At 35.4% G+C, this 72,089-nt stretch overlaps 1 protein-coding gene and 1 pseudogene across 2 annotated transcripts; both read right to left on the reverse strand.

Moving 5' to 3' along the window:
- Positions 1-25,485: 25,485 nt before the first annotated feature.
- LOC105038865 (probable magnesium transporter NIPA2) lies at positions 25,486-53,934 on the reverse strand. Of its 2 annotated transcripts, none has more exons than XM_073250840.1 (9): positions 53,782-53,934; positions 53,526-53,678; positions 53,228-53,284; positions 43,500-43,590; positions 43,259-43,419; positions 42,841-42,968; positions 42,628-42,765; positions 41,601-41,693; positions 25,486-26,181 (listed from the first exon to the last, which is right to left on the reverse strand). In XM_073250840.1, the coding sequence occupies exons 2-9, from the start codon at positions 53,650-53,652 to the stop codon at positions 26,023-26,025; spliced, it is 954 nt and encodes a 317-aa protein (XP_073106941.1). In that variant the 5' UTR covers positions 53,653-53,678; positions 53,782-53,934; the 3' UTR covers positions 25,486-26,022. The 2 variants fall into 2 exon arrangements, with proteins under 2 accessions (XP_073106941.1, XP_073106942.1); XM_073250841.1 differs by having other exon boundaries at positions 53,776-53,934.
- Positions 29,582-34,081, reverse strand: LOC140854777 (uncharacterized; annotated as a pseudogene).
- Positions 53,935-72,089: the final 18,155 nt, after the last annotated feature.

The following is a 72,089-nucleotide window of genomic DNA, read 5'->3' on the forward strand; positions in this document are numbered from 1 at the left end:
CATTTCATTAGAATAAGGGGCCTTCATCCAAGATAGGCATATTTCAAATCAGATTCTTCTTAGTCAGAAAATCATGCACTCTCTCCATTGCGCTCTGTGTTCTCGTAGTCTGATGATGATTAAATTAGACATGGAGAAGGCCTACGATAAAGTACATTGGGCTTTTCTTTTTCAAATAATGGCACAATTTGGGTTCAATGAAAGGTTTATTAGACTGATCAAAAAAATCATGTATAATACTACTTGTGCTTTGCTGATCAACAGATCTCTATCTAATTGGTTTCCTCTATCTCGAGGCCTCAAGCAGGGCTGTCCTCTTTCTCCTTATCTGTTTATCTTATGTTCTGAGGTGTTCTTCAGATTTTTCTATCAAGCTATTCATTGTCATCTATTGAGAGCATACAAGCCCTCTCATGATGATCCTTGTCTCACATCTTTTTTGCAGATGATTGCCTTTTAATCACACGAGCAACAACTAGAGGCTGTATTTCACTAATGGCGATCATTGAGACCTGCTGTGATTTATCATGTCAGACTATTAATGTAAACAAATCTCATATAACTTTTAGTCTGTCAACCCCACATTCTATAAGAAATCAAATCAAGATAATTTTCCATGTTCAGGAGATAAGGTCTAGTTGGAAGTACCTTGGAGTTCCTCTATCTGGTGATCGGCTTAAGGCTATGGAGCTTAATTATTTAGTTGATAAAGTGAGTAGTTGTATTACCAGCTAGAAATAGAGTCTCTCCTTTGTTAGAAGAATTAATTTGGTCCAATCAATATTGTCTTCTATACCTGTTTATAGCCTATTATCTACTTCAGTGCCCATATCCACTATTAAGTGACTTGAGAAAGATTTTCGGACTTTTTTATGGGGACATGATACAAATTATAGTGGTCTCCATCTTATCTCTTGGAACCAGATATGTAAATCCAAAGTGGCTGGAGGGCTTGAAATTGTGGATCTTCATACTAAGTGTAAAGCATTTATATGTAAACTTGCCATCCAGCTCATCCTTCATCCGGAGTCCTTATGAGCTAAACTGGTATATGTGGAATATCATTTCTCAGGCAATTGGTTTGATTATTAAGCCCTAAAAAAATATTCTTAAATTTGGAGGGACATATCCAAAAATGGTTTATTAGTTCAACCTTATTTTATATGGATGGTGGATAATGGTAATCAAGTTAACCTTCTTTGAGACCCTTGGATAAATTCTATTCCTCTATCTAAATGGCCAACTTTGTTCAATATTGACATGACTGGATTGGACTTACTAATCTGGAAGTTTATAAATAATGATCATTCTTGGAATCTATCTAAATTAGTTGACTTATTCCCCATGGAGATGCAGATTTACATATCTAGAATTCCTCTAGCTCATGATGATTGGACTGATCATTTGGGTTGGGGCCATAACAAACTAACTTAAATTTCTACTAGGGATATCTATCTTTGGATCAAGCCCTATTTACCATTGGTGAATTCTCTCAATTTTTCACAAATCTAAAAGCTTAAAGTTCCCATGAGACTCAAAGCTTTTCTATGGAAACTATTTTGGGGTTGCTTACTATCTAAAAAATTGCTGCATAATTGGAGAATGTTGGCTTCCTTGGATATCTGTTGTGACATATGTCCCTCTATAGTAGAGGATATAGTGCATATCCTTATTTTTTGTCCTTTTGCTAATGCCTATTGAAATGAACTACAATAGCTTGATTATTTTAACTTCTTACCCAATTCTTGGATGGCCTTTTTGGAGCACCTGACAATGAGCCACACTCCAATGGGGGAGAAGGTTATCTTTGCCTATGTAGCACGATTTTTTTGGGGATCAAGAAATGATAGACTCTTTCAACATGCCCACGTGCATCCAATCTTACTAACTCGAAGTGCTTTTTATTTTTAATTGACTAATCAGACTACTTTGACACACCCACCAGGGTATTGGGATAGTCCTTATATCTCTTATTTTACTCTAAATCATGATGGTGTCTCATAGCTTTCCTCTCCCCTTAGGTATATCAAAATAAACTTTGATGTAGCTGTTATGAATGATGCTACTGCATTGGCCTTTGTTATTCATGATCATACATATTGCCTACTCAAAGCTCGGGGAAGATGATTGAACCCTTTCTCAGTCCCCCAGGTCAGAACTAGTTGTGGCTTGGCTTGGTATGTCTGTTGCAGTTAATGAACTATCAGGCTACCATATCTGGTTAGAAGGGGACTCACTTACTGTAATCAGATGGATTACTAACTCAGCCAAAAATCATAATAAAAAGAATCTACTTGTAAATAATATTATCAATTGGTTGGCCAGATCTCCTAGATCTAAGATAACACATGTCCTTCAGTAAGCCAATAAGCCAATAAGCCAGCTGATTTTAAACTAGTGTTACATGGAGATGTTAACTTTTCTATTGGAGATGTTTTGCCGTCTGTATTTTTTGACCTTCCTATGGATGACTATAAGGGTGTACCATTTTTGAAAAGAAGATAATGCCATTATCTAATATAATTAACCAATACACACCTTCTATATTTTCTTTTGTAATACAGGTTTATTGTAGGAGGGTATGGTTCGGCATGTTTTGCATAATGAATAACCTCAGCAAGGCTCATGATACTTTTGGCATGATAGGTTGTACTGTATGTACATCACTCATTTCACGGAAGCTAAATCATTTTTTGAAGAGGCATATCTATTCTCTATTGCTTAGATTGATGCCTATGAGGTCTTTTCATATAAGTTGTTGCTTTTTGTATATATTATCTGTTTACCCACCAGCAGTGGTTATGCCTAGGATACTGACAATGGTTTTTCTATTTTTACCCAACTGCTTTCCTAAACTAGTTTTCCACTACAGTAGCTATTGTATGACCTCAAATGATGGTTCTAAAGTTCATGGTTCTGATGGGGTCTACAGCAGTGTTTATAGGAGGTCAATATTTAAATATATGGTGTGTAAGCTGGGTTACATTCATCATCTAGTAGAATTGGCTTCTCTTGATTGGAGATTAATCTTCTGCTATGGTTATATGTTGGGCCCTACCACTCTATAACCCATCATAACCGACTGCTTAATCGTCCCTTTGAGTTCTATTGTCCCATATGATGCTTCCCTCTTTAAACAAGCTGATGGGAGAAATTTTATATAATTTTGTAACAGACCTTGCTATTTAAATTTCTTAGCAGACAAGGGTACTCTCATAATCATACCTCATATAGGAAGATTTGGCTTTATTATTTACATTGCAGTGGTTTGAAGGTGTTATGGATCAGGCTCATTTCACATATGCTTTTTCGAAGGTCTTTATCTCTCAGTTTATTTATAATAGTTGGTTGTAACCAATTATCTCCATATTGTCTTGGAGAATGGAATTCAAAACATCCATATCATCTTCTAGTTGCTGTGGGCTAGAATTCACACTCTGGTTAGTTGACAATACTATTTTTGAACTGCTAAGTTCTTCTATATTATATTGTTGTTAACAAATACAAGCTACTGGCTCATCAATGACTTCTTCAGGATTAAAGGTCGACCACTGCTCTCATCTTAGCACACTGAAAATCTATTGATTTTTTGGACTCCTTTCTTTGGATATGTTACTATTGTATCATCATCTCTGTTTGTATTTTAATAGCAGGTGTTTTATTTTCTTTGATACCCATAAGATGTAATTATTTATACTCAGCTATACTCTTCTTACTTTCCTTTAATATAAAGCCACTGGCTCCATAGTTTATCAAGAAAAAAAAATCATACTTTTATCATATCCATTAACAAACCTTTTGTTAATGGATCTGATAGATTATTGCTTGACCTAATATATATAATAGTTACTATACAATCTACTATTAATTGTCTTATGTACTCATATCTTAAACTTGTATATCTTGACTTATCACTGCAACCTTAGATAGGGTAGCCTCACTATCACAGTGAAAGAAAATAGTTGGCATAGGTTGTGGCTACAACTTAATATCCAGTAATAATTTTTTTAGCCATTTTGCTTCTTTGCTTGCGGCTGCCAATACTACAAATTCAACCTTTATTGCAGAATGAGAGATGCAAGTTTACTTTTTAGAAGCCCAACTAACAGCTCCACCATCAAGTATAACTATCTAATTTGATATAGATTTATTATCACTTGCACTGGTAATCCAACTTGCATTTGTAGAACCTTCTAATACAATAGGATAATCACGATAGAATAACTCAAAATTCATGTGTTTTCTTTAAGTAGCCTAAAATCTTGTTAATAGCCTTCTAGTGATTTATATTAGGTTTACTAGTAAACTTTGATAATTTGCATACAAAAAATGCAATATCTAATCTGGTGCAATGCTTATTAGATTTTCAATAGTACTACCATATTCAGACTATGCCACTGCTCTACTAGGATTTTCAATTAATTTAACATTGAGATCATATGGGGTACTGCTTCCTTTATTCTAAGATATTTAAACTTTATCAATAATTTTTCAATATAATGAGATTGATTCAAAGCATAATCTCCACTATGTTTATTAACCTTAATGCATAAGATGGTATTTACTTCATTAAAATCTTTCATCTGAATTTAGAATTTAGATATTTCTCGTTCTCAGATACACCTTCTAAATTGGTCTCAAAAATTAACAAGTCATCCACATAAAGACAAATGATTACACCATAACTATCAGCAAATTTAGAATAAATGTATTTATCAGTACCATTATGTGGGAATCTATTTGACAAAATTATTGAATCAAATTTTTCATAGCATTGCTTTGAAACTTGCTTTGAACCAATAATGATTTGATCAATTTACAAACTTTCTTTTCATTTTCAGGAAGGATAAAACCTTTTGGTTGTTCTGTATAGATTTTTTCATTCAGGTCATGATTTAAGAACACTATTTTAACATCCATTTGATGAATATGCAAATTATAAATTAAAGCTAATGCAAAAATAACTCTAATAAATGTTATTCTTACTACTGGTGCATATATATCAAATAATCTATGTCTTTCTTCTATGTATATCTCTTAGCTACTAATCTATCCTTGAAAGTTTGTAAAGAATTCTCTGTATTATATTTTCTTTTAAAAACCCATGTGCATCCTATTGGTTTTGATCCTAAAGGTAAATCCACTAAATCCCACATATTGTTTAACAATATTGAATCCATATTATCATTTATTGTCTCCTTCCAAAAAGCTCATCTCTAGAGGCTATTGTCTCACTATAAGTGTTTAGATTATTTTTAATGTGTAGCAATATGGGTATCTTATTGAGCACAGTACTTCTACTTTCTTCAATTAGGGAGACTATAGATTGAGAAGAAATAAAAATTTGGACCTAAATTCTTATCTTTCCTCATTCTTTGACTTCTCCTTGGTTCAATAGTAATGTTATTATCCTTTCTTTTATTTTCTTGATCCCTAGACCCCTCAGAAAATAAATCTTGTGGTTGTGCTTGTGAATTTTCTATAGTAGAAGTAAACTCAATTATTGTATTTTTTATAGTATCTATTATTTCAATAATAACATTAGACTCTAAGTCTAATAATCTATAAGTTTTAAATTTTTGAGCATATCCTACACACATACTCTTTATTGCTTTTGGTTCCAACTTAGTTTTCTTTGGATCTAGAACTCTATAAAAAGTCAACCACCCCCACACTTTAAGATAGTCTAGTTTTGATTTTTTTTCCTTTCTTATATCTATATGGAGAAACCTTTATTTTCTTCAATGAAATTCTGTTATGAATATGACAAGCAACTAGTAAAGCCTCCCCTCATAAATTAAAAGATAATTTGGTATTTTAAATCATTAAATCAACTATATTCACTAAGGTATGATCTTTTCTTTCTATCAATCCATTTTGTTATGGAGTATAAAATACTAAATTCTGATGTATTATACCTTATTCCTCATAAAAGACGTCAAAATTTAGTAGAAAAATATTCTCCACCTCTATCACTATGCAGGATCTTAATTTTTTTTTTATTTTTAATTTTTAACTTCTGCTTTATAATGTTTGAACATATTAAAATATTCAGCTTTATTCCCTATTAAATACACATAGGTATATCTAGGCATCATCTATAAATGTTATAAAGTATCGCTTGCCACCTCTTATGAGAACTCCATTTAATTCATAAATATCAGAATATACCAAATCTAATATTTATGTATTTCTTTCTATTTTAGGAAAAGATTTCTTGGTGATCTTTGCTTAAATGCATATTTCACACTTATCATTACCATCATTATGTCTAAAAGAAATATAACCATGCTTATGCATACATTAAAGAGACTTAAAGTTTAAATATACTAACCTAGCATGTCATGAAGAACAAGAATCCATAATGTAAGCAGAATTAGCTTTCACTTTATTAGTCTCATCAAAATTGAGTTTAAACATACCTTCACAACAATAACCCTTGCCTACAAATAGACCATTCTTAGACAAAATAACCTTATCAGACTCAAATATGGCTTTAAAGCTGTTGCCCAGCTATGCAACCCAAGAGAGGGGGGGTGAATTGAGTTTTTAAAAATTTAAACTTAACTTACAACTATGAAGAATATTTAACAATGAGCAAGATAAGTATGGAGAGTGTAATTTATGCAAGGTGTAGAAGTTGGATACAAGAATGTAAGAGGATAAAGAAATTTAAAAGGAGAGCAAGTAAGCACAACACAAACAAGAAGATTTATAGTGGTTCAGTGCCAACCTTGCACCTACATCCACTCTCAAAGCTCCTACTTGAAAATTCAAATCCACTAAATTGTATTCAATCTGAATACAGCATCGGAACCTCTGACTCTAGCTATTCCAAGCTAGAACACTTATTTCTCGGATACAAGCCAACCCAATACAACGTTGGAACCTCCAACTCTAGCTATTCCAAGCTAGAATACTTGTTTCTCGGGTACAAGCCAACCCAATACAATTCGATTCAAGATTCGGATCAACTTTTTTACATTTTGAAATCCTTCCAAAATAAAAATAACAACTCAAAAGGAGTATGACAGTTAATTGCACAGAAATACAGATGTAGCTCCTTTAATGAACAAATAAAGCTTTAAATACACTTTACACAATAAGAACGAAGCTCTTCTAATTTCTCTCAAGATGGTTGAAAACTTGAATGAGCTCTTGAGGGATTGGTGAACTTGAAATGAAAGCTTCTTTAACTTCAAGAGGGCTCTTGCTTAGGATTGAAATGAATGCTTGAAGAACCTTTTCAAAATCTTTCTCTCGTTCTTGATTCCCTCCTTTAAGTGCCTTTTATAACTTTTAAATGATGGTAGAGAGTAAACTAGATTGAAATAGAGCCGTTAGAGCACATTAAATGGGCATTAAATGCTACCAGAACGAGCAAAAAACTAACCGTTGCGAAGTTTTTCCGTCGCAGGGGTCGACTCATGGGGTCGACTCATGCACAGGGGTCGACTCATGGGGTCGACTTCTGTGGCACAGAACAGAAAATGATTTCTGTAAATTTGGCTTATACTGCAGCAGAGGTCAACTCATAGGGTCGACTCATGCACAGGGGTCGACTCATGGGGTCGACCTCTGTGGCACATAATAGAAAATGACTGTTTTGTAAGTTTGGCCTGCACTGCTGCAGAGGTCGACTCATAGGGTCGACTCATACATAGGGGTCGACTCATAGGGTGTGCTAGCCAAAAATTCAGCGTGTCGTTCAGCCTCTTTTGCCATGAGTCGACTCATGGGGTCAACTCAAATATATAAATATAATTTTTTTTCAAAATACACATCCAAAAATATTGAAATTACCTCCAATAGATTACAAATCTTCAGCTCTTACTCTTGAGGCTTCCGAATCAGAACTTGGTAAAATTATGATTTTGCTCTTGAAATATAATAAATCTTTTTTCAAGCCAAAATCGTTAGTAATCCCCTCAAATACTTTGTAATCATCAAAATCAATTCAAGGAGCAACAATCTCTCCCTTTTTGATGATGACAAAATACTTGAGCAAAAGCATATATAAAGCATTGAACATGAATTTCAAATTTATGAAGATGCATCACTTCAATATCATAGTCAAGTATTTGAACGAAATACAGCATAAGCAGTTTGAAGATTAATTTGAAATTTGCTTATAAGTTCATTTGCTTTGAAAATTAGATAAAAAAAGAAGCTGACGATTTTAGTTCTTTGACACATTTGCTTAACAATTTTGCTTATTACTAATTTTTTTATTGCTTATTGCTCATTTCTTTATTACTTATTGCTCAAATTTGATTTTGATTCTCTACTCTTCCTTTTTGACAGCATCAATTAAGATTCTCTACTCCTCCTTTTAAGGAATCTTGAAAGGATAAATTTTCTTTACTCTCCCTTTTTGATAGCATCAATTAAGATCTTAAGAGATTTTAAGGATAGAGAAAAGAAAGATGACAAAAAAAAAAGATATATTTTCTTTACTCCCCCTTTTTGATAGCATCAATTTTCTTTACTCCTCCTTTTTGATACCATATTTTACTTCTTTAGCCCCCTTCTTTGATTGCTTATTTCTCTACTCTCTCTCAACATAGCAAACATAAATGATATATCAATTTGCTCATGTAGAAGATATTGCAATTCATAATATTTTTCAGCACTAATATGAGTTATTTTTCATATCTCATAATTAAAATAATTTAACTTGATCACATTCATAGACATTCATTGAAAGTTAAAGTACATATACATATATATATATATATATATATATATATATATATATATATATATATATTCAAAAGTGACTGAATACAAAATGTGTCCCAATACACATGAGTCAACTCAAAATACAAAAGTCATGGATAGAAACTATCCAAGAGTTAATTAGCCAACAAATATAAGGCTCATAAGATAGATCCTAGACATAGGAGACAAACTAATCTAGATCTAATAGATGTCATGGCTAGAGGGATCAGAATCTGAAGAATCAAAGAAAAGGTGAGGAGATGTAGGATCAAGTCTACGAGCACGACCTCGACCACGTCTGTCTCGACCACGAATAGAGGTACCAGCACAAGTAGAGGGGTGAGAGGATCCTGGAGCCTGAGAAGCTACGGACTGTGCAATAAGAGAAAGTCTGATGGTGTCCAAAAGATCTAATGCTCTCGATACAGACTGCATCAGGATATTGAACTGAGTAGAAGCATTCTCACTGGAGCCCTTGATCTCTCTCCTTAAGAAGTCAAAGCCTCTCTCTAAAACTCCTCAAAGTCTAGCTGCCTCTGCAGATAGGTCTGAGACCTCTGTGATATCCTCATGTAGCTGGGGATGGGCTAAAGCTAATACTTACCTCTGCAAGTCTAATACTCTGCCTGTCAATCTCAAAATACATCCCTCAAGCTACTCAATGCGTACCAACTGATCAGTAAGCATCTGAAAAATAGTAGAAATGTGAGGGATCAAAGTCTGGTCTGAGTCATCATGGGATGTCGATCTCTATGCAAAGACTAAAGTGACAAACTGCTAAGATAGAATGGAGGCAACACGCTGGGACATCATCTCAATATGATCATCTGCTAGTCTGAACTCTGAAGGATGTACCCTACTCTCTGACTGTGGAACTGAAGCATGCCTCCTCACAGACTCTGAAGGACTAGCCTCGTGATCAGATATGAACTGAATATCTGGGGATGCTCTGTGATCACAAAGAGGTAAAGATGGTCCCTCCTCCTCTGCTCTATTCTCTGCTCTCTCCTCAACACTCTTTGTCCAACCGCCATCAGTCTTAGAAAAATCCATGCGATGCAGTGGTGGTGGTTGATGGTGTCAGAATGGGATAGTCTAGCAACTGCCTTCCCCTCAAAACTGACTCCGAACCTTCTAAAAACTAAGGTGAGTGCCATACTAAAAGGCAAGTGAGCCTTGGACCTGTTCAGGATTTCCCTCATGGCCTCAAACATCAATGCTGGAAGGTTCAGGGGGGTTTGGGTGATCACATGGTACATAATGCAAATGTCCCTACCAGATAAAAGGTCGTGTCTACCACTCCTAGGGACAAACAGTTTGGTTACCAAGTGATGTAACAGCCTCATCTCAACAGAAAGAATTTTTGCTTCCAATTTATTTAGACTTCCAGTATAGGTTCTCCCTAAGATAACATTAATTCATTCTTCTTTAATAAGAAGCTCCATATTGGTATAGCCTTCACAAAGCAAATGCAGTATCTGTCCCAAATATACTGGATCAAGAAAAATATCAATATCTTTTACTGTAGATTTCACTGTTCCATTACTATAGCTCAAATTTAAGTAAAATTTTCTGACTAGATCGACATAAGTATTTTCTTTTAAAGAGCAGTAAAATTTTCATCCTTGATACTTAATCTTCGATCCAATAGTGAACCCTTCTTTTTCAAAAAATTTGAAATCAATATTTTTTTCGGCTTTCACTTTTCTATCAAAGAGGGGTACCTTGCCTGGGCTGATTGGAGACTGAGTTGAAGCTGAAGCAGGACCTGGAGCAGGGATTGGAGTAGGAGAGGTTCGGCTACTAATCTCTTTCTGCGCACACTCTCTTCCAACCTGCGAACGGATTTTCTCCTCTGCGGTAGCTTCATTTTGGGAGCCATTTGCACCAGAAGGACTTGCATGGAGCTTTGGAGACTAAATGTGAGGCAGAGAGGAAAGGATTTTGGAAGGAAAAAGGCAAGGATTTGAAGAGTTAAATCACCGGTTTGGAGAAGAGGGGATGATTCTAGGGTAAGCTCGAACCGCCCCAAATGAAGAAGGAAGAGGAGAGGAACTTGGTTCCTAAACGGGCGATTTGAAGAGTGAAAATTGGTGGGAGGAGATATTTGAGAGAAATCTTCGATTTGAGGGAGAATAGATGGAGAGCTTTTAGTCCGATGGAAGGAAGAAAATGAAGGACTGAGTCAGCTCAAGAAAAAATTTTTAATAAGAAGAGAGCACCCGAAGGGTTTTGTCAAAATTGCAAGTTTACCCTAGAGTCGACCCTGGGGGTCGACTCATGGCACAAAAAAATTCAAAAGAATGATGGGATAATTTCAAAAAAATTTAAAACTCTGAGAGAAGGATGTTTACCCAAGTATTGATCATGTGAATGATAGTTTTGAGCTTTCGAGCTCTTAAGAAAAATGAGAATTGAGCTCAATAGATTTGGTTCAATGAATTTTTGGCATTAAGAATTTAGAATCAGAGAGATACTTAGGCTGATGGATCAAGGATTCCTAGTTCTCTTCTAATTTTATAAAATCTATCTTCACTTAAGGCCTTGGTAAAGATGTCAGCCAATTGATTTTCAGTACAAACATAATCAAAAATTATATCTTTATTTTGAACATATTCTCTAGTGAAATGATGCCTAATTTCAATATGTTTTAATCTAGAATGCTGAATTAGATTTTTAGTTAGATTTATAGCACTGGTGTTATCACATCTTATGGGAGTTTCATTGAGTTTGATGCCAAAGTCCTCAAGTTGTTGCTTAATCTACAAGATCTGAGCACAACAACTTTCGATTGCAATGTATTCAGCCTCGGCCGTAGATAGTGCTACCGAGTTTTGCTTCTTGCTAAACCAAGAGATTAAGTTAACTCTAAGAAATTGACAAGTTTCACTAGTACTTTTTCTATTTAATCTATATCCAGCAAAATCGGCATCTAAATATCCTATCAAGTCAATTAATGAGTCCTTAGAATACCATAGTTCTAGAGTTTGTGTACTATTTAAGTATCTAAGGATTCTTTTAACTGCATTCAAGTGTGATTCTTTTGAATTTGATTGAAAGCGAGCACAAAGACAAACATTAAACATAATATCTGATCTACTAGCAGTTAAATACAATAGAGAACCAATCATGCCTCTATAAAATTTTAAGTCTATATTTTTACCTCCTTCATCCTTGTCAAGCTTACATGATGGGCTCATGGGTGTACCAATTGCTTTGGAGTTCTCCATTCTAAATTTTTTGAGTAGTTCTCTTGTGTACTTACTTTGGGTGATAAAGATTCTTTTCTTTGTTTGTTTGATTTGGAGTCCGAGAAAGAATGTAAGTTCTCCCATCATGCTCATCTCAAACTCCCTCTGCATGAGCTTAGCAAAATCTTGACAAAGAGTTTCATTAGTAGACCCAAAAATAATGTCATCAATATATATTTGTATAACTAATATATCATTTTGATTTCTTTTAATGAAAAGGATTGTGTCTACATTTTCTCTTGAAAAATTATTATTAAGCAGAAATTTACTTAGCCTTTCATACCAAGCCCTAGGTGCTTGTTTCAAACCATATAATGCTTTGTTTAATTTAAAAATATGATTAGAAAAAGCATGATTTTCAAAATCTGAAGGTTGTTCTACATAAACTTCTTCAACAATATATCCATTTAGAAAGTATTTTTGGCATCTATTTAAAATAACTTAAAATTCATAAAGCAAGCACATGCAAGTAGAAGTCTAATTGCTTCTAATTTAGCAACAGATGCAAAGGTCTCATCAAAATCAATTTCTTCTTCTTGATTATAACATTTTGCAACTAATCTTGCTTTATTTCTTATCACATTTTCATGTTCATCTAATTTATTCCTGTATACCCATTTTGTGCCAATTATTGAATAATTTTTAGGTCTTGAAACTAAAGTCCATACATTATTTCTTTCAAATTGATTAAGTTTTTCTTGCATTGTATTATCCAATTATAATCTTTTTCAGCTTCATCTATGGTTTTAGGTTCAAGATAAGAGATAAAAGTAAAATAATTGAATGTATCTTTAAGTGAAGAGTGAGTTCTTACACCATATGTAGGATCACCAATGATTAGTTTCTTGAGGTGATTATGATCATACCTCCATTCTTTAGGTAGATCATTTGTACCTGCAGATTGTTCTTCACCTTCTTCATCTTATTTATCTTCATGTTCTTCATCATCTTGAATGGTTGAGTCTTTTAGAGTGATCTTCTTTATCCCTTCTATAAGAGGATCTGCATCATCAATACCTTCATTCTTTCTTGAAGGAAGATCGTTAGTTTCATCAAAAACAACATGTATTGACTCCTCTACTACTAAAGTTCTTTTGTTGAAAACTCTAAAAGTTTTACTAGAAGAGGAGTAACCAAGAAAAATCGCTTCATCAGATTTTGCATCAAATTTTTTTAGTCTTTCTTTACCATTGTTCAAAACAAAACATCGACAACCAAAGACATGAAAATATACAATGTTTGATTTTCTTCCTTTCCAAAGCTCATAGGAAGTTTTCTTTAAAATTTATCTGATTAAAGCATGATTTAATATGTAACATGCCGTGTTAATTGCTTCCGTCCAAAAATATTTTGGAAGGTTACTTTCACATAGCATGGTACGGACCATTTCTTCAAGAGTTTTATTTTTTCTTTCTACTACCCCATTTTGTTGGAGTATCCTAGGTGCTGAAAAATTATGATCAATATCTTTTTCATTACAAAACTTTTCAAAATCTTGATTTTCAAATTCGGTTCTATAATCACTTCGAATATTTTGAATTGAAAAATTTTTTTATTTGTAACTTTTCAATAAAATTTTAAGAAAACATGAAAAGTTTCATCCTTATGTGCCAAAAAGAAGATCCATGTAAAATGAGAGAAATCATCAATAATTACAAAATCATATCATTTTTCACCTAGACTAGTAGTTCTAGTGGGTCCAAATAAATTCAAGTGCAATAGTTCTAATGGTCTAGAAGTTGAAACAATATTTTTAGATTTGAATAAGACTCGTGTCTACTTATTTGGCATGCATCACAAATTCTATTCTTTTCAAAATTCAATTTGGGTAAGCCGATAACCAATTCCTTTTTAATAAGTTTTGAAAGTGAATGCATGCTAATATGTGCAAGCCTACGATGCCAAAGCCAACTAGTCTCATTAATCTTGGCATTCAAGGCTACTAGGCATTGCATGTTTATTTTGGAAAGATCATTCAAATCTATCATATAAATATTATCATGTTTATGCCCAACAAATTTAATGCCTTCATTAATAGGACTAGTTACAATACAAACTGGTTTCATATATCAAATATATGTAGTTTCAGATCTAAATAAAAATGCATCACATATACATCAATTTTCAGATCTAAAACTAAATTTATACATATCAAATATATATATAATTAAATCTAAAATAATGATTAAGATATTTTAAAAATATCTTTTCAAAAATTGATTCATATCAAACTAGGACAACCTTACAATATAGGGGGTAAACCCTATATTAGGACAACCTTATATCTGTTTGATGTGAATTTTTTAATCATTCTAATTTTAGAACTAAACTTAAATTAAGCATATTATATATGCTAATTTTTAGATCTAAAAGATTTTATTTAATTATGAAGATTTAAAAATAATTTTGTATCCTTTATCATAAAATTGACTGATGCTTAATAAATTATATTTTAAACCATCAACTAATAAAATATTTTCAATATACTTGGAGGGAGTGATACCAATGTTACCTATACCGATGATCTTTCTTTTGCCATTGTCTCCAAAGGCGACCATCCCTCCATTTTTAGCAACAAGTGTGATGAATTTGGATTCATCACCAGTCATGTGTCTTGAGCACCTGCTATCAAGATACCTCTCCGGTTTGCTCTTTGGGATGCAAGACACATCTGTACACAAGAATCAAGTTTTGACTTTTGGTACCCAAATTTTCTTGGATCCTTTTTGGTTAGTCATAATGGTTCCTTTTGGAACCCATATTTTCTTTACATTGAAATTTTTAGATTTGTTAGAAAAATATGAATAGGATTTGTGTCCTATTCTACCACATTTAAAGCAAGTTATATTTAAAAACTTGTTGTATGATGAGTTTACAAAGATATGTTTCAAAAATTTCTATTTCTTTAAAGGGTTATATCCAAGACCGACTTTATCATAAATGGTCTTTTGATTGTCAAGTATCATGTGAAGTTTACTTGAACTTAAAGTGAACTTTTCAACCATTGGTTTTAACTTGGCAATCTCATTTTTTAAATTCAGATTTTTTTGAGACATGATTGATTTTTCATTTGAAATACTCTCATTTTCTTTTAGTAAAGATTGATTCTTTGATTTTAATTCTTTGTTCTTTACCCTTAGCTTCTTTAGTTCATCAATTAGATCATAAAAAGCTTCATGAAGTTCTTCAAAGATAAAGTCAATAGGAGTTTCAATATTTATCTCATTTTCATGTGTCATAAGGCACAAGTTGGCTTGTTCATTTGACTCTTCTTCTTCGAAGCTTGACTCATCACTTCTGCTCTATGTAGCCATCATGGTCTTTTTCTTGTACCTTTTGAGATCCTTCTTTAGTTGTGGGCACTCAGACTTAAAGTGTCCCGATTTCTTACATTCATAACAAATAAGAGGTTGGTCTTTATCCTTCTCTTTGCTATGTTCCCCTTTGTAGGTGGCCTCTTCCTCATTCCTTGTCTTCTTTTCTTCAAAAATTTTTTAAACCTTCAGGTAATGAGAGCCATTTCTTCATCTTGCTCCTCATTTTCTGTATCATCAATTTTCTCATCAAGTTGAGCAGTTGATTTGAGGGGGATTATCCTCTTCTTTTTGATATCTTCTTCTTGATGTTGTTTCATGCTCAGCTCGTGAGTCTTCAGCGATCCTAGAAGCTCTTCCAAAGGTAGAATGTTCAGATCTTTGGCTTCTTGGATTGCGGTCACTTTGACCTTCCAAGTCCTTGGTAAAGACCTAAGAATCTTCCTCACGAGGTCACTGTGAGAATAAGACTTACCAAAATTTTTTAAACCATTAATAATATCAGTAAAATGAGTAAATATTTCATTTATTGACTCATCATGCTCCATTTTAAAAAGTTCATATTTATGCACAAGCATGTTGATTTTTGATTCCTTCACTTAGTTAGTTCCTTTATGAGTTACTTCTAATCTATCTCAGATTTTCTTAGCAGACATGCATGTTGAAATACAATTGAATTCATTAGCATCTAGAGTACAATACAAAATATTCATGGCTTTTGCATTTAGTTGAGCCATTTTCTTATCAACCTCATCCCATTCTCTTTCGAATTTGGTTGATTCCACACCATCAATTATTTTAGTGGGTATATGTGATCCATTTACTATGATATTCCACATATCATAGTCAAGTGCTTGAATAAAGATTTTCATCCAAGCTTTTCAATAGGTATAGTTTGACCCATTGAAAAGTGGAGGTCGGTTAGTGGACTGCCCCTCGGCTAGTGAAGCACCAACTTGAGTTACCATAGATCTTTAGCTCTTTGATGGTTAAATCAAAGTAGAGCTAGAGCATCGAGCTCCGATACCACTTGTTGTCCAGCTATGCAACCCAAGAGGGGGGTGAATTAGATTTTTAAAAATTTAAATTTAACTTACAACTATGAAGAATATTTGACAATAAGCAAGATAAGTATAGAGAGCATAATTTATGCAAGGTGTAGAAGTTGGATGCAAGAATGCAAGAGGATAAAGAAATTTAAAAGGAGAGCAAGTAAGCACAACACAAACAAGAAGATTTATAGTGGTTCGGTGCCAACCTTGCACCTACATCCACTCTCCAAGATCCTACTTGGGAATTCAAATTCACTAAACTGTATTCAATCCGAATACAACGTCGGAACCTCTGACTCTAGCTATTCCAAGCTAGAACACTTGTTTCTCGAGTACAAGCCAACCCAATACAACGTCGGAACCTCCGATTCTAGCTATTCCAAGCTAGAACACTTATTTTTCGGGTACAAACCAACCCAATACAATCCGATTCAAGGTTTGGATCAACTTTTTCACGTTTTGGAACCCTTCCAAAACAAAAATAATAACTCAAGAGGAGTATGACAGTTAATTACATAAAAATACAGATGTAGCTTCTTTAATGAGCAAATAAAGCTTTAAATACACTTTATACAATAAGAACGAAGCTCTTCTGATTTTTCTCAAGGTGGTTGAAGACTTGAATGAGCTCTTGAGGGGTTGGTGAACTTGAAATGAAAGCTTCTTTAACTTCAAGAGGGCTCTTGCTTAGGGTTGAAATGAATGCTTGAAGAACCTTTTCAAAATCTTTCTCTCATTCTTGATTTTCTCCTTTAAGTATCTTTTATAACTTTTAAATGATGGTGGAGAGTAATCTAGATTGAAATAGAACCATTAGAGCACATTAAATGAGCATTAAATGCAGCCAGAACGAGCAAAAAACTAGCCGTTGTGGAGTTTTTCTGTCGCAGGGGTCGACTCATAGGGTCGACTCATGCACAGGGATCGACTTATGGGGTCGACTTCTGTGGTACAGAACAAAAAATGACTTCTGTAAATTTGGCTTATACTGAGCAGAGGTCGACTCATAGGATCGACTCATGCACAGAGGTCGACTCATAGGGTCGACCTCTGTGGCACAGAACAGAAAATGACTGTTCTGTAAGTTTGGCTTACACTGCTGCCGAGGTCGACTCATGCATAGAGGTCGACTCATGGGGTTGACTCATAGGGTGTGTCAGCCAAAAATTCAGCATGCCGTTCAGCCCCTTTTGCCATGAGTCGACTCATGGGGTCGACTCAAATATATAAACATGATTTTCTTTCAAAATACACATCCAAAAATATTAAAATTACCTCCAATAGATTACAAATCTTCTGCTCTTGCTCTTGAGGCTTTTGAATCAGAACTTGATAAAATTACGATTTTGCTCCTGAAATACAATAAATCTTTTTTCAAGCCAAAATCGTTAGTAACCCCCTCAAATGCTTTGTAATCATCAAAATCAATTCAAGGAGCAACAAAAGCCTTTCTTACAAAGGAGACTAGTAGACATAAAATTCTTTTTTAAATCCAGCATATGCAGAATATTCATTAAGGTAATTTTTTTTTTGGATGTAAAATTTGGTTCCATCATTCCTTATCCAAGCACCTTGGTTGAATTGTGGTTGCCCATATGCACTTCTCTCTTTATAACTCTTGGATTATTCTAAGTTATTACAAATATGAATGGTAGAGCTAGAATCAAGCCACCAGTTAGAGGACTTGGCTATAGTCACCATATGTAGTTCAATCCCCATATCAATATGTAGTACTTTCATTCCTTTAGTAACCATCACAATGAGATTCTTGATCTCTTTCTTTATCATGTTTGTCTTACTGGCAGAACTAGATTCTTCCTTAAAAGCTTTCACTTTCTTAAGAAGTTTACAGTCTTTGATGTAATGGCCTTTCTTGTTACAATGATAACACTTTCGATTTCTTTTCTTATCTTACTTTTTTTTGAAATCAAAATTTTTTCTCTTTTGATCTTTCTGATTTTTCTTAAGCTTACTTTCAGAAATATAATTTACTTTAAAATTATTAAGATATGCAGTATCACATTTTTGAGTTTCCTCCTTAATTCTAAGATGCCTTTATATTTTTTCTATAGTAAAGTCTTTTGTTATATATAAAAATTTCTTCCTATAATCGTTTTAAGTAGAAAGCAATTTCAAAATTATTGCTTCAACATAAAGTAATTTAGAAACAACTACTTTCAGATCACGAAGCCTGTTAACCAATACTTGCAATTCATGTACTTGATCCATGATGGGTATGTTGTTAGTCGTCTTAAATTTCAAATACTTCATGATTAAAAACTTATCAGTACCTTGCCTCTCGTTATTGTATTTCTCCTTCAGCATGTTCTAGATTTTTAGTAGAGACTTGATGGATATGTGAAGATCATAGAGGCAATCTGATGGGATATTTAAGATTTGCCCTCGACAAACAAACATGTCTTTTTCGTGCTTCTTATCTGCTCAGCTATTTTTGCCTTTACTTCTAGAGTTGTATCTTTTTTGGGATTATTAATTGGCTTAAATGATCCAGAATATGTAATGTTCAGTGTAGTGAGAAGGAACATCATATCTTTCCAGCGATTGAAATTTGTTCTATTAAAGTGATCCAATTTCACAATGTCTTGATTCACAACTTTGAAAGTTGCATTAGCCATAGCAAATAACACTCTAAATTATTGAGAAAAATGGATGTACAGAGAATAATTTTGAAAAAAATCCTAAGGCACCTATACATATAATTGCTATTTTTAGAGTAGTATTTGCGCCCACTTGAAAGAGTTTGCTAACAAATTTAAGGCAAATACTCTCTTAGGATACAAAAAAGTCTTATGGATTCTGTAGATAGCAATTTTGAAGAATTCGCTAGACCTCTCTATGAAATTGTTTAGAAGCTAAGAAAAAATAAAGGTTTTAAGATGGAAGGAAAAAGATTGATTGATTACTGTTTTTGATTATAAAGCTCTGAATTTATAGAGTCAGAATAAATATAAAGGCACCTTTTTGAATAGGTGATTTTTTTTTTAATATGTGAGTTTTAATCCGAAAACACATGACCTTTTAATCGTAAAAACGTGATTCTTCAGTTTAAACTAAACTCTAATACCATAGGTTGTTTTATAATAATGAAATAATTATAAATATATAATTTTTAGTTTAAACTGAAGTCTTATATCAAAGGTTGTCTTACTACAATGAAACACCTCTTCGAAAGAAGTCTATTCAGTAAAGATATCTTTTCAAAAAGTCTCTTCGAAAAATAATTGTAAATATTTATTGGTTCCCTCCTATCTCTGCTTTTATTTATTTATTTATTTATTTCTGAGAGGAGACCATACGACATCTTTGGTCTTTCCTCTTCTTTCTTCCTTTCTTTAATTAAATATCACAATCTATCTAATAGTTTTTTAATACTACCTCGCTTTGATGGCGTAAACTCTTACCCTTGTTTGGTATGAAAGATGGATTGGAGAAAGAATGGACAGAAAAAGATTGGATGAAGAAGAGGATGGATGGATCTTCGTTCATTCTTATATACATTTGGTAAAATATGAAAAGATGGATGGAAATAATTTTTTTTTTGGTATTGAAAGAATAAAAAAAAAGATGGATGATACTTGTATAATAATTTTAGTAAATTATCTTATTAATCTTATGATTGATTTTGATGATTACTAAATTTTGAGTAATTATGAGTCTAATCATATATTTCAAGAATGAATGTAAGATTTTTTAAATGTTTAAATTAAAGAATTCATCCATGAAAAAGATCCTCTTAAAAAAAGCTAAGTCAATGAATTCAAGACTGAATTTTCAAGTTTCAGATTTAGTGGAGTCGATCTTAAAAGGCTGGGAGCCGACCCCTACACTGAAACGAATTGAAAATAGAAAGATTTTAAGTTTCAGATAGTTCAAGAGTCGATCTCAAGAAAGAGGAGCCGACTCTGGCACACTTGGAGAAAACTGGTATGATCTTAAGTCGATTTATGAACAATAGGATGGACTCTTTCAGAGAAGATAGAGAACTACATTTTAGATCTCCAGATCAAGTCGATCCTAGGATAGGTCGAGTCGACTTATAAAGACAATGAGCTGACTCTCTCATAAAAGATAGAATACTGAATTTTCAGATCTTGAGATTGAGTTGACTCATGAAGTGGTCGAGTCGACTCTTGGACAGCTTGAGTAGATCCCTGAAGAATTGGATCGACCCCTAGTATGGGAATAGTAATAACGGCTAGTTTTTTATATTTTTGTAATGACTAGTTTTTAACTTCAATGACTATTCCGAAGCTTCCAATGGTCAAGACTCACTCTCCAGTAACTTTCAAGCATACCAAAGATTGGAGAATCAATTGGAAAGTAAAGTGGATTAAAAAAAAAATACGTCAGTTTGAGTGAGTGTCATTGAATATCATTGGAAAAAAGAAAAGAGAGAAATTTATGCACTAAATTCAGAGAGCTTTCAAGAGTGATCATCTCCAACATCTTCTATATTATCTCATGTATCACTTGAAGAGAAGTCAAGCTTCAAAAAAGCAAATTTTTAGCAACTTCTCCGTGCCCAAAAGAGTTCATTTTTTCAGTTTTATTTTCTATTCTGAAATTCTATCTTGTATCCTATTTTCTTTATGAATTTTTTTAGGAGAAAAAAACTTAAAGTGTAGACCCGTCCAAGCTAGAATTGGATATTATAGGTTTTAGTTGGTAAACCTATAAAACTAACTGAGTTGATTGCGAATTCGAAAAATAATCGATGTATAAATTTTGGTTGGTGATCCTGAAAAATCAACTAGATTTATTGTGAGTTCGGCAAAACAAATATACTGTAATCAGACTGATTATAGTAAAATTTTCAAGAAGAGCTTGTACAGTGGACGTAGGTGCAGGATTGCACCGAACCACTATAAAATTGTGTTGTTTGTATTGTGGCTTGCCTTCTTGAGTTGCTTACTTGCTTTGCATTACTTTTAATTCTTGCATTGCTTTTTTTGTATCTTCTGCTATTGCATATACCACACAATCACTCAAGATAGCTTAATTTGAGGTATTTAATTGTTTAGACTTTAATTTAGTTAAAATTTTTAAAGAACTCAATTCATCCCACCTTTCTTGATTGCTACCTCAATACTTATTTATATTAAAAAACTAATATATAAATCTATAATTTTTATAATTTATAATTATAAAAAAATTATATAATTTTTTAATTTTTATTTATTTTAATCAAATAAATAATTTTATAAATGACTAACTAAAAAATGGTGAATGTAAATAAAAAATAGATGATAATTCTAAATATTTGCCTATAATTATAGAGATTATGCTTTAAAATTAAATTTATTATTAAAAATTAATAGTATAGTATAAATAGTATTGGTAAAATAAAAAATATACAAATAAAATGAATGAAAAAGTAAATAAGTATTAAAGTTTTGTCAAAAAAATTAATTAGGGATAATTTTGTCAATATATATAGAAATCCATCCCTTATATCTTCCACTCATTTTTCATTGTATATTTTCAATTTGGGAGAATGTAAATTGGTAAACCAGGATGGATGGATAATTCTTTTTTTTTATCTATCCTTTCTGAATTTTTGTTGAACCAAACCATAGATAGAAACCATCCATTTTTCTAGCCCCATTCATTCTTCCTTTCATAACTCTAACTAAACATAGGGTTAGCCCAAACATGTTCACTACTCATGTCTTAATAGTGTGCCCTCATTCTTGAAGCTGCTTCCATTGCGGCCCTCTTAAAATTTGGAATTTTGATATGTTCATTAATAAATGCTAGAATTATATTATTCTATTCCAATTCCTCTTTTTTTTTTTTTTTTGATGTGGGGGTGTGGGAGAGATCTTGTTCAGGTGATAGTGCTTCTTATGCAGTGGTAAGATATGTTTTTTATCCATCCACAACTGGAAAATCATGATTTGAGAAGTTATGCAACATGATTTTAGAGGCTATGCAAAAGATGGGGGAAAATTATTGTTAGTTGTCCTCCTTAACATTTGGTTAAGACCACTCATTGCTAAACTTCTTTGATCCAGCTAACTAGTTGTTAGATTATAAAACTCAATTTGTTAGCTTTTGCTGGCTGGTCCTAGCTTAGCCTGTTGGCATCCTTGCATGATTCTATTTTGGAGGGCTTTCAGCGTTGGGACCTCTTGGTGGCATTAGCATTTTTATTTTTTAAGAAAAAAACTACCTTTTTAAATGTGGACAAATAACTCTCCAAGAGAGTTAGCTAATATGGTATTAGCTTGGTTGGTTTGGCATCAAAAAATGCTTCAGGTTCTTACCAAAAAAAAAAAAAGCTTCAGGTCCCAACTTTGTGTGTGTGATCCGCGTATATACATAACGAATAAAGCAAAAGGTCGATGCACGTCGACTCCACCGTGTATCGTAACATGGGATGGGTGAGAACCCTGATTCCGACGCTGTTAGCTCGTGCCCTTTTATGATTTTTTTTTTTTTTGGTTGGGTAGACAATGGGTGGGATCTCTTTAATGTTTTTTTTTCTTTTTTTTCTTTAAGCTACTATTCACGTTTCTTTTCTAAAAACAGAGAATTCAAATGTTTTTTTGGTTTAATAAAACAAAAAAAATGAGGGACCAACTTTTATGCACCTAAAATATTCAATATAGAGAACTAGAGATAAATCTCTAGCTCTATTTTCAACTTAAAAGCAGAATTTTATGTAAAAATAGCTATCCATTTCAAATATAAATTAAAAGTAACTATCTATTTTTGACTGAAATTATCCTTATACTCTTATATCCTTATATCCTTTAAAATACTGCAGTATTACATTATCATAGTGCAGCATTCCTTTATAATAAGGCAGTATTACATTATATTAGTATAGTATTCCTTTACAATAATGCAATATTATTTTATTATATTATATTAGTGTAGTATTCCTTTACAATAAGACAGTATTACATTATATTAGTGTCGTATTCCTTTATAATAATGCAGTATTATTTTATTGTATTATATTAATATAGTATTTTTTTATAATAAAATAGTATTACATTATCATAGTGTAGTATTATTTTATAATAATACAGTATTGCTTTATAATAGTGCAGTATAACTTTATAATACTATAGTATTACTTTATAATAATATAGGACTGTTTTATAATAATACAGTATTATTTTATAATAATATAGTATTGTTTTATAATAGTGTAGAATTGTTTTATAACTGCAAGGACAATTGGATTATTTCATTCTATTTGGGTAGCTGCTTTTAAGTTATACTTCAAATAAAAAAAAAAATTCTTTAAATTTAAATAGATAATTATTTTTAAATTTAAACTCAATTAAATATTTTTAATTAATTTATTCCGCCTAATTTGCTCAGAATGTGATTTTTTTTTTTTCATGAAACAACTTTTAAGCTGCCAAAATGCAACTCTAGTTGGTTTTATTATTCATTCACCAGAGATGTTGATTAGAAAATAAAACCAAACTATACAGGGCTATATTATATTTAAGATAAATTATAAAAATCCTCCAAAGGTTGGCATTTATTATAATTTTACTCATTAGTTTCCAAAACTTATACTCTTGAAATGCAACGGTGTTACTCAAGTCGTTTCAGAAATGTGAAATGGTCAAATTACCATTCTTTCCCACTTCTTCTGTGAATCAAATTAATTTTCTCCCCAATCTCTCTCTCTCTCTCGGATGATGGAGGTTCTGATACCAAGCCTTTCAGAGGAGATCGCTCGGAAGTGCCTCCTCTGCATCTCGCACGATGCCTTCAGCACGGTCCGCTCCGTCTGCAAACTCTGAAAGTAGGAGGTGGAGTCGTCCCCCTTTCACCACCTCCGCAAATCCGCCGACTTCGCCCGCCCACTCATCGTCGTCGCCCAGACGAGCCCATCCGCCACCAAGAACCATGCCACCCTCGCCCCGCCGTGCCGCCTTGCCCTCTTCGACGCCTCTACTACCGCCTTGGGCCTTGCTCCCGTCCATCCCGGGGCTCCACCACGGCCTCCCTCTGTTGTACCAGCTAGCCCAGACGATCCGCTCTCCCCTCTGTTCTGCCAGCTAGCCGCCATCGGAATCGAGCTTGTGGTCATCGATAGGTGGAGCCCACGCACCTGGGCCGCCTCCAACGAGGTGTTCGTCTACGACTTTGTGTGGGTGACGTGGCACTGCATGTGGGCCCCCGCAGTCCTTGGCCTACACGACATCGGATGCGGATCGGGTGATGTTCGTGGCGAGCGGGCACGGCGAGGGAGTGCGACAAGTGCAAGGGCATCTTCTTTTGTGGCACCTTCCATGTCATCGGCTGGTACACCACAGAGGCCAAGGCCGCTTCTCCCCCTCCACAGAGGCCTTCGACGTCACGGCATGGAAGTGGAGCCGAACGCCGTGTGTCCCAACTGTCCATCGAAGCAAGAGAATAATGGAGATAGGAAAGATCGGAGGGGAGAAGAATTTTTTATTCTTCATTTTACTTATCCTAAAAAGTCATTTTGGTTATTTCAGAAAAAATTTATTATGCGACACTTGAGTCCTGTTTTGAGTTAGTGGGCTGTCCAACGGTCTGAGTTAAACTAGATTAAAATAAATGTAAAGGGTGTTAGTGCAGATTTTTAAAACTATTAATTTTAAATGTACTATCAACCTAACCTCCAGGGGTTTTTTATAATTTAATCTTATACTAAAGTCATTCTTGAACCATAGTTCCTTTTACCATCAAGATCTGTCATTTACTATGCTGCAAACAATTCTCCAAAAGAGGTCGTGATCCTCTGCGGTGTATATTTTGCACCACAAAGAGCAGTACTTCTCTTAATGGCTAACACATCATCGTATCACAGAGATAGATAGCTATTTGCCATCATACCACCACTCTTCATCTCCATGGGATGATATGGCGGCTACCGGGAGTTGTACAACCCTCTACGGTGCACACACAATATAAAAAATCCGAAGTCATCCAAAAGCCAATTCTGAGTACCATAGGTTTAGAGACATTGTCTATAAGATGGCTGTACTCGATAGAACAAATGAATAAACAATATAAACCATGACTTCTCGTGAAATGGGATGCATCGTTTGGGGTCATTTCTGTTAATACACATAAGATGATACTCCAGAAAGTTCTCAGATGGTTATTAATGCATCCCAAGGGCAGCCTTTGAATTATCCACCTGGATCTTGGAAAGAAAATGTACTACTCAAATTGCTACATGATAATTATGTGGATGGACTAATAAAGCAGCTCTTCTATGATGCAAGGGGGAAGCAAGCATTTCATCATCACAGAAAAAAGAAAGAAAGAAAGAAAAAGGTCATATGTACATCATCTTTTCTTCTTTGTTTTTTTTTAGTAGAATAGAATTGTCTATCCATCATAGCACAGCGCGCGATCAAAATAAACTCTCCTCAAGAAATCTGACTTTTGCCTCATGGTTCTTGAAAACAATAAAAGCATGTCAAGATCCCTGAAGAGAAAGTCTGGCCTCAAAGTGCATCTACCAGCCAAGTATGAACCCCATTATTATTTTGAATGTAAGCATCTGAGGCTCTTAGCACTTTTAAGATCAAAGTCCATGCAGGGAGTTGTGTATACTGGTAGGCATGAGCATTGGGATGCCAAAGATCCCAAAGAATACGCCCAAAAGGTAAGACTTGGTGAATAGCAACAATCTTAGAAGCATGATGGCATAGATGTTTACTGGTTTTGAAGTTCCAATTCAGCCAACCTAGTTGGCTCCATGGTGACAGAGTTGCCCATATCCTTTGTCTTGTGCAGTAGGAAAGTACCTGACAGAATAGTAACAAAACCACACAGCTCCGTTGCAATCTGTGTTGCATTCTGCGAGTCCCAGTCCTGGATTCAAGCAAAAATAGTTAGATATGAACCTTGAATAGGTGGTTTGTTAATTTTACAAGGCATCAATCAGTAAGAATTTGATCTTGCTACCATTTTTACCAACATGACCAACTCAACTTGGAATATTTAGGATATATCTCAGATTACAGATATAAAGGGATAACTAAAGATATCACAACCAAAGTTGTTGTTACAGGACCAATACAGGAAAAAATATGAAAGCAAGAAATGGCAAGTGATAATTGAGAAAGGACTCTAATGCAAGAATTGGGAAATGTGATCAAGTAAACAAAATATCTTATTACCATGTAAAAGATAAATGAAAACCATAGCAAAATGACTTAGAAATTGATTTTTAAATGGATTGTCACTAGTTTTTCATGTCGAGGTTAATTTGGTAAATAGCTACAAATTTAAATTATGGATATTTATTAAGGAACTCCTATTTTAAGATTATTTCATCTCTTCCTATCGGAAAACAAATAGCAGGGTGTATTGTATCAAGAAATGGAGTGATTTTATCAAGACTATTAAGGAGAATTTTTAATTCAGTTTTTCTCCTTCCCATTCCATTTTATGTCGAACCATGTGGGATTGAAACTTCTAAGGGCCTGTTTGGGAGCTTCCCACATGATCTAGCAGGATAGCCCAGGGGACCAGGAGGGTGGAAGTTGGAGAGTGGGAGAGGAAGAGCCTTGTGTAACTCATTCTCTTCCTCCTATGCAATGTATTTGGGTGATTTCCCTTTTTTGCTATGAAAAAGAAAAATCATCAACTTGTTAAAGAACTTGAAAAAAGGTACAAAGAACGAAAGCGAGTTATACATGAAAGAAGGGAGTGAGGGGAGGTAGTAGCTAGAGAGGGAGAGTTTACAATAAATTGACAAACCAGGTACACCATAAGCAATGGAACAACTTCTCCCATGTAGAAAAAATGTAATGCCAATTTTTCTTGCAAATGAGAGCAGACCAAATCTTTGAAAAAGATGAGGGCTAATTGAATTAGCAGTTGAAATCTTTCTAGGAAAACTCTGGAATTTCTTTCCCTGTAGAAGGTCCAATGAGACTAATGACTAGTTGATCCCAAATTGATCATATCTTTCATCCTTTTTACATGCTAGATGGTCCCAGGGATGTGAGTGATGCAGGAGTACTCTTGATGTAGAGAGAGCATAAAAGAATTTCCTCCAAATAACTTTAATAAAACAATTTCCTCCTTGAGGTGGCCCCATATATTATTAAAATTCATTTTACAACAAAGAGAATTCTCTAATATATTAGATCTATTAAGTGCACAAGTCCCAACGCAAGATTTTAAATACCATGGACAAGGCTGTCCTAGTTTTTCTATGAAATGGGATGTCCTGCATACAAATACTTGGCATGATGACTGTCCCATATAGGCCATTTCCTGACTCATCCCGTCTTGAGATGGTTCCCCACAATGATACATGAGATGGTGGGATGCCCCACCTTCCCACCAATATTTAGAATCTTGCCTTAAAGAAAAGATTTCATACCAATAATTCGAAGAAACAATTCCAAATCACCTAAATGTTTAAATAATCAATACACCATAAATTTATCAAATGACCAAACAATATTTTTGGTTTGGATATTAAAATGTCTTTTAATAGACTATCTTGATGGATTTGATAGGTACAACGGATGCAAAGAACGCTATACAAGAAGAGTCAGTCAAATGGAAAAAGTAATGGAAGTTAGATATGGAGACAACTAATAAGAAAAAAAGAAATAAATAAAATTGGTTTTATGAGTGATGGTCTCCATGACCTAGCAATGACACATCACATTTTAGAGACTGACAGGTGGCATTAATGCAAATGAAGCTACATGTCGGAAGTTTCTCTTGAAAAAGCCCATGTAGAAAAATTAGATGAGGATAACTACCAAGATATCATATACAGAACCACTATTAAAGGGTAGTTATAGCTAGAATTAACTATCCAAAGTAAGCATGCAAGATGAAGCTACTAAGGAGTTTCTTTATAGATATTTGCAGGAGCTATCAAAAGGGGATCCTTACACCAAAATAAAGACAAGATATGACTTCAGATTTCAACATAAGCAAGAGGTTCTAAACAAGATTTGCTAAACCGGTACAAGGACCCATAACGATCGGTTGCTACAATGGTATGGTACATATCCATACCATGCCGTTCCAGGAGTGAACCATTATTTTTTTTTTGTTGTTTTTGAGCTAAAGTCAGGAAATGGTTTGCCGAGTTCACTATAGTAAAGCTAGCAAACCATCTACCAACTTTATTTCAAAAATGACAAAAATAATAAAGGATCCCCTATTTCAAATTGCTTCCAAACAGGGGATCCCTGTTTCAAAATGAAACAGTGGGTCATTCTCTCCTCTTTCCGAGTGATGGGAGAGTCTCTCTCTCGGCCTCCCCCCTTCCTCTCTCTCTCTCTCCTTCTCTTTCTCCCCTTCTCTCCCCAGATTTCTTAAACCAAGAGGTAGAATCGTGCTAGTCCACCCTTGGTATGGTTTGATACACTCCAAATTGGTTGGTTCAGGATAATACAGCTTTCCTTTATTCTAGGCATCGATGCTTTATCCTTTTAAGCACTTTGTCATTTGAGTTATTTTGAAGTCTTTTAATATTTTAAGGTAGCATCTTGTAGGTTGTAGTCATCCATATTTTCTATTCTTTCAAATTTCGTATGTAGGTTATGCTCTTTGGAATCTTTGTAAGTCATTTTATAGTTATGATATTTCAATATTTCAATGGATAATATGCCCTTATAGTTCCATGAATTGTTGAATATGGCATAATTAGTCTCAAATCATTGTTTTGTCTTTTACGAGGTGTTTAAATTAGAGTAAAAATATTTCATTATACTTTATATTTATATAATAAAAGTATTTAATATTTCACTTCTATTTGTCTTATTTTTCTAATCAAAATAAATATTCATGTTAATAAATAATATATTATAAGAATAAATAAAAATATTAATTATATAATAACAATTAATATATTTGTATAAGATTAGTGATAAATAGATTTTTATAGAATATGTTAATTATTAATATATTAATAATTATATTAAAATTTTATTAATATGCTTTATATGATTGATAAATATATTTTTATGGAATATATCATGAGTATTTTTGGTATTATATGGTTAGTGATATTAAATTCCCATGGAATACCAAATAGGTTATTTATAGATATCTAGGGATCTTTAATCACTAAATCATGGTCTACCAAATATGATGATCTTAGATTACCATAGGATTTGGATCGTTGATAATCATAGATCACCATAGTGATCCCATTCGGTTCATCAAATACTAACTTAAAATCATGTGATAACCATATGGAATACCACAAGGAATGGCACAATTAAATCATGGCATTTCAAAGATACTCTAAACGCATGGCAAATTTGAAGTCGTCTTCATTGAGGTATAAAGCACGGAAAAAGAATTGGCCATCAATCTTAAACTAAAATAAATGTGCAAAGATTATCATAATCTTGTTAAGTTTAATTTAATTAGGGCTTGATGTAATGTTAAAATGAAATGGGGAAGAATATTTCACTAGTTGAAAGCTTCTGTACCCAAATTTTGTGAACTTGGTTTATTAGAATTATCAAGAAGAAAAGGAAATATTTTTTGAGAAGGGGCAAGCCTTAAAAGGCTGAAAAATAGCGATCAAGCATCCAAACTTCAAGATTTCAGTTTCACATTTAATCGGTGAGTCTCCATGACATATTTGGAACTTGCCCTTGTTTTTCTCAAGGACCAATGCTCTCCTATGCAGTCCTCTTGCAAGTAAAAGTAGATTAAAATCAAAGAGCTAATAACCACAAGAATATTCTCCCAGAATATATTAGAACAATTTCCAGGTCTACAAACTACTAGTTCCAAGATTTTGTCACATGCAACACAAAATAAAGCATAGATTCTATCCAAGAACTTTCTTCATGGTGGATCTATAGAAAGGAAACCAACCATGTGAGTAGTTGATTGGTAGTTTATCAAACAAAAAGATGGAATGATGCAGAATTGTTATGTAAATCTGCATGGTGGAAGAACAATGGAGAGCCCAAATGAGTGTATGGTAGGGCTTCATGATGTTATGTGCATCTGCATGGTGAAAGGATAAGCGAGAGCCCAATGAGTGTATAGTAGGACTTTCATGATGAATCCTTGTTGGAAACTAAAGCTTCATAAAATTATCCCTAAACTTTTATTAGTTGTGTTTCAAGAAGTGAAATAAATAAAAAACATACAATTTGAAAAAAGGAGGAGAAGAGGCCCAAACATAACTAGTGAGCAGATGTGTTGGTTAATAAAAGGAAAATGAAGAAGAGGATGGCCATGGCAGCAAAAGACAGAACCCTAGAAATGATGACTTCTTGCACTAGTTAATTAGTCGATGAAAAGTGCTTCAAATTTGTTCACTAATCATTTGGAAATCAGATTTGGAATAACAATCTTTTGAAATGATCTTGATCAATTGACCAACTAACAATCAAGTCTTCAAATTCAAATAGTGATGTAAAATTGAGCAATGTCCATTATGAAACCAGATTTAATGCAAACATTATCTTGAAGTGATTTTCAAAAGCCATAAAAGAAATCCAACCAAAAACCTTTTATGTTTGGTTGACATTCACATTTGCAGATACTTGAGATGTTGAAGATATGAGATAAAGTATCAAATTGTTGAGATACATCACAAATATCTAACCACATTGTCTTGAAGCTATACAACAAAGTATTGTTGCTTTAATACCATGAAAGTTTGATATGCAATTGTGGAAGCAACATGTTCCCACAAGAACATCAACTAATATTTACAAAAATGTACATAAGGCATGGTTGCCACATGGTCAATATCAAGGTTCGCTGTACCGGTACCGGACGGCGTGCCGGTGCCAGACCGATACGATACGTACCGGTACCGACATACGATACGTCGAGGCGTACCGGTCCGATACCAGTATACAATATTTTTTTCGATTTTCAAAATTTTTTTTAGGATTTTTGAAGTTAATAATTGATAAATGCAACCTCAAAATGGCATTATATTGCATATTATTGACATATTTGGGTTTAATTTGAAGTTAGGTTACGGTATAAAGACTCTTGATCTAAAATTTCAAACATATATTTATTTACATTATATTTCAACTATGTCATCTTAAAACTAAAGAAAAAATATATAAAATACGCATTAAAATGTATCTAAATATTTAAGTACAAAGCGCAATAACTGATATATGAACCTTAAGATGTACTCTGCATTTAATTTCTTGTCGAATGTCTGTGACGCTCGTAGATGTCTGGATCATCAACATAGTCTGAAGGGACATCAGTCCAACCCTCTAGCCAAGCTGCACCGTACTCTCGAATATTCATCATCCCATAAAGCATCCTCTCTGGATTGTAAGACATCTCAGACCTCTCACTAAAATTCTGACTCTGAGAAGTATCCTCAGGATGATGGTACGGTTGTAGAGGAGCCCATCCAAATATGCCAGTAGCAAAATCTGATTCGTAAGATGCTCCAGGCTGCATAGGGTAGTAACCACTAGAAGATGATGTCTCGGATGCACCATATGCATATGGATCATAAAGTGGCTGTGGATAATAGGATTCATAATGCGAGAATGATCCAGATATATCCATGGACCCTACTCCATATGCAAGATCATTCGCAGCTGCATCATGTGCTGGACGATCTCCAGGAGCCCGTCGTCTATATGAAATCGGCTCTCCACGATCTCTACCGACTCGTCCACCATGATCCCTATCCTGTGTGACACGCATAAACTGACTCACCGATGAATCGAATATCATCCTGTGGCTGTCTCATAAACGATGATCTTCTGTCCTCCAGTTCCTCCCTGATCATCAGATCCATGGCTACTACTACCAATATCATCATCACTCTCCCTGATGTCCGTATCTGAACCAGATAGCTTCTGTACTCTCGAGAGTGGTGCACGTACAACTATCTTTTTCTTTTCCCCCTTATGCCGCTCTGTGATTGAGTTTCCTATGATTGGAAGGATGGATGCCTTCTTGCTGGCTGCCGGAAGGATCGTCTATACATCTCTCGTTCGAATCTCTGGAAAGATGTATCGGATAGCGAGTCATGTGATGAATGAGTCCCTTATGTCCCCTCAGACTATGGCTGATCAGTTGGAACCCTATGTGGAATATTTTTTTCTACCCATTGCCCTGGATCCACCCTGATCTCCCTCGCCACCACACTGGTTGGTCGTGGAGGGGATCCTGGCTCATCAAGCTCTGACTCCTGCTGCTGACTTGCAAGCCATCCGATGATTAGATCGTCATCCTCGTCGGCATAATCATCCAGCGTCGGATCAGTGTACTTCAACTGAACTTCCTCCTGAATATATTTTAGCCTCAATCTCAGATTGTAGTGAACATATACAAGATCGTCGAGGCATTTTTGTGTCAGACGATTTCTCTGTTTGCTGTAGATAAGGACGAAAGTGGATCAATTACGCTCACAACCACTAGTAGAGACCGTCCGAGAAAGAATACGGACAGCCATATGTCTCAAATTTTCTGCTGACATTTCAAAATGAATCCACCATTTAGCTACAAAAGTAAAATTACATATCAAATTTGATGATATTATTAAGTAAAATTATATATCAATCTATATTGCTCATTATTGATATGTAATTTATCTGGATTCATCTGCTTTTTGCTTACGACAGCTGATGGGACTCCAAAACTGTCTGATCCCTCTCTAAACTGTTTCATCTAAAACAAAATATATTTATTATTTATAAATATATCAGATCGAATTCAGTTGAATAATTACATCTGTTTTAAACTAGCATACCTCTTGCAGACACAACGACGTGATTTCTGGATTGGACACCATCTTATATATGACATTGCGAAGAGCAGCAAGAAGCTTGCTATCTATATCCATCCCCGAAATAGTATACTGAAATCTCGGATTCAAGTAATAAGCTACAGATAAATTTCAAGACTGATTAAGTATATTTTTATTTTCATACTTCGAAAAAATATTTTAAAATATTCTTGAATCCAAACTTACCAGCTAGATGCAAATCTCTGCCCATCTGATAGTCCCAACGGCGCTCAATAATGTTAATGAATTCTTGAGCATGCTTGGGATCATTCTCACTGATCTGTTTTTTTGCCCTCTCCATCATGTAATATAGGAAGCCCATCTGGGGGTATCTCTCGCTGTCCACGGCGCAAAGCACCTCATATAAAGACTTGATAGCCTTCATTACCTTCTCAGCCCGCTGCCAAAATGACTGACTCGTCATCAAGTTCTCCATATGACTTCCATCAGTGTCGGCCCTCGCATATCTGCTCTCCTGCCACTCGGCACTGACAAACATCTGACGTAGGGCTATTTTCTTCTGAAGAAGACTATCAAGTGCTATGTAGTTGGTAGCAAACCGTGTGATACCCGATCGTAAGATCTCCCCCCAGTATACGTCTGCATCAATAAAAGAACCTATGTGTGGTTGTAGATGAATCTAGTAATGGTCTGGGCAATCTCCACTACCTGCTGCACCCTGCGAATCTTTTCGATATCCATCAATATAAGATCAATGCAATGTGCAGCACATGGGATCCAGTATATCTGCAGTCGCTGCTCTATCAGCAACTCTCCGGCAGCCTTATATTGTGGTCCGTTATCTGTGATGATCTGCACGACATACTGCTCACCCACTGAATCAATCACCTCCTCCATCAGACCAAGAATATATGTGGCATTGTGCATGTTATCTGAAGTATCAATTGATTTGTGAAAAAATATTTTTCCATCACAGTATGTCAAAAAATTAATGATGCTCTGCCTAGTAGGACCTGTCCAACCATCACACATCACTGTCAGACCGTATGTAGGCCATTTATTTTTGTAAAAAGCAATGCATCTCTGCAGATCCTCTTTGTTGCTGTCAAGAAGCTGACCATAAATATCTTTAGGTCCTGGAGGATCTACACCCTGACAGGCAGCCTCTATGGTTGAAATAGCAGATCGGTAGTAAGGATTGGCTGCTGTATTTGCTGGAATATGGCTGAAATAAAATCATGATCCAATAGCTCGCCACATATCCTTCTTCTTATCTTCTTTCAGCATACTGTCAATTCTCTGCTGCTTTGAATCCTTGCTGAGTAAAGCATGTGGATCCAAATTCTGAATGCTAGCTCCTGCTGGAATATCTCTGGAGGACCTCCTCCTACTGCCAAAAGCTTCCAACAAAGAAGACATGCTGCATCTGCTCCCTCTACCACCAGGCTCTCTGACTGAGGTAGTCTTCTTTAACTCGAATTCTCCCCCACCAGTCGCTGATCCAGATCCTGATTCGTAACATGATGGTCCGAATCGCTCTCTGTACTAGGCCATCTCTTCTTGCTGGTACTGATCCGCCAAGCTCGCCTGAATGGCAATCTCAATCTGTGCCTCCTCATCATCTGGAGCAGAAGCCTCCTCTGACTCTCTAGAGTGATAAGAAGGTGGCTCTGCAGCTCGACGGTCTACTTCGATCTTTTTCTGCTTTATCCTTTCCTTCGCTGCTTTCGAATCAGCAAAGTACTTTTTCATCAATTGTCGGATCTTTTACGGATATTTTCGACACACGGACACATCAGGATAACCACTAGCCAGATGCTGCTTCAACCTAGTCACCCCTCCTCCCTTGAACTCTGTGTTGCACCATTTGCATCTCCAATGATGCCGAGCCGAGAGCATCTCACCATGATCCCAACCAATGTCATGCTCTGGATCATTCTTCTTACTCATTTCTGCAGGTATAACAAAATACTAATTATTTTGAATTAACTGTAATATAACACTAATTACATATATTTTTTATTTGATAATATTTTTTACTATTTAAATATTTACAAAAAAATTTCAAAAAAATCTCAAGTTAGATTCAAATATTTCAATTATTTTGAATCATTCTAAACATTATTCTCAATTTCAAAACTAACTCTGATTTTTATTTTTTTATTTTTTTAATAATTTTTATATAAATAAATATATACTATAAAATAGCTGATTAATTAAAGTGAATGAACATCATGCTCTAAATTTTTTTCTTATAAATATATCCAAGTATAACAAAACATGATAGTTTAATGATAATTAAAATAATTATATATAATTTTAAAATAATTTTAATAATTATTTTAAAACTTATAAATTCAAAATAAATATGTTATATGCTTCAAATAATATTTTTAAATTAACTAAAATATAATACTATTTTTATATATTTTTTATTTTATAATTAAATTTTTTAATTTAAAAAATTAAAAAAATAAATTTTTAATTTAAAAAATTAAAAAAATAATTTTTTAATTTCAAATATTTGAAAAAAATTTTGAAATTAGATTTAAGTAGCTTGAATCATTCTAAACATGATTCTTAAACTTTGATTTTTTTCCTAAAATTTATTTTTTTAATTTTTAAATAAATAAATATTTAAAAATATTTAAAAAATATATAATTAACAAAAATTAATAATTTTGATGTCATCATGTAGATCTTCCAAAGATCTATCACATATAATTAAATCATACCAAAATCACAAGATTTTGGTATGATTTTCTCTTATTTTCATTCTTTCTCATTTTTATCCTATTTTTAACAACAAAAATAAAAAAATATATTTACTAAAAAAGTAACATATTATCTTACCTCCGATCAAAGATCAGCCTCTCTTCGAACCACTCCTGCAATTTGACGGAGTTTTTTCTTTTTTGTCTAATTTTTCGGAGGTCTCAATGGTTTCGTTGAGACCTTCATACGCTTCGGGAGTTCTCTGAGACTTCTCGAGAACTCTAACGCCTCTCAATCATTTAAAAACTCTCCGACCCCACCCCCCTCTCCTCTCCCCACTTTTTTCATGTGGGGATGTCGGCACGGTTCGGTTCACGCCGAACCGGTACCGAACCGACCATACCGTCCGATTTTGGGCGGTATGGACGCGAACCGGACCGAACCGAGTGATTCGGTGCAGTTCAGGAGAATTTTTCAAAAAAAAGATCCGAACCGGACCGGTAAAGTACTGGTCCGGCTCGGTACGCCTCGTATCAGGCGATTCGACCCGGTACAGCGAACCATGGTCAGTATACTACAAAGTATAACAAGCTACAATATGAAGACTATACATAAAAATACAATCAACATGACAATCAACATGTATGTATTGTAGTACTCAATAGCTTGCTACAAATGTTAGCATTCTTTCATTAATATTCATTGAGATGTAATCCAACAATTGACATAAGGATTATCAATGGAAAAGATATAGCATCTTTTATACATAATAGTTACAATCAAGGTCCACAATATCAGAACTGGCACCTATGCTACAATATCGTGCCATTCTGGTGCATACCGACAAAGGGAAACAAGAAAGGAAGGGGAGAGAAAGAAGGAGAGAGAGGAAAAAAAAGGGAGAGAGGCGTGGAGGGCTTGGAAGCCCTCCTCTCCTCCTCCGATCATCCCCAAGCCTTGCAAGGTGGAGCTTTGTTTAACCAAACAAAGGCTCAGCCAAAAGAGAGGGAGTGGGGGGGGGCGCGGGGGGGAGGGAGGGGGAAGGAGAGATGCCGGGAGAGGGAGAAGGGGGTTTGGAAGGCCTCTCCTTCAGTGTTCTATACGGGCCACTGGCCAAATCCCTATTTCCAATGAAATAGGGGTTTGGCCCTGTCTTTTTAATTTATTCTATTTTTTAAGTAAAGTCAACAGGCACAAGGCATTCCACCACCTTCTATAGATTTTCTGATGCTGCTCCATAAATATATTAATTGAGATTTTATAGTCCATCTAAAATTTAAAATAATTTTAAATAATTTACATAGATTAATAGCTTAAAGTAAAAAGTAATTGTACAATAGGCAAGATTCATTTTTTTTTAATTTTAACAATATTGACAAGATCTTGAAACATTAAAAAAATTTCAAATTTTATGATTTAAGATTGATCCTCTGGATTTCGGCTCATCTAATTTTGTGAATCTCTAGTGGTTAAAGGTTGACCTGATGCTTAAGGTTATCCTGAACCCAATTATTGCCCTTTGAAAACTAGATCGAGGTACCATCCCACCTGGGTTTCTAAATGGATGGGAACAAGGAAGTGCATACCACAAAGAAAATCTGCACCATTCACTCCTAACATGTCCTTCGAGTGAAAAGAAGTGTGCTGACTTCACTTAAAAATCGAAAAAATTTAAAATAGATGGTCGAGCCCTTATTTTGTTCAAAATAGGGGCTCCAACTAGCAGCCCATGCAAACGATCGAAAGCAAAGAGAGGGCTTCTGAGCCCCCCCCTCTCTCTCTCTCTCTCACTTTTCCTCTTTCCTTCTCCCCATGCCCCTACCTTGCTGGTTTCTCATTGTAAAGGCTAGAATTGTCCCGGTCTGCCACTGATATGGCTCTATACTTTCTGAATCGGATGGTTCAGGATGGTTCCACAGATCCTAAATACAATTACTCATAGAACAGTCAGATCAGGAGGAGTCCATCAACATCCTCTATTTCAGACTTTATAAATCAGAGAAGTGTATGGATTGGGTTTATCTTTAAATTAGGTTTCTCCAATAATGTGGTCATCAATTGACTGACATCAATCTCCCTCTACATGCAGATGAAAAAGCAATTACTAATCCCAAAATCCATAAACAAGAAAAATAACTAAAGATTGAAACATGAAAAATTGAGTGATTAACAACTTGGAAGGATAAGAATCAAAGAAGACTAAAACTTCTTCTAGAGAAGGCCACAGAAAGTTCACCAAGGGTTTGGTATTGGAAAAAATATATAAATTTTCACCTAACAAAGTCATCAAGATATGATTGGAGGCTTCGAGAAGCTTTGTATGCCAACATGAATTAGTGAGGGAATCCTGAGGCTACAACGGACTAAAACCTAGCACTTGTAAGAGCTAAAACTCTCTAAAGATTCATAAGATTCAAAAGGGGAAATATGCTGAAGACCACATAAAATTGCTGTTCAATGTCTTCGTTATGTCAAAGTAGCAAAATCATAAACAAATCAATTTGGCTTGCAAAGGATCAACCATTAATAATGTTGTTGATGCTCCCTCACCTGTAAAGCATGGACATGTCTTGGATATGACATAATGGAGATATTATTGATATTAAAAACCTTGAAAAAACAGGATATTTATGAGTACGGCCAGGATATGACCATAAATAAATATATTGTTATTGTATATATAAAAATATAAAATATAATTGGTTACAATAATAGCATCGTCAACATCAATGTTTTGAAACTCAAGCCAATCCAACGAGTTTATCTACCCACATTGCCGCCCACCAGTTATTTCAGGTTGGTTCTAACAAAAATCAGGGAAACTGAAATTTCATTTGATTTATTTACCCAGGTGATTCAATTGCATCAATTCCTCGTCAAATAGGTGTCAACTACCTAGATAAATACTTAAAATCAGAAAAACTATGCATATGTGTATCAATGTATATATATAAGATCTAATTTTCTAAGACTAGCACCTTTCAGCCTAAATAGCGTTGGAGTTTTCCAATCTCAAACCCCATCTCCCTCTCAATTTTCACTGCAACTATTAATGCTAGCCTTGCCAAACTTCTAGTTTTCCTCTGCCACAATGGCCATCATTGATAGCTAGAATCAAGGTGATAGCCCATACACCCAATCTCTCCTCTCTCGCTCATTGGATTATTGTTGAAGCTTCATGTATCTTGGCACGTATTATTTCTATCCTATATGAAAAGAGAATCAATATTGCCCATGACAAATGAGATAAGGGATTGGAATTGAGAATGCGGTAAGAAAGGGTGTAAAATTGAAATTGGAAACTCATTCCAACAATGAAAATGGGTGGATTTGGGATATGGATATTTCTCACCCCTTTTTACCTTATTCATGTGATCAATTAGGTCTGCTGTGGTAAAATAGTAGACTTGTGACTTAGGCAATGAAATGGATCAAAATCAGCCAATAGTCTAGAAAACAACATTGTCTACATGCTCCATCATTTAGTCACTATTCAAATTTATAAACCATAATTCATACTCCATGCAATAACATCAACATCAGGCAGGAAAAACCATCATCCTCATTCCTAGAGGTCTCTTATGTGTATCTTGGATGTATCTGGAAGTAATCAGAGAATCCTTTATAATTTAAGAAAAGGATGCTTAAAATGAATTTCTGAGACTTATTCATATGTATCCAACAAGTATTTTGGTCCAATACATATCAAGTATAGACAAGGAATGTAATTTGAAGAATACAGGCATCCCAGTTTCTCAAATTCTTGAAACCCAAGTACATTAGATAATAAATGAATTAGCTCAACTCCTCTGGCAGTTTCAATTATAAAGATTGGCTAAAACACCAACCTAGTTAAAGTTTCATCATATCATCATAATCATGCAAAGCCTAGTGGAGATGAAAGTAGGATGAATTCCTTTTGAAACTAAGCAAAGTTCTCTTGCATTCTTTGGATTCCAATGCCTTGTTTGACATCAGACCAGCAATAGGTCACCAATTTAGGCAATGGATTCTAGTGGCTAACTACAGCAAAAATGAATGAGCATGGAGAGGAGATATGATTCAATCAATGGTTGACAATAACAATGGATTAGTGGATCGCTCATGGTTCCTTGGAAATGGTGGTGACTTTTGTGGTTCCTGAGGGTTTAATATCAAATACTTCAAGCTATAAAGGAATTGCATCAAAGTTAGGCCTTTACACTAAGCATCCAAAGTCAAAAGAAGAAAAATATGTAGGGAGAACACAATAAGCATATGCATGATGCAATGATGTTGACAGCCATACGCCGCTTATCTTTACATAGAATGAAATTAGGTAATATTGGAAGTTTCCCTAAATGATATTACCTTGCATGTGAATTTTTTAATTCACGAATAAGACCTAATAAAAGTGGGTCAAACCTAACTAGCATTTGGCCAGAGTTAGTAGGCATTCCATAGGTCACAATCAGAAACCTTGCTAAGTCACGATCAAAAATCTTGCCATATGATAAGGTTTGCCATACCAATCGATACTGTACCATATCAAGCATATTGTAGGCATCGGCACCAAACCAGTACAAATTCTCATACCATACCAAGACTCGGTATGCCTCATCCTCTCATACTGTGCCATATACCGACACTATAATAGAATGGTACCGATATGGGCCTGATACCAAGATGGAGAACCTTACCACGTATAATGAAAACATTAAAGAAATCCCAATAAAAATTTTACTAGTTGTACAAACATTGTATTATAGCTTCATGAAATGAATTAAATTTAGATAAAATCTTCAGATTTTTAAGTTTTGATACCTAGGCCCATATTAGTACCTTGTCGGTTTGTATGATATTATATAGTAAATCCCTGTACCAATACAATAAACTAATGATATGCTGTTGGGGTTGGAAACCATAGAATGCATTAATACAGGGGTGTATGGCACTGCATACCATACCAGCAGCATTATGGGTACCTTACCCCATGCTGCCAATATGGTTTGGTACTTAAAATACTGTTTCAAACTTCAACATTAATCCACTAGTGAGACAAACTTACAATAAAAAGAATGAATTAAACATGTCCAAATATCACTAAGCGGATTGCTAAAGCCTGCACATGATTTGATTTGTAACAACAACACTTTCGATCCACACATACAGGAACAAATTACTAACATCAATAATTACTAATAGCATCATAAAATTTCATAAGCAACCAGGACTTTTTCAGGAAGTATCCTTCCAATATATTTATTAATTATTGCTAACAGGCTTTTGATTAATAAAATTTAAGGGTAATTTACAAGAATCTAAAAATTCACATACTGCTATGTTTTTTTGAGAACCTAGGAAAAAAAGATTTTCAAAGAACTTTCTCCAAGTGTTCTCATATCAGAATAAGAACAATGATTAAATAAGCACATATATGGTTAAGTTTTACATGCTGCATACAAGATTAAAGATGGTTTCAACTAGTTTGAAGTTTCTTGGAAGAAGGTTCTCAAGTGGATATTATAAAGAAAGCTAAGCATAACTCCATAGTCCATATTACAGACCAGTATATAACCAAACGCACTAGATAAGATAAAATAATAACTGAAACTAATGAGAAAGTTTAAAGGGTGATAAACAATGAAACACTCCTTTTTTCTTTTTTTTTTTTCCTTTTTTTTTTTTGACATAAAGATGGCAACAGCCATCAACATTAAGATGGGTACTCTTAACTCCAACAAACCTCCCACGTTCTCATACAGATAACTAAAGGCATTAGCACTAGAAAATATGCAAAAAAGTAACTACTCTATTTAGATAAAATTAAATTTAAACTTTCAATCTAGCATATTACCTTGAACATGATCATGCTAGCAAAGATAGTTAAAGTGGTGAACATCACATAGTAGACAGGAGAAACCACTGCAGTATTGAATATGTCCAATGCCTGCATAATTGAAGGAAGCAATGTCATTATTAAGTATTAACTAATAACTTCACAGCAAAATGATAACTTCATGACTGGTATAAATTTACATCATAATTAGGCACTAAGAAGTCCTCTTATAGTAATACACAAGATCTTCACATGATCAAGCTACTGGCTTGGCAGCACCTTGTTTGGAACTTACTATGCACCTCTCTTCTATAGTGTACTAATCCTGTGCATGCACTATGATATTCATGCATGTACTTCCTCTTTTAGAGCACAAAAGATCCCTGGTTACCTATAGGGTTCATAATTATCCTGCCTATGAAGATGAAATGGTGTTGTCTAAAGCAACAAAACTTCCAACTGTACATTACACAGCTCTAATTTGGTATCTCATAATGGAACCAGTCATGATTCTCCAATATCACCTTAGATTTTCATTAGGAAAAGAACCATTTTACGCCTCCAGTAAGTAGCACATACGTGTCAAGTTCCTAAGAAGAAAAGAAGTGGCAAGGTGATGTGACAATTTTATCTGAGAATTTATGCAGTAAATAAATATTAGGAGGGAAAGATTTTTATGCTCTCAGAAAATGCAGATGTAGGAAAACTATCGCACAATACATCCTGTAGTAGAGCTCACTAAGCCCAAACAAATCAAAAAGTATGGTAATGGAATAGAAACTATCTAATTGTCAAAGCAACTGGAACAAGACAATGTGAAATCATCCTGTGCCAGATTACAAGAAATTCACAAGGCAATTTAATCTCTGAACCCTCATAGTATAAGTTATTATGCTTCAAAAATCTTACAGGAATGGCCAAGTAATGCTCAGAAGTCAGAACCACATGAGAATTAAAACCATTAGATCTTGAATAATCAAAGTCAACCTTATTTGCCTCATTGTACTCATTATAAAGAATTCTCAAACATACATATTAAAATTACCTTGTTTAGGTAGTTCAACTGCATGAGACAACATATGACTACAACTGCAGCAAAAAGCCAAGTCTGAGCATAGATAAATTGATTTTTTCCTGTAAATGTTAGCTTTATGGCAATGCCCAATGCTTTCACACTCATTACCTGTCAAAACGAACATTTGGAATGAAGAGAGCATGAAGTTTACCTAGATTATATTTGTTGAGGTTTTTAACATACCGTAAGGGAACCCATCAGTGAGCAAATTCCAATATATACAACCATATGTGTGTCACCATAACGTGGAGCTAACTGGATGATTAGGAAAATAACTAGGAAAACGACCACGCAAGTGTAGACAATGAAACCTGTCAATCCAAGATTATTAGTGTGAAATGACTAGAAAGACTAATGATGTGCAATACGATAATGCAATTGTATCCAGAAAGAAACTCGTCAAGAAGATACTATGACTGACCATGTTTCCCTTCAAAAGGGAAAAAATCATGAGATATTTTAAGTTCGCCTCTCCAAGAAGGCATAAGTTCATTCAATGGTTGTCAACTTGTCATACAACATGCCATTTTCAGCACAGAAAACAAAATTAATATGGATGATTCCCAAGGGCATCAAATTTTTGTTTGCCAAAAAAATCTACCTGGTTCAGTAGCAAGGCTCCACACCTCCTTCACTGATTCAATATCCTTCTCTTTTGGGGCATGCAAAACAATAGTTGTTGAACCCATGACACAAAGAATGCAGCCAAGGATACCAAAAATGTGCAATTTCTCATCCAAAACAAAATGTGCTAGCACTGCACTGCATGAATGAGAGATTTAGTAACAAAACATGTGAGGTAATTCTCTGCTTTGAATTGTAAGCATCATCCAGTATCACACCTGACAATAATGCTCAGAGCTCCCAAAGGAGTTACAAGTATTGCTGGAGCAAATGCATAGGCAGCAAAATTAGCTATCTCACCACCAATCACTACGAAATAAAAGAGACAGAGTTAATATAAATAAGTAAAACTTTTCAAGAAGAATTTTGTGAAAGTAAGGAGTTCAAGAAGGAGAAACGGTCAATATTAGAGGTTCATTCGATTACTAGAGACCAGGAAAAAAAATTAATGAAAGGTAGCAATCATCATGTTTCAACTGATTTAAAATTATTATTTGCCGACAACAACATCCTCCAAACAACCAGCACTGCATTTGGAGTTTATTCAAATACAGTAAGAAGCAGTGATATGTGAAACTGACATTCTAACATTTCTATGATTGAAGTTGCAAAGAAATGGTAAATCACCATCATCGGTATAATTTTGAGGCAATTGCACATGAAATCTGTAAGCTGAATTTGGAAATTTGTTGGCAAACTCACCTACGACATGTGATGTGAAACTTCTTAGCAAATAGGTGGTGTGGTGAACCCATTTGTTTAGTATTGCACAGACAAGTGTTGGGAACATTTGGTGCACCTGGGTGGAAGCATGGATGGCTTTGAATTCTCATCTCACTAGAAACAATTTAATTATTCATGTAACTTGATAAACGCACTATTTTTAAAGGGTTGCACTTTTCTTTCATCTCTTCCTTATATTAAAAACTTAACTGAATGGTCTATACTAATTACATATGGAGACAGCTGTAAAGGTGGGAAAAGCAATGGAATTTGTTATGCTTGGTCTGCTGTCATAAATTCTTCTTATAATAGACAATCCTGCATGCCTCATGTTGTCAGATTCAAGGCTTTTGCATTATTCACAATGGATTCTACATATTAAAAGGGCTCACACCAGGTCATACATAAATACACCACACAGAAGGGTCCTTATTACAGAATCTATGGATACAAAGTATAGAAATTGGAGGATGGTCAAAGAGATGAAACTTTGGTATAATGAAGATATAGGAGCAAGGATATTGAAATATTATTGGGATTTAAGGTTGCAAAATTCAAAGTTCAATTTGCTGGTAGTTCTGTTTAAACTTCAAATTACAGTCAGTCTGCACTTGAGAGATTGTAATCATTAAAGGAATTGCCAAGGGAGAGAGCAGTTGAGCTGAAGGAAAACCAACTATCTAGTCTAAGGAATTAAAGGGGTTTGGTGGAGAGTCAGTTGATTTCAAAGACTGAAATTTAACAAACTTTGGCTTTGCTTGTATTAGCTAAATTTGAGCAATCAACAAAAGAAACAAAAGAGATTAAATGCAAAAATGGTTAATATCGAGGATAAGGTAAAGGAGAAGTGCAACTGAGATTGTGCAATGCTCAAATAGAAGAAGGAAAAAATACAGCCAAAGATTCACGAGCAAGAAGAGAAGACCAACTAATTTTATTTTGTATTATAAAAACTGGCCCTCATATAAGCAGGGTTTAGTATAACACTAAGAAGAAAATGTGAAAAGGGAAAGAACGGTAGACAATTAAGGACTCTTATGATGACTCCAAGCAAGGCAATATCATGAATGGAGGCAACCTAGTGGCCTAATGTCATGGACTCATAGCCCAAAAGCTTAAGCTGTTGGGAGGAGGACTAGTCTTGTAACAACCCAAGACCTCACCCAAAAAGCTAATTAGAAGGTATTATTTAGATTCTTTGGTCCTATATAAATACCCAAAATCTATTCTGTACATAGCCAATATGGGACTAAATATATGCATGTACGGGTCCTCACATATTCCCCTTGTTTAAGCCCTAGCATCCACCAAGTTAAGGATCTAAATTTATTTAAATTTAATCATAAACACCATGTTCAACCCATGGTCGGCACCAATAGGCTTGTGCTGCAATGTCTCCTTGTCCATATAGGCCATAGGCAAAGTTTGCTCTCATACCATTGGTCATGACCCAAGACCTCACTCAAAAAGGCTAGTCAGAAAATATTATTTAGGTTCCTTAGTCCTATATAAGCACCCAAGATCTACCCCATGCATAGCCGATGTGGGACTAAACGCACAGCCGCATGAAGCCTAGGCTAATAAATCCATGTGGCATCTTTTTATTAGTCAATGTGGACTATGACAATCTCCTCCACTTAATCTACTAACATCCTTGTCACAACTAGCTCTTACTTGAAAGAGAGAGCCCACCCATGGCCTAGGTCCTCCTCGACCCTATCGGATCCTCCTCAACACCGATATTCCTTAGTGAGAGGCCCACATGACTAATAAAGATTGTGACGCACAATGGGCTTGGCTCTAATACCACTATCACAGACTCACAGCTCAAAGGCTTAAGCTATTGGGAAAAGGATTGGCCCGATCTAATAAACCATGTAGCACCTCCTTTATTAGTTAATGTGGGAATATAACAATCTCCCTTATCTAAAGTTGTGATGCCTTCATCATGGTTCGCTCCTACTCAAGAGAGGAGGGCGAACCCATGGCCTAGGTCCTACTCAACCCTACTAGGTCTTCCATGACCCTAGCAACCCTCAACGAGGGGCCTACATGACTAATAAAAGTGATGATACAAAACAAACCTAGCTCTGATACCACTTATCATGGACTCAAGGCCCAAAAGCTTAAGTTGTTGGGAGGACTATATTGGGCTAATAAACCCATATAACACCCCTTTTGTTAGTCAATGTGAGACTATGATGCTAAGTAGACCAACTAGGTGCTTGGGAGCCCCATCACCGAGGCACCAACCACTTTGAGAGGCCCTTGGAGAAATTGCACCCTGGATGCCTAGGTTGGCACCTAAAATGTGTCTAAGCACCCAACTTGAGAAGCCACATGACCTTAGCTGACTAGTAAAGGACCTAGTAATTTTAATCTATATATTTTAAATGATGATAAATTGTTTCCTTCCTTTTAAACAATTTTCTCCTCCTAAGAATTCATTTTAAGGCAAAAAAATTAGTATTAAAATAGAGGATGGGAGTTTATATATCATCTACCACATAAAAAACAGACTATTCTTTAAGTAAATACACTCCTTAAATAATACACTAGATGGAGAGGCAAGTCTAAACACCTAAGTAGTATGAGTTCACAACCATCCGTCACATACTCCTTCCATCTTGAACCGATCACCTCCACCCAATGTTGTTAAGATCGGAATCAAATTATATCATAGAGTGGATTGGATCAGATCGGATCGTGGATCAGATAACAAATCATAAATTTGTTTCCATTTCTTCCATAATTTTGAAATATAAAAAAAAATTAATATATGAGTCAAATATAGTATATGAAAGAATAATAGAAAACCATGCATACAAAAAATCTAGTTTCCACCAAAATAAGCCAATATATAGCATGTCTAATGAAATAAACATTGTGTTTGGTGGTTCAGGACCATGCTAAGATACCTATCAATTCAATATCATTTTACTTAGAATGTCATATGAAACAAATAACAATAAGATTTTACTTTATGCATGTAAAAGATATGCAAATTTGCCTCTTACTTGTAGCTCCACAAACTCTAATAACAAGGTTGCTTGACTAAGGACTTTTTAGTAATTAGGAATAAGTAATTTAGAATGCCAAATACTCAAATATATTTAGAAAATGAAATAATACAATCTAATATCTAAACAGCATAATCAAATCATCTTATGACCCAAGGGACTGCATAATTCATAATATGGATCCAAATCCTATTTTCCTAATCAATCCTAATCCAAAGATAAGATCTGGATCATTTTATGGTCATTTTGATCCAGATGATGAGATCCCGATTTTGAATTGTAAGATTTTAACAACAACGTCACACCTACTAAACATCAAATACAACTTTCCTTGTTGAATGTTTGATTGATTAATGGTATGTTATAAGCATCTTTTCATGGAATAATCATATTATCTAGGTGGACATGCATTGTATTCTCCCATGATATCAATTGTTAAAGCTCCCTCATGTTTTTTACAATTATTGTCTAATAACTTTGGAATCTATATGACAGAATATATTATTTATATTAAAATAATGAACTATATTACTGCTTGGCTGTCTAGATATTCTCTTTTCAAGCAGGTCAATGCCTGAAATTGTCTAGGCAACCGATAACTAACGTAGCCTAATATAGAAAAGGCCTACTAGAATTGAATTAATTTGTACATAAAAAACTATAGCTGATTCTTGCACTTTTAACTAGAGATATAAACAAAAGAGAATAATTGGAGCTACAAGGTGGAAAAAAGAGTGTACAAGAAAGATAAGAATAAACATTGTTGGAGGGTTCTTGGCCCCTTATTGTTCTCTAAAACAAGGTTGGTCGAACCATCCTGAACTGGACAATTTGGGCCATACCAAACAAACCAATCAAGAATCAGAACGGTATAATTAGTCCGGACGGATCGACCTTAACAAAACCCCCAATCCTCCCTTTTCCCAAACCCTTGAGGCAATGTCTCTCTTGATCTCTCTCTTCTAAGATTTTGATCTCCACCCTTTGCCCGCACACCGCCTCTCAATATCTCAAGGAAGGCCCTATCATCCCCCTTCTGATCACCTTCCATTGCTAGAAAGCCCCTTGCCATAGAACCAAAGCGCACTCCCACCAAGACCATTGCCCTCCTCAAACCACAATGATCCAACCGCTCTCCCTCCCTTTCTCTCTCTTCCCACCTCCCTCCCTCTCCCTCTCTCTCTCTCCTAGGGTTTTGATCTCTACCCCTCACCTATGCACTGCCTCTCAATCTCTTAATGAAGGCCCTCTCATCCCCCTTTTGGTTGCCTTGCAGTGCCAGAAAGCCACTCACCATGATGAACCGAAGCTCCCCCTTTAGCCGCGACTCTTATCAAACCATTACAGTACTGGCCTCTCTTCCTCCCTCTCTCTCCCCACTCCTTTCTTTCCTCCCTCATCCTCTCCCTCCCTCTCTCTCTTCCTCTCTCTCCTTCTCCCTCTCCCTCTCTCCCTCCCTCTCCCTCTTCATATTTTGATACATTCCAGAATGACATGATAGGGACCTGTCCCATACCAAACCGGTCACTGGTCAGTATGGCTATTGATATTAGCTTGGCAAACCCTATTCTAAAAATTCCATTAAAGAGAGGCTCTAGGGAGATCAATACGACTGCTCAGCCCCTAGCCTTCTAGGTTGAGTAACCTTTGTTGTTCCTATTCTCTAGCGAGATTGCTAGAGTTTGGGCCTTTTCTCAACCATGTATAGTTTAGGTAGGCATCCCATTGTTTTTTGTCATTCATGTACCTACGATCTTGGCCTTTCTTTGGCTTCCATTAGCAGTGGCTGTCCATGATTCCCACCATCAGATTTCTCAAGTAATTCCCTAGCGTAAAGCAGCCAAGTAGTATAGTAATCTATGCTCAAGGAGGCATGAGGAACGTGACTTGATCGGCTCATTGAAATAGATGGAGACTTTCTTGGAGTTGCCATCACGGATTCATGAAAAATAGTAAAGTTTTTGGATCTGCTTCTTTGTCACTAATGGTCCACAATAAAACCAATAGAAGGTAGATGTCAATCAATGTGCAAGAGATTCATCTCCCACACTCACGAGTTTTTCTGAAGCAAATCTTTTCTTCATCTTTGGCGCTAGTAACCAATGGAGAGCTTGAAGCAAAAGGAATGCTTTGGGGTGCAAGGGGTGCAAAATGTTGACATCTTGCACCATGGGTGCATTCTTTATATTTTCTGTTTTTAATTAGATAACTGCATGCATTGTTCTAGGCTTAGCCTAAGGTTCTAACATTCTATACGTGCTTATGTGCCCGTGGTTGGGTCTTTAGGCCCTCCCAGATCAACATCTTGTCTCAATGAGGCTAAAATGATAAGGAAGGCCCATGTTATCATTTTCATGTATCAAAAAGAAAAAATAAAATAAAATAGAGATGAAGAACAGAAAAACTGGCACAGTAGAAAAGAATGGGAGCTTTGATGTGCAATGGAGAGGAACAAGATTTCAAATCTATCCAATAGTTATCATTTCTTGTTGTCCTACAATCATAAGATTTAAACAACAAACCACTGATCCAAAACCTTAATTTTAATTCTCAAAATGACGTTAATGGTAGTTAGCCACCCATGTTGCCTGGAATGAGAAAGGAGACAGCATGTACATCCATATAGATACTTGAGAGTCTGAGACAAACAGGGAATTTGTCCATGTGTCTCTGTTTCTTTTTTCTCTTTTTCCTTGTGGCTAGACCAATAAGAGACTGACTTCTAAGTTCTAACATTATGATAATGTGGGACCTTACATGGGCACATGATACATTGTTATAAGCCCTGAAGTCTAGAGATTATATGACTTAATCTCTACCATACAAAGAAAAGACATTCCAAAATAGAAAAATAAAAAACCCTAAAACAGCAATTCAAGGCTTAAAAGTTGAAAATAAATCCGCATCTATGCAATCAAGCATGCTAAAAATATGCTGACCATTGGTCACTTCTATCGTGCTTCAGCCTGTCCTACAAAATAAGCTTGTTTTCCATATCTGCTTTGACGAGGATAGGGCCCCAAAATCCGTCACCTTCCCTCAACATAGTCCTTCAGGTGAAACCTTACCCCTGGCTTTTTATTGGTGTTGATTCAGAATTTGTTGGATACACGCCTGGATATTGTTCGAAAGGATGAAAAATCTCCTCTTTTCTCTGAATTGTTCCCTTTTTATAGAATTTTACAATTAAGATATGAAACTATTCTCCAATCTGCCACAGAAACCTAACCTCAGTCATCAGTAGTTCCTAGAACCTTCTCTCTGTTTCACTCCAGCATATTAAACCCTGAGTTGTTTTAAGTTAGCCTTCCATGGTGACTTGTACAGATCTCAATGAGTTTAAATTAGGCCCCAGATTCTCCACATCCCAAAGCCTAAGAATGTTCTACAGCTTAGGTATATGGAATAAATAAATAAATTAAATTCAGATGAGAAGAACTTTAGTATCTCCTACTCCATTTAAAAAGCATGCACATGGCTGTCTCATATGGAGATGAAGAGTTATACTAAATCCTATCTGAATAACATCCATGAAGTGCAACAGTTGGATAAATTTCCTATAGCAGGATTAGGAAAGGATCCAAATCCTTTAAAAATCAAATTCCGGTAGAAATCCAAATTTTAATTCTATGACTTTTCTAACCCCCTTTTTTTTTTTGAAAGGTTAAACCCAATTGTGAAATTAGCTGTTTCAGTTACTAAAACTTGTTCATTTTACACCAGTTGCTGGATGAGATATATAGGGCAGCTTAAAGAATTTATATGAGTCTTGATATCAACTACTCCTAAAACAACCCAGGTTTGCATGATGGGCATCATGAGTTCTTGCCTTTGTCTTTAAAATCAAAGAACCATCTTAAACCTTATGAATAATGCCTTTCATGCTTTGAGGCATGTCATCCTTGTTTTATTAATAATAGATTGGTTTAAAGAGAACATTCTTCTCATGTATATCTAATCTTTCAGGAGGTCATAAACCCTGCTAAATGACCATTGTATACCTTTGGATAACAGGATGGGGCAGCCATGAATTTCTAAAGGTGACAAGAATGTTGAACTAGTGCTGGATGGTATGTTCATTGTAAGGGCTTCTGACCTAATAATATAGGAAAACTGAAAGCAGCTATGGAAAAACTAGTGCACCTCTCATAGCCTCTTAAGGACTATGATGAGGGTGTAGAAGGTGATGGCCACTCACAAAATTACTTGTACCACCTTGAGTCTCCCTAATGTACTGAATGCTATTCATGATTGAATGTGGCATCTCAAGTGTTAAGAATCGAGCAGTCTGGTGGGATGTTCAACTAGTGGCCTCCACTCGTAAGGGTCAATGTAGAAAGAATATGTAGTCATGAATATATTGAAAATGATGACAATTCTATTTGCAATCAGCAATGACAACTGAAACATTATTTACAGTATTGCAATTCAATATCTATTCAAGCCAACAAAGCTCTGTAATCAGTGTCAGCATTTGTTATTTCCTATGCAGTAGGCAGAGCATCTTTAAACTTCGAGAGGCCAGAACCATTTATCAATTTGGAAACAGCTGTACAGGCAGAATATGTTCAATGATGAATTGGTGGGATGCAAACACGAAGTCATCTGCAAGACCAACTAAGTGTAGAAGCCAGGGCTGTTTAAATGTACTTTGAGACCCTTTTCTCAGAAGGAAATGATGGGAGACATCAAGCACCATGTTGAAGAACAGAACATCTGCTAGAGAATTAGTGAGAATGCATTTTCCTGAACCTTTGCTAATATCCAAGTATTTGTAAACATATACCCACTACTGATAGGACAAACACTACTGTGGTGGTAGTTAAAACCTATCAAACTACACCCATTGCTTACAAGTAGTCACTTATACAGTGGTGGTGCAGCTCAAACTGCATAGGAATCACTGAGCATGTCTTCAGATTCAATGTGTGCAACCTGTTCAATTAAATGTTACCTCCATAAGCACGTGTTGGAAGGAACTGCTTTGTCAAAAAGAACACGATCATGAACCTATCCTCGATCAAAAAGCCAAATGGACATGATTAAGTGTTTCTCAAAGACTTAACATTGGTGTATCATAAGCAAGCCAACAATCAAAAGGATAGTCAGTAGTCTTCTATGTGAGTGGTAGCAAGAACCCTCTTGTTCATGCACTAATTAGATAATTACTTATGGGGTAGATCATGGAGAATAATTGCTAGTGGTGCTTTCCATTTTTTTTTTTTTTTTTAACAGATGCTTATATTTGTATGTGAAATTGGGGAAAGGAGTTTAAATTATATATCTTTTTAAAGAACATTGATGCAATACAAGTTCAAAAAAAACATCATACCTAGATGCACTTTTAGGTGGGACATGATTTTTACCTCAGGCTTCAGCAATATAAACAGACTGGAGGGGCTTCCTAAAGTGAAGTGAAGTCCCTAAAGAATCAAATCAATATCTTGCACACTCATTTTGTCTAATGGCCCAAGGGGGAAATTTTTTTTTCTCATGGTTCTAGATAAAAGAGTAAATCAAGCATTGCAAACAATTAAATCACCTTATGTTTATTCATCATCCAGACAATTTGGCACCCAACATAAATCCATGCACTATGACCAAACCATCCCTGAGATACTAGTCTGGTCGATTCAAGTGATGATAAAAAATGACAGGTGGTGAATTTCACACATCATATGAGAACATTATCAGATATCCAAATCTTTAGAAAAACATACGTTTCAGAGGCATGAAAAGTTTTGCACCTCCCAGTGTCCCATGAGATAATGAAGAATAAAAATATAATCTTGCTTGACCATGAACAAAAATTTGCTAGAGTAATTTCTCAGGAGAGAGACAATATCCATCCCATCAAAGGGAATGATCTGACCAGACACATCAAATAGTCCATCCAAAAGCCACCAATCTAAGTTATTCAAACTTGTATCATCAACACAAAAACCTCCAAAAACATAACAAAGGATGTATATGTCCTCGTTAAAACTCAAACAAGAAAAATGCAGACTATTTTTTGTAACTATAACTTTATTGTCATCTCATATACTCACTTAGGACTGGTAGGCATTTAGTTTGCACGAAGCCATATAAACTTCACATCAAATGCACATAACAGAACAAGAAAGAAACAAGGGATCCATAACACTACCATCTTATATTACCAAGTGTAGAAGAAAGCAGTCAAGTTCCAACAAAATACTTACTAGTGATCATTCCAAACCACCACAGAGGTTCATACAAGTATGAGAACCCTCCAGATCCTGAAAAACAACAAGTTGCAGCTCAGAACAACCAAACATCTGACCGAATCTCCCGTTCTTTAATCTCATGGCAAACAGACCACACTTCGTAAAAATCAAATGTTTAACCTTCACGTCGATTCGTATCTCGTATCAGTCCAGCAAAAATACATATCTTAATACATAGCATGTCTAGATCAACAACAGAGATATGGAAAAACCAAAGAAATCTTTAAAAAAGGGCCAAGAAAAGGGACGCAACCTGCTCTGACTCCAGTAGCCCCGGCCTTCTTCAACCCTTTCTTCTTAAATATAAAGCTCGAACCAATAAAAGCACTCGAGGAGAGGGCCAAGACCAAGCCCCGAATGTTGTCGAGAGACATCGCCATGGCCGAAACCCCCCGAAACCCAATCCCTAAACACCAAACCACAGAATAAACAAAATAAGAAGCAACCAACCAAAAATAGCAACCCATAACTCATCTCAGTTTCTTTCCACATTAAACGCTAACCAAGACCTCGGATTGCTCGGATTCGGAGCGTTCTCAAGTTCTCAACGAGAAGTTTGAAACGAGAGAAGGATCGTCAGAAGGCGGCGGAGGAGACGGCGGCGGGCTGAGGATGTCGGAGCTCGGCGAGAAGGAGGAGGAGTAGGAGGGGAGGAAGAGGAACCAACGGCATTGCCGTTACATGGGGGTCGAGTCCCGGGCGTACCCCATTTAAGACGATGGGCCTCCGAGTCCCCCGGACCCATCCACCGTACCGAATACATAAGACTCCTGCTACGGGGCGCAACCACAGTACCAAAATGCGCGCCAAAAGTGGCACCAACTAATTGGTGCGGTGAAGTTTTGGTAGAGAAAACAACACACGTATGGTGAGAACCCGTTGTGGCAAATTGTTGGGCCACACCAGTTGAGTCCCTCTCCCCACCGAGACTTTGTTGTGCCTCTCGTGTTCCACCCGTTGGATCTAAATGCGAGCGATCGGATGAGGTTATACAATGGTTTACCGTGTGTGAACTCGCACCATATCATGCTTCCGGAAATGGGAGCATGGAGAAGCTGGTTCTGGCGAGGCTTGGGGATTGCCTTCGTTATCGTGGTCCATCGCTCGTTGACGAAATTTAATAAGGGGATCAGGGAAAGAGTGGGTGAATTATGTTGAGGAGGATGCTTAGTAAGTTGTACTGCTGGGACAACTGAATGCAGTTTCAATTAGAAGTGAAACAGCAAAGCTGTTGGGTGTTAAGAAGGAAGATTTTATTAGAGGATTGGGTTTAAATTACGGTCCACATACAACCATTTGGTTTTTGGATTTTTTTTTTTTTTTTTTGGTACAATGTATTCAAGATTGGTTAATTCTACTCAAGCCACAAGCATACTTGAGCATATAAAGAGTATGTGTATGGGCTACTTATATGTTCTTTTCATAGGGCAACTTTAAGTTGGCATGGACAGGTGAATTGACTACGATGGCATCCCTTGACACAAGTTTCTTGTGAGACTTTGGAGGGTCATGTGAATGAGTAACAACACTTTTGGAGATAATCAAGCATAGTAAATAGACCTGAGTCTACTTAAATTTGGCCGTGATTCCATGCAGATAATATCGCAGAATCAAAATCTCCATTAGTAATACTGCAACTAAATTCAAAGGTCATCCAAGGTGATGCCTCTAATTGGACTTACAATTGCTTAATTGGCTCTCTTTAATGATAAGAGTGAGTGGGAAGTATACTATCTTCGCTCATATTCAAAGAAAGCTAATTAAATAAAAAAAAATTGAGAAAAAAAATCAATTAAATATTTTATTCATTGATACCTTAACCAATAAAATTTGTTGGAGATTACAAAATCGTACCATTTTATGAATCTACCGCATCCTTCCAATCTCATGCACCATGCACGTAGAGTAAGCTAAAGTTGTTGCTATACCAGTGCCTCTCTCTTATTTCTATATACCTTTCCAGAAAGATAATGATACTTTAAAAATGGTGTTCTGTTCTCCAAAGCAATAATTATATGACAACTATATCTTTTTACAGCTAAAAAAAATTTATAACAAATAAGCTAAAAGAAGTAGTAAATTAAATCTGATTATTAAAATATGCTATCTGTCACTTCAAACCATCATCCTTCGATAAAGCCCCATCACCATCATTATTCATTTCCTCTCCATCAACAAGCTTTTGTTGCTAAGATAGAGTGGGCAATACAAAGAGTACATAAGGCATACGTGGTTAAAATATGTTGCGGTCAATCCTCTGTAACATCTATTATCGATAAAAAATATTTATAAAATAAAATTTATATTAATCAAAATTATATTCGATAGAGATCTTTTAATATTTAAATCAGTGTAGAGTAATGAACAGCAGATGAATATTCAAAAAAATAGAGTTTCAGCTCTCAAGAGACCTTCCCAAATACTGTTCATTTATCTCTTTTTATAGACGAATAGTTGGTAACTGTCTGTAATAGTTAGATACATGAATCCTGCTTATTTCGGTATTATGTAATCATGGAATGGGTGGTTATACCCACCACATTACAAGAAAAGAGAGTTTTTATGATGAATTTATTTGCGATGGATTGTATTTTCGTCACAAATAAAACTATTTACGATGAAAAATTATTTTCATCACTAATAATAAAATATTTACGATCATTTTTTTCATCACAAATAAATTATATTAGCGATGAAAATTTTTTTCATCACTAATATAATTTATTGGCGACGATTATTTTCATCATAAATAATAAAATATTTATTTTAATTTTAAATTTTTAAATATTAACGACGAAAATAGTTTTATCATAAATAATATAAGTATTTATGATGAAAACCTAATTTTCATGACAAATATTTGTTATTTATGACCAAAAATTTTAGTCACTTATATTTGAAGAAAAATAAAAAATTTAAAAATTATAGATTATTTGTAACAAAATCTTTTCATCGTAAATAACGAGTATTACCGATGAAAAGTAATTATCCATCGCAAATACATGCTTATTTACAATGAATATTTTTTATCGTTAATATTTAAAAAAATAATAAATTTAAAAAATTTAAAAAATTATAGATTATTTGCGACGTAAAAGTTACGTCGTAAATACTAAAGTATTGATGATGAAAATAAATTATCCATCGCAAATATAAATTATTAACGATGAAAATTTTTATTGCTAATATTTAAAAAAAATTAAAAAATTTAAAAAATTAATAATTATAGATTATTTATGATGAAAATATTATATCATAAATAATCGAGTATTTATGATGGAATGCTGATTTTCATCATAAAATACGAGATGATTTACGATGAAAATTTTTCGTCGCTAATACGTGAAAAAAATAAAAAATTTTAAAAATTTAAAAACTACAGATTATTAGCAATAAAAAAAATTTTGTTGTAAATAATTATTTATTTGCGATGAATATCAACTTTCCATCGCTAATATTGTAATATTTACAATGAAAAATTTTCATCACTAATATTTAAAAAAATTAAAAAATTTTAAATTTTAAAAATTATAGATTATTTATGATAAAAATATTATATCATAAATAATCGAGTATTTATGATGGAATATTGATTTCTATCATAAAATACGAGATGATTTATGATGAAAATTTTTCATCGCTAATACATGAAAAAAATAAAAAATTTTAAAAATTCAAAAGCTATAAATTATTAGTGATGAAATTTTTTTCATCATAAATAATTATGTATTTGCGACGACTATCAACTTTCTGTCATCAATACTTTAATTTTTACGATAAAAAATTTTCGTTACTAATATTTAAAAAAATTTAAAAATTTAAAAATTATAGATTATTTGTAAAGAAAATGTTACATCATAAATAATTGAGTATTTATAATGGAATGCTGATTTTTGTCCCAAAATATGAGATGATTTATGATAAAAAAAATTTGTCGCTAATACGTGAAAAATATAAAAAATTTAAAAAATTCAAAAACTACAGATTATTAGTGATAAAAAATTTTTTATCATAAATAATTATGTATTTGTGATGAATATCAACTTTCCATCGTCAATCCTCTAATATTTATGATAAAAAATTTTGTCACTAATATTTAAAAAAATTTTAAAAATTTAAAATAAATTACTTACGATGAAAATATTATATCATAAATAATAGGTATTTGCAATGAAAATTTATTTTTCATCGTAAATACTTATCTATTTATAACAAAAAATTTTGTTGCTAATATATTAAAAAAAATTTAAAAAATTTTAGATTATTAGCGACGAAATTTTTTTTCTATCGTAAATAGTCAATTATTTGAGACGAAAATATTTTCATCATCAATATTTCTAAAAAAAAATTAAAAATATAAAAATTATTTACGATAATACTTTTCATCTTTAAATTTCTTTAAATCTATCTCATTGCTCAATTTTGTATAGGTTATTGATTCTATGACTGACCAGAGGTCATAAAGTATAAAGATCTTATATCTGCCCAAGAACATAGAAAGAAGATGATACTGGATCTTTATATGTTAAAATATGATCCACAAAAAAGTTATCCAAAGATTCTCAAATGTATACCAAACTAGTCCTCCTAAACTTTTTTAAATAAAAATTCTTCTAAATTTTTTAGTAGTTGTATAAGTCATTTGCATGATGATGTAAGTCATGCATAATATGTGTAATGTTTATCAAGTTTAAAATTTATAATATTGACTAATCATGTCCAAATAGCAAGATATCTTTTATGATAAATCATACTAATTATGGTGTCTCTATCTAAGTTACTCTAATAAAGAAAGAAAAAATGAAGCATAATTAATATCATATAAAATAATAATATTTATCATAATTTTTTATAATAAATTAATATTTTTTAAATATTTAGTTATCCATAAATTATTTTAAGTTTAATTAGAAGGCATAAAAAATAATTTTGAGTATTTGGTTATCTCAAAAGACCAAAGTCAATTCCCAACCTGAGGATTCAGATTCAAAAATACTTATAATGACTTGGACTGATAAGAACTGAAATGAGTTTTACTCAAGTAATCAAATACTCTTAACTCAAACTACAGTTGATGCTACTAAAGCATACTTTTCATAGTATTAAATGGAACAAGTTTCAGTAATAAAAAAATGAAACTAATAGAATATGACTGTATAGGATGGATATATGTTGCATAACTTAGTGAAAAAAGATTTGAAACTTGGATTTAATATAAAAATAAATATATAAAAATAAATTAATATCTTTTTTAGTTTATTCTTGCTTGAGAAAGAGAGAAAATTGTATCCCATGAAATCATATATCTTTTTCAAATTACAAAAACAATACCCTCTGTGCATATGCCCAACTACAATAAATATTATTTATCATTATCGTTTATTTTAAAAAATTTCAAGAATAGAGATCGAAGGAAACTTAATTGAGATCAAATATATTTATTAACTAATTTTGAGCCCGTGCATCATGTGCGAGTTCTAGGTCATATAATGGATTATTTTTTAAATATATATATAAATAGTAAAATAATATCCATTCAAATTTTTTTATGAAAAATAATTAGCAATGAAAATTATTTTTTGTTGCTAATAAGATAATTAATGATAAAATATTTCATTTTCGTCATAAATTTTTTGAAAAATTGGGATAATTTTTTTCATCAAAAATTATTAGCAACGAAAATCTTTTTCTATCGCTAATAACCTAATTAACGATGCAAAGTTTTTCGTTGTAAATAATTTTTTTTTGATGGAAAACCTTTTTTAGTAGAAAAATGGGGTATTTTTTTTGATGGAAATTATTAGCGATGAAAAATATTTTTCATCATTAATAGTGTTATTAATGATGAAATATTTTTTTCATCACAAATAATTTTTTGGTGTGAAATTTTTTTTTATCAGAGAATTTTTTTTTAAATTATTAGCGATAAAAATTGATTATTAGTGATAAAAATTTTTATGGCTAATAGTTCGTATCCCATCATGTCCCGTTGTGCGAAACCCTTCTTCTTCACCCCCCATTTCACATGAAATCATTTTTTCCCCTTCCCTCTCTCTGCTCTCCCCCCTCTCCCCTCCATCGCTTCCCGCCGCCGCATCCACCGTCGTCCGCATCCATCCGTCGTCGCCATCTGTCACCATCCACAGTCCCGTCACTTCCCATCCGTCACCGTCCATCGCTAGAGGTAACGATTTCTTTTTCTTTTTTTTTTGGTATTTTCTCGGGCCACCAGGGGGTCGGCGGGGATGCGGTCGGAGATGGACCGACGGGGATGGGCCGGCAACGACTGAGATCAGGCCAGCGGAGATGGGGTCTGTGGCCAGAGATGGGGGCCAGGGAGGGTTTGGGGCGGGATGTGACCGGTGGGGGATGGGCTAGGGAGGGGGCGGCCGGTGGCCGGGGGAGACGGAGCCGGGGAGGGGGCGGCGGGGAGGGAGGAAGGGAAGAGAGAAAGGAAGGGGGAAAAAGAAAAAAAAGGAAAGAAAAAAAAGAAAGAAAAAAGAAAGAAAAAAATAAAAAAATAAAAAAAATAAAAAAAATAAAAAAATAAAAAAATAAAAAGAGAAAACGGGGCTAGGGAGGGGGCGACTGGCGGTGACGGAGATGGGGCCGGGGAGCGTGTCGGCTGGCGGAGACGGGGCCGGGGAGGGGGCTGCCGGCAACCGGGGGAGACGGGGCTAGGGACAGGGCCGCTGGCGGTCGAAGGAGATGGGATTGGGGAGGGTGTTGGCCGGCAGAGACAGGGCCGGGGAGGGGGTGACCTGGGGAGATGGGGTCGGGGAGGGTGTCGGCAGGCAGAGATGGGGTCGGGAAGGGGGCGGCGGACAGTTGGGGGAGATGGGGCCAAGGAGGGGGCCTACCGACGATCGAAGGAGACGGGGCCGGGGACAGGGCCGCTGGTGGTCAGGAGAGATGGGGTCGAGGAGGGTGTCGGCCCCAGAGATGGGGTCGGAGAGGGGGCGACTGGCGGCCAGGGGAGACGGGGTTGGGGAGGGGGCCTACCGACGGTCGAAGAAGATGGGGCCAGGGACAGGGCCGCTGGCGACCAGGGAAGACGAGGCCGGGGAGGGTGTCAACCAGTGGAGACGGGGTCGGAGAGGGGGCAACCGGGGAAGATGGGGTCGAGGAGGGTGTCTGCTGGCGAAGATGGGGTCGGGGAGGGGGCGGCCAGGGGAGATGGGGCCGGGGAGGGTGTCGGCCAATGGAGATGGGGTCAAAAAAATTATTTGATTAATTATATTTGTTACATAAATTTTTTAGTATTACTACTGAAATTATTTAATTATTTAATTAATTATTTTTTATTTCATTAACACAATGTACATTGCTGTTACTTATTAAAATTTAATTATTTTATGTGTTGTTTTGTATATTTTTATTTATTATAATTAAATATAAAAAATATTTTTATTTTAGAAAAAAATTTATTAAAATTTTTGATAAAAAAATTTTAATGTAGAGTTATTCTTTTTTGATAAATTAGAAATTAATCTTCAAATGTATGTTCAGAGATGGTAGTTAAATTGTATTGAGCCGTAGATTCCCGTTCAAGAGTCGATCTTCATCAAGATCGATTCTTGGATGTTCCATATTTAGACTTTTTAGAAAAATAATAATCTTATTATTGTTAATAGTTGATATTTTATTTAATTATGTGGTATTCAGTAGTTATCTGTCTATTATTTTCTGGGTATATAGTGGATAGGGTGCGTAGGCACCATATTCACATGTATACTTGGAAAATCATGGAAAGATGTTGTCAAAATTTTTACAATAATGAGATAAAATATCCACTAATAACAATAATAAGATTATTACTTTTTTGAAAGGAATAGGGCCACACCTGTTAGTAATGATTTGAAATGGATAGGATCATACATTTTTACTTCATTAAATTGATGGAAGGATATTTTCTATGTTACTGTTCATTCTGTGTTTTTTAATATGTGTTATTTTGTATAAAATGATCCGTGTCTGGATCCAGATCAAAATTTTAGCCGAAATTTGGATCGTGATTCAATCCAAAATTTGAATCAGGATCCAGAATACTACTAAACTTTTTTTTTTGTTGTTAATGATTTTCTGTTTGTTGTTAGATAGATATTAATAAAAATTGAATGAATGCTAGAGGTATTTTTTTGCCTGAATATCGAAAAGGAGTTCGAAATTTTATTGAGTTTGTACAGCATAAGGCTAACAGTGCTAGTCGAATAAAATGTCCATGCAAGAGAAGTGTCAATATGGTATATCATCACATAATACTTGTTGAGGAGCATCTGCTACATTATGGTATAGATAAGAAGTATACTTGTTGGATATGGCATGAAGAAGATGATTCGAATGAAGTGGTGCGTGACGATAACGATACTGAAGATGATAGTGATGCTACTGGACCTGTCGAACATAGTGGTATAGAAGAATTATTAGATGATTTACATCAGGATGCTTGTTCAAATGTATGCATGAGTACTACTACATCTGAAAGCAATTCTGATCATGAACATAGTATCCGGCTTGAGGTAGAAGGGACTTTTGAACAGTTTGCAAAGCTTGTAAGGGATGCACAAGAGCCACTCTATCCAAATTATACAAAAATTTTTAAGTTAAAATTTTTGATAAAATTACTTCATATTAAAATCGTGAACCGATGGAGTCAGAAGTCATTTGATCAAATTTTGACATTGATTAAAACAGCTCTTTCCAATGGAGAGAGACTTCTGAAATCATATTTTGAAGCAAAAATATACATGCAAGAATTGGGACTTGACTATATTCCTATACATGCCTGCAAAAATGACTGTATATTATTTTATAAGGATAATGAATAGGCAACTGAATGTCCGAAATGCAGTGAGCCTAGATACAAAATCGATAATAGGAAAGTAAAGAAGATATCTTAAAAGATTTTGAGATATTTTCTATTGATTCCAAGACTTCAAAGGTTGTATATGTCCATAAAGATAGCTGAAGAAATGAGATTGCATTATGAGCAATGAATTTCAGAGGAGAACATACTTAGCTATCTGACCGACTCTTTAGTGTGGAAAGACTTCAATGCAAAGCATCCGCACTTTGCAAGTCACCTGTGTAATATCCGACTTGGTCTAGCGACAGATAGATTTAATTTCTTTGACAATCTGAGTACCTCTTACAGCATATGGCCTGTGATGCTAGTTGTATATAATGCGTCACCTTGGATGTGTATGAAAGAACCATTTATTTTTATGTCACTGTTGATTCTGGATATGAAAGTGCCAGGTAATGAAATTGATGTATATCTACGACCTTTAATCAATGATCTGAAGGAGCTATGAAAAAATAGGGTACAGATATATGATTTTGTGAGTCGAAGTAATTTAGTTGTATGCTTCGATTCTATGGACCATAAATGATTTTTCTGTATATAGAAATTTATCTGGATGGAGCACGAAAGAATATCTTGCATGTCCAATATGCAATAGGAATGCATCCTCCTTATATTTAAAGCACAGACAGAAAATATATTTCATGGGTCATCGATGGTTTCTTCCTAGTAATCATTCTTGGAGGATCCGTTATAACCAATATTTTGATGGTAAGTCTGATCAGTGTCCGCCACCTAAGGAGTTTAGTAGAGCAAAAATTTTAGAACAACTTGAAGTCATTGAAAACGTCCAATTTAAAAAAATATCGGATACTTGCAAGCGAAAGTATACTGAAGCTGAGCTGAATTGGATGAAGCGAAGTATTTTTTCGAACTACCATATTGGAAGCAGCTACTACTTCATCATAATCTGGATGTAATGCACATTAAAAAAAAATATTTATGATAATATCATCGATACTATATTGAACATCTCAGAAAAAATAAAAAATTATACAAAAGCTCATCTTGATTTATAAAAAATGAGAATTCGATCGGAGTTGTATTTAGTTCGTCGAGATGAGAGATTTTTTATGCCACCTACATGTTATTCACTGTTTGGTGAGAAAAAAAAAATTTCTATGGATGGTTCAAAATCGTAAAGTTTTCTGATGCATATGCTTCAAATGTATCACGATGTGTTGGAAACAACGACGGCAATATCTCTGACATGAAAAGTCATGACTTTCATGTGATGATGCAACGTTTGCTTCCTATGGTCATGCATGCCTATTTGGGTGGTGATGTTCAAACTGCATTGATTGAGCTGGGAGTGTTTTTTCGAGAACTGTGTTGTCAAAAATTGAAGATTAACTTACTTGAGAGATCTGAGAAATACTCATTCTTTGTAAGTTAGAAAAAATTTTTTCATCATCATTTTTTGATGTTATGGTGCATCTGACTGTTCATCTTCCAAAGAAAGCTCTTTTGGTTAGACTGGTACATTATTGATGGATGTATCCTATTAAAAGGTAAAAAAATTATATGCACTCTATCATATCAATTATAAAATATAAATATATTTTTAAAATTAAAATTTATTTTTATTTATAGATTTTTATGTACCTTAAAAAAGTATGTGCGCAATAAAGCAAGGCCTGAAGGATCTATAGCGGAAGTATATGTAGCTATAGAATGTGTCACATTCTGCTCGATGTATCTTGATGATATCGAAATAAAATTCAATCGTATAGATCGTAATGCTGATCATGAATAGGGTGACAATGAACCGACGTTGTCTATATTTAAACAAACGATTCGATCTATTGGTGCAAGGAGATATGAATTTATGGACGTGAATGAGCTATCCAAGGTACACTTTTATCTTCTAAATAATTGTAAAAAAATTAAAGATTTTATTGGGTAAGTACCATCTTAGCATACTATTTAATATTTTAAGTAATTTTTCTATGTCGATATAACTACAAAAATTATAACTTATTGCAGTGAGCACAAGAGTATACTATGTGGAGAGAATAATACGAATGCTGATGATTGAAATAGGAGAAAATTTGCAAAATAGTTTGATAATTTTATAAGTTGCATTAGTGTTACATTATTTATTTAATTATAAATAATATTATTTGAACCAACATAATTTTTTATATTATGGTGTAGATGAAATATAAGTATTTCAATAAAGAAGTAGGTACGATCGATGAGTTGTATGATTTAATATGTGATCCTGATCGAAGGGTTAATCACTACGCATCTTGTATCATTGAAGAAATAAGATTTTACATAAGGAAGCTTGAGATGTAATGACGGACCCAGAATAGTGGGATTGCTACAATACGATATGAAGGAGAAGAAGAGATTGAATATTATGGTATACTGGTAGATATTATAGAACTGAAGTATGGTCTAGTAATTCTGTATTCTTATTTCAGTATGAATGGTAGGATATTAGTAATAAAAAGATCAGTATTTACATCGATTCACACTTTATCAGTGTAAATTTTGCACGAACATGGTACCAGAATGAGCCGTATATATTAGCAACTCAAGCGAAACAAGTAATATATTTGAAAGATCTAGAGTATCAAGGTAATTGGCATATTGTACAAAAAATAATATCTAGAGGCGTATATGACATACCAACCCAATTAGAAATAGATGAAAATTTAGATTTTTATACGAAGAGAAAGCTTTTCAGTAAGAAGAACAAACATTAGCCGAGCTTTTTGTTGATGAAGAACTTATAATGGTACCTTTGAATAGGACTGATCTGCTGTTCAACGAAGTTGAAGTTGATTTTGTATTTAATCTTAATGAGTCGGAGGGCGACGATCAGTTGATAAATGATGATGAGATAGAAGATGACACACATATTGATTATTGTGATTCGAAGGAGGATCTACACATTAAGGAAGATATGAATATTGATGAGTAGATCTATATTCTTCGTTCAATCTTCTCTTGCAATAATAATATGCAATATAATTGTATTCATTAGAATGTAATTTATTTTATGTTATTATTATTTATTATTATATTTATTTATATATCAATTATTACAGATATGGCATCAGAAGACTGACGATGATGTTCGCATTCACAGTCTACCCCAGAGGTTGAGGCACCTTCACCGATCTCCGTTGCCACATCGGCTCCATTGTCAGAGGGTCCTGGGTCCTAGTGAGGTGGGTCCCAGTGAGGTAGATCTAAGTGAGATGGATCTGAGTGGTATTATTATACTTTTTATATAATAAAATTTAATTTTTTTATTTGGATAGCTATCATACTAATGATTTATTTATTATTGTTTCAAGCCAGTCTTCATCGGTAGTGAGGTGAGAGCGAGGTCCATTGAAGAACCTCGCTCTAGAGTATTGAAGATGCGAGTACTCAGGACAGCATCTCCATATCGAGATACCAGCCGGCTACACCAGACCCATTAGGGGATGGTGCAAGCCGTGGCAGACTAAGCTGGGCATCATATGCCGCAGCTATGCCTCCGTGACGCTCTTCGATTGGCGTCACGTTCTACCAGCTCAGAGAGAGATTTTCTACACCAACTTACAGATAAAATAAATTATATTATGAATATTTAATTTGTATAGTATTTTTCTAATATTTGTTATTAGCAGGGTATATTCGACATCATTGATTTTAAGGAGGATCGTGTGAGGCGAGCTGTGGACACTCATTTATTATTGTATTTCAAAGATTATCGCTATCACATTCATCAGCATTGGTACCATGTGGTGCAGGATCATGGGGAGGAGGCAGCGCGGCAGCAGTCCTATGACAGCATCACTATGGATGATTGGACTGTCATATGCCAGCATTACGAGGATCCGGTATATCAGATTACACATCCAAACTTCTTCTTTTTTTAGAGTTTAATGATTGAATCATTTATTCTTAAATTAAATTTATTATCTACTAATTTGAGTAGTAACTGTACAGAGAAGATGTGCCCAGAACGTCATGAATCGAGCGAAACAGACTATACCACATTATGGAGGTTCGAGATCGTTCGCTCATCACATAGAGTACATGGTAGGTAATTTTTAATTTTGAATTAGCATATAATTCTCTAGTTATTTAAAATTTTTTTAATTAATTCTCAAATTATAAGGAGATGCTGAGAGTAGTGAGCTTCCTGGTAGGATCGATATCTACCAGTGGACTCATCAGCGACGGTCAGGGGAGTGGATGACGGGGAGCCAGGAGCTCTTTGTAAGCTTTTTCAATTATTTTTTTATTTACAGTCTGATTTTTCTTACAAAATTAAAATAGCTATAACTTTAATTTTTAGGACCGTATGACAAACATAAGATCCCAACCTACCCCTGAGGGCTCGACCACACCCACAGATGATGAGATCTGTGATCAGGTGCTTGGTACGAGACCCTGTTATGTTAGGGGTCTAGGATATGAAATCACTGCTCCCTCATCCTCACGCTCATCTAGGACTGATATCCATTATGTATGCGAGACTCGGTTGACGAAGATGCAGAGGCAGACTGTCGAGGATTGACAGCAGGCTGTCGTGGATCGACAGCAAGCTGAGTAGCGAGCTCAGAAATTGGCTGTATGTATCGACGAATATCAGCAGCTCCAGATCCAAATGATGGGATGGATGGTGCAGATGGAGCAGACGATATAGCTGATGAGGCAGCAGCAGACCGGTCTGAGCTCTTTCGAGCGCTCTCCTTCTCCAGCTCGTTCTTTAGATGCCAATACTTGACGGCTTCTTCATTTATTTTTTTATTTTTATTTCAAACTTCTTATAATTTTAATTTAATATAATAACATAATAAAATTTATTTATCAATTTATTATGTAAATTTTTAATTTTAATTTTTTTAATTTATACAAAATATTATAATTATAAATTAAAAATATATATTCATAAATTATTTTTTTTAAAAAAATATGTTTAAATTATTAGTGATGGAATTATTTTTGATGAAATATTGATCACCAAAAATATTTTAGTATGATAATTTAATTTTTTTAATAAATATAAAATTATTAAAATTTTATATATAATTAATAGTGATGAAAAATTATTCATCATAAATAATTATTAGTGATGAAAATTTTTATCAAAAATTATCATATTTATGATGTAAGTTTTTTGTTGCTAATATTATTTAAATTTAGTTTTTAAAAAACTTATTATTAAATTAATAGCGACAAAAAATTGTTATTACAAAAAAGTTATTTGCGATGAAAATTTTTCATCACTAAAAATTTTTAAATATTTTATTTTTAAAAAAAAATTAATTAAATTAATAATAATGAAAAAATTTTCATCACTATTAATTTTTTATTTATTAGTGATGTTATAATTCATCGTAAGTATTTTTTTTACGATTAAAATTTTTCATCGAAAAACTTTTAATGATAAAAATTATTCATCATAAATAAATATTATTAGTGATGAAATATTTTTTTATTATAAAATATTATCAACGACGTGATTATTTGCGATGAAAAATTAGCGATAAAAATTTTATCGCTGACGAAAAATTTTTGTCGCTAATAACCTATTTTGTTGTAGTGCCACTGATCATTATGTACTTTTTATGCTGGCAATTTTTGATAAATTGACTATATGTCGGTAATCAAAATATGTCAATCGTATGTTGGTAGTTGTGGAAGTCCGAATGACCATCGATCGGTAACTCTGATATGCCGATAGTCATCAGTCTGAAACCAATTAGATTGTCATAGTTGGAGTTTGTTGATGGCTGAGGATAGCCGACTATTAGTCGGCAAGCTGATTGAAAGTCAGCAGGTTGTGCTTATGAGGTCGATTGAAAGTTAGAATCAGAGAGTCGACTGAATTGCCCCAACAGTTGCCCCCCACTCTCAAGTCCAAAATAGTCCGACATGTGGTCTAACACGTTGGACGAAGAGAGTTGCCATGTGTTGTCTCGAGCTCCGATTCGACTGCAGACATTAATAATTTTTCAAAATACGAAGAGTCTCCAGTTATTTTGTCATTTCAATAACTACGACATCATCATTGGGGTGTCGCTTCGAGAAGATAGTTCGACGTCTGATGAATCTGGATGATTCGATTCTGACTAGTCGATTTCGGCCATATGTCCAGATGTCATTGGCTCTGTGCCTTTCATACGGATAGCGGTGAGGTGGTGTGATCTGAGGGTAGGTGCATTAAACTGTCCGATCAATGATCGGTTTTGATGTAGCTACATGTCAAAATCTGGAGGAGCCCTGATTTAAATAACTTCATCCGGACCGTTGAGGGGTCCTATATGTATAAAGTCACTTTTATTGAGACTTTCTGCTTTTGCACTGGTCATTTTCCTCTGCAAGAGAAGGTTCTACCCCAGGTGTTGAGAGCTTTCCCGTTCACATCATTTTCTAATTCTTTAGGTCGAGTTCTCGTTTCTCTCTTCTAGATTTTTTCTTCTCAATGGCAAGTAGGGGTAAGAAGGCAAAGGCCTCAACTTCTTGAGATAGATGATCGAAGAATCTGACTGGCAATTCTCCTTCGGATCCAGAGACGAAAGTCTCTTCCTTGTTTGGGCTCAATGTTGAATGGCTCCGAGAACAGTACCATATCTCGGAGCAATATCAGCTCTTTGCCCCTAATCTGGATGGACGAGTAAACTCTCTCCCTCTGAGTCAGATTGCATTTTATGTCGAGGACTTTCAGACCAATCTTCAATTTTTTATTCTGAAATTTATCTAAAATTTTTTTGATTATTATTGTCTTTGTCCTGCTTAGCTGGCTCCGAACTCTATTCGGCTGATCATCAGCTTTGCTATGTTGCGTCATCTTATCCCGACCAACCTTCGTCCTTCTCTTTTTTGAGCTTTCTTTATTTTTCACCCCCACCCAAAAGTCAAGTGTTGGTGGTTTTTCAACCTGAAGAAGGGTCTTTCTTTCATTTTCGATTTTTCATCATCCATTCATGGATGGAAGAACCAATTTTTTTTCATTTCTTCTTCATCTCCTTAGGACTTTTCTTTATGCTGGGGCGATTCGAGAACTAGCCCCAATGAGCATAGTCGGGTTGACATCATCGATCGAAAAGATTTTCTTCAATTTAAAAATATGAAAGTCCCAACGCAACGAGAGTTGATGACAGAACAAGCTCTCTATGATGCTGGACTTAGTTCAGTAACCTCTTTAGGTATAGCATAATCAGCTGCTTTGTTTTTTATTTGCTTTTGAACTTTGCACTGAACTTTATCTTTTGATTGCAACTATGCAGTCGATAGTGCGCATCTCTGCTGCTGACATCCATCTACATGCTGCTAAGAAGAAAGCAGCGACCGATGTTGGGCCATCTCGACTATCGAAGAGAAGTCAGGGTGACACTGAGTCGGTACCAACAAGGGTGTCTGATATCCCACGGTGATAGCTCCAAGCATCGAACTAGTTATAGTGTTGTCGGCCCCGACAATACTTCCTTTAATTGAAGCACCGTTGATCGGAGTTGAGACACCAAGAGACGAAGAAGACACACCAAAACCATCGACGGCTCCATCAGTCAGGGTTTGGGCCGATTTTGTAGTCACAGTCGAACCAGAATTATCTACTGCTGTGCAAGTTGTTCCTCAAGTGGCGCGGTCTCGAGCACAGTCGAGCATCGATTTTATGACAGTTTCAAGCGAACGACCATCGATCAGAGAGTAGGGAAAGGCACCGGCTACTTCTACTAATAATAGGTCATCGTCGGGTCTCCCCACTCTTTTCGATATTCAGATTTCGATCGGTGAGTTGGCTTTGGCCAATCAGTCACTGGCCAAGCAACTCATCGAAGCTATATTTCTCCCGACTGACAGGGAGAACAGGAAAGATCGAATAGTATCCAAAATGTTCTCTTCTTTTTATCTGATGATGCTTGAGGTAAGTTTTTTTTTTACTCGACTCATTTCTTCTTTTTCTTTTTTTTTTTTTTTTTTGACTTGTTCTTTCCTTTAAGTGGGCACACGATATGTACACTCTAGAGAATAGATATCGAAAATTCACTGAGCTTCATCAGATGTAGATGGATAAGGTTACGGTCGCCAATGTCGAAAAATCTACTATCATTGAACAACTTCAAGTGGTAGCCGAACGGGAGAAGATGCTTTAGGAAGAGATCTCCCGCATGACGGTCGAACTGTAATCTTTTAGAGCCGAATTAGGGTCAATTCAACAAAGCATTGCATCTCTTAAATCTTGGATCAAAAGCAAAAAGTATTCCATCAATCGGCTCCAGAGAGAGAGAGACGGATGCATAGAAGAGCTTGAGGTGGAGCACGGAAGGCATCGGACCACCATGGAGAGGTTGGCACTGGCTGATGCAGAGTCAGCCTCCACCAAGAAAGAAGCTGAATCGGTGAAGGGTGCTCTGAGTCTAGGGAGAAGCTGGAGTCGAGGGAGTCGCGGTCGCCGCCGGGACCTGCAAAAGAAGTCTAAACCAGAGGTGGGGTTGCTCCGGCAAGATCCTCCGACGCTCAAGTCAGTTCTCTGTCTCAACAAGAATGGAGTGCTCGAACGAAAATTTTAGCAGAGTTTTGGGATAGAAAATAGAGCTTAGAGAATAACGTATCTGGGATCTCCCTTTTATAGGCTGAGGGAGCGACAGACTGATAGCGATGTCTGTAACCGTCTGGCAGTGGGCTGCCCAGAGTCAGGAGGAGTTTGTTGCGAAGAGTAGTGAAGTGGAATCGTGGCTATCGCCGGGACATGCCACGTGGAGTCTGTCGCGGGGAGTGGAGCGGCGTCCGTTGTCGCGACTTGCCAGAGGATGGGAGAATCGTGCGGTATCCATCGCAGGAAGTGGAGCAGGATCGTGGGCATCATTGCGGTCTGTCAGGGAGTAATGGAGCCGCGTGGAATCCATCGCAGGAAGTGGAGCAGAGTCGTGACCGTTACTGCGGCCCGCCAGGGAGTGATAGGGCCGTGTGGAATCCATCGCAGGAAGTGGAGCAGAGTCGTGGCCGCTACTGCGGCCCGCCAGGGAGTGATGGGGTCGCGCGGAATCCGTCACAGGAAGTGGAGCAGAGTCGTGGCCGTTGCTGCGGCACGTCAGGGAGTGCAGGCCTGTCGGTCGAAGTTCGGCTGGAGTGTCTGACAGAGAGAGGTGGTTAACTACCCATCTGAGAGGAGCCCGGAGTTTGGCTCTCGTAGGAGTCCGGATGAAGTCTTCCTTCAGTCGAAGTCGGGGATGAGGTCTGGCTCCCGTGGGAGTTCGGACGGAGTCTTCCCACAGCTGGAGTCGGAGATGAGATCTGGCTCCCGTAGGAGCCCGGGCGAAGTCTACCTGCAATTAAAGTCAGGGGCGAAGTCCGGCTCCCGTAGGAGTTCGGACGAAACTTACCAGCAGTTGAAGTTGTGGACGGAGCTCGGTTCCCGTAGGAGTCCGGACGGAGTCTACCTGCAACCGGAGTCGTGGGCGGAGTCCGGCTCCCTTAGGAGTCCGGGCGAAGCCTGCCTGCGACCGGAGTCGGGGACGAGGCCCGGCTCTCGTAGGAGTCCGGGAGGAGTCTTCCTGCAATTAAAGTCAGGGGTGAAGTCTGGCTCCCGTAAGAGTCCGGACGAAACTTACCAGCAGTTGAAGTTGGGGACAGAGCCCGGCTCCCGTAGGAGTCCGGGCGGAGTCTATCTGCAGTTGGAGTCGTGGGTGGAGTCCGGCTCCCGTAGGAGTCCGGGCGAAGCCTGCCTGCGGTCGGAGTCGGGGACGAGGCCCGGCTCCCGTAGGAGTCCGGGTGAAGTCTTCCTGCAATTAAAGTCAGGAGCGAAGTCCTTCTCCCGTAGGAGTCCGGACGAAACTTACCAGCAGTTGAAGTTGGGGACGTAGCCCGGCTCCCGTAGGAATCCGGGCGGAGTCTACCTGCAGTTGGAGTCGTGGGTGGAGTCCGGCTCCCGTAGGAGTCCGGGCAAAGTCTGCCTGCAGTCGGAGTCAGGGACGAGGCCCGGCTCCCGTAGGAGTCCGG

The sequence above is a fragment of the Elaeis guineensis genome, chromosome 1, assembly GCF_000442705.2.
Source record: "Elaeis guineensis isolate ETL-2024a chromosome 1, EG11, whole genome shotgun sequence".
Classification (NCBI taxonomy): domain Eukaryota; kingdom Viridiplantae; phylum Streptophyta; class Magnoliopsida; order Arecales; family Arecaceae; genus Elaeis; species Elaeis guineensis.

Coding starts and splice junctions, on each gene's coding strand:
- LOC105038865 (XM_073250840.1), bottom strand. CDS start 53,652: ATGGCGATGTCTCTCGACAACATTCGGGGCTTGGTCTTGGCCCTCTCC. Junction 53,285..53,525: donor GGCTACTGGAGTCAGAGCAG/GTTGCGTCCCTT, acceptor GTTGTTTTTCAG/GATCTGGAGGGTTCTCATAC. Junction 26,182..41,600: donor CTAGCATGATCATGTTCAAG/GTAATATGCTAG, acceptor GCTTGAATCCAG/GACTGGGACTCGCAGAATGC.